The following is a 72,089-nucleotide window of genomic DNA, read 5'->3' as shown; positions in this document are numbered from 1 at the left end:
AGTCCTTGGGAGATTTCTTGGAGCGGGTGTTCATGCAAGCCCTCTTCGAGCTTCTTCTTTTGATTTTGTGAGACCTACACAATTGCTTGATCCGAAAGGAACATATGGACGAAGGAGGGATGGTAATTGCATATATTTATCTGAGGTATCCAGGTTGCCTCAGGGTAACATAGAATCCAAGGATTCTCTTATCAATAAAGTAATCTTCTGGATACGTACACAAAGGAATTGTCTTTCTGGCATCCGGTCTGATATACAAGAGGTCCGCAGGCATAATCAACTGGGGTCGGAATTTGATTTTATTTCTATACTTTTTCATGATAGTAGTATCGTTAATAACCTCATATCCTTTGACGCACGGACCAGTTCCCTAGGATCCGGTCGGAAGTCTGTCTTCAGACTTTGCAGGCATCCTCCTGGAGACAAGATGTGCAGGGGTTGTTGCTCAATTGGAAATCAGGCAGATGGAGTCGCTATTCTGCCAGATATCCATTTATCATCCAAGGCTGAGAATCACTCCCCTTCACTTTCCCACTTGTATTGAATATCTGCTCCTCATGCAAAAATGCCAATTAAAATAAATGGAGAATGTCAGGTAGAATGTAAAGAGAGTTTAATGATTGTACCTCAAACAGGAATTCAATCGGTGATTTCACTACCAAAATTAAATGTTATGTCCTGAAATATAGCGGGAATAGAGTCAAAGCTAGATGATCCAGATTGGACGGGCTTTGTTAATAAATAGGATGTCTGTTTATTTCAGGAAACATAAAACGTGTTAGCACAAAGAAGAGAAACAGCTGATAAACTCATGCAACAGCACAAAATGCTTTAATAAAAACGAAAAATTGCAGTTTGAAATTAAATAAAGTGTTTTTAAGCAATACATATGTCGGTGGCTACAGTGTCACCTGGGAAAATATAGAACCAGTGTAAAGCATATTAGTGTGGAGAAGAGGCACAGGTTACAAACACACTCAGACAGATAGGTTTTACAATAAGCAGGAGCAATAGCATTTTGAAAAGAAAGAAAGTGCTTTTATGCCTTAAATAAGTCTGTGTCTACAGTGTTTGGGCATTTGCGAACATGAAATTTTTTATGTCACCTAAAGGGTTTCATTTTTGCTGAACATATGTGTGACTTTTAGTAGAAAACAAAGAGATCCAGTAGTAATCATCTGGTTGACAGAATGAATAAAGTGTTATCTGGCATGGAAACAACCCATGAGTACTAAATAAAAATTGATAAAATAACATCTACATTAAGGACATGCTATGAAAAGGAATGTCAACACAGCAGCAAAGGTTAAATGCTAAAAAGACAGACAAGTGCTTGTTGAAATGTTTGGAAATTTACCAATCACAGACCGAGTTATAAACAAAAATATGAGGTAACAAAACTAAAGAGTTAGGGCCTGATTTAGATCTTGACTTTATTACTGCCGTCCCACTGAAGTGGCAAACCCGAGTTCTTCATCAAGTCAACGGAGTTCCAACCGTTGTATTTAGATGTACTGCCGCTGCACGGCTGACTGCCTTGATCAAGAGATCTTCCTAGCCATCAGGCTGGCGGGCTCCCGATGACCATATTTAAATGTTAGTCCTGCAGGCATTATTCTGGTAGCAGATTTCTGGCAGAAGGAGACCGTTGTGGGAACCAAAGTACATAGCACAATGGCAGTGGCTAGGGAAACAAGGCAAGGATAACTCACCCAAAGGAAATTAGCCATATATGTCCACCTGCAACACACTACTTACACACCATGATCCATTGCCATTCCACCATGACAGAACACGTTCATGCAGAAAATACACAATGCCATACATCCTAAAACCAAACATACACACTATTGATAAAACACCAATGTACAACACAACCACACCTACCAACACAATGATACATATATCTACATAAACACACTCACACAAAAGCACATCTGCACACATCACAGCAACAACCACAATACAACAACACTCAACTGAATGTTGCACACAGCAACACAGCATACAACCAAACATACACAACAAATATTAGACCCAAATGCAAGTGGATCAAATACAGATACAACCACATCACCCACTCCAGCTCCCTCTGCCTCAACCAGCCAATCTGCTCACACACACAAACACAAATACATATACTGACTCACATACACAACTGGATGCACAATATGATACTTACAGGTCCCATTTGCAAAGTGCACACACGGACATAGCTCACAACTGTAATGTTATTTTTATTTTGGTGCAAGCATTCATTTGGTAAAATTGTGACATATACAGGTGTGTCCCCATTAATGTCTGATATAGATGTTTTACAGACATATGCTTTTTTCCCAATATTACTTTGACATGTATGTGTCTGTAGTGGTCCAGAGTTAATGTGAAGTGACCAGCGAATGTACACAAGTAATGCTGAATGCTTACCTTCAATGACGGGGTCGTGGGTCCTCTGTGGTCCAGTGGCAGTAGTAAGGGCAGGTTTCGTCCAATTGTGTCCAGTCAAAAATGGAAGTGGAAACAGGGAAAAAAGGTACATTTTTACCTCATGTCCCTTCCAATTCGACAAAAACAGGTGTAGAGGTAACACTGCCACAGTTTCCTTGGCAGGAAGGCATATCTTGATTGTCTCAGCGGAAACAGTATTTCCAATACCGCTGTTGACGCAGGTGGAGATTCCTGGAGAAGTCAGCAGGACTCAGGCGGTCGGTCATCTATGGTCCTGCCAACATCTCAATAGGGCAGCGGACTGACAAGGCAATGGACTGGTTTTCCGATGGAAAACTGATGGAGGGACTGTTACAAACAAGATCTAAATTAGGCCCTAATTCCTAAAGACGTTGTTATGAAAATGAAGAAATCCCTTTATAGCACTATTACTATTTTGGGGTCCCCCCAATCTAGTGTGAGGACCCAGAGTTGAACTCGACAGAAAGAGCAAGACCCTTAAAATACAAACTGCTCCCAGCCATAAAACAAAAGCCATGAGAGAGCTTTAAAAACATTGAATGGTGGGAGAGGTTACTATTCACCCCTCCAACTTAGTTTGGGAACTCAGACATGACCTAGACTGAAAGAGTGTGTTTTGCTGAACGTTTTAATGGTGTTGTAATTGCTCCAGTTTGTATATTTGCAACTGCTAAACTTGTGGTACTCATGTAAAGTGCTCCTTAGATCGAGTTTGCCCTATTTAAAACTTTACTGTTATGTAAAGCATGCCTCCAATCGAGTTTGTGCTTTACAAAAATTCACATACTCATGTAAAGCACTTCTCCGATTGAGTCTATGAACCGTTTTCACAAAAATATGAAATAAATAAAAAAGAAAGAGTAGAATGCCCAAAACAAGAAAGAGGAAGAAACAACATACGGCCACACATCGTGAAGTGGTGAGGCAAAAGAAAAAAAAAATTGTGCCACACTATGTTGCCGACCGTGCAATAATCCATGTAATAGGGTCAGTCTCCAAGGCTGTAACAAAGCAGCCTCAAGGTGGGACAAACGTAAAGCATCTTCCTACAAAATCAAGGGAATTTTGAAAGGCAGGCTCAGGAATGAATGAAAGTGATGGGTGTGAGATGGTTGTGGTTAAAGCCCACAGAATAGATTACAACAGGTCGAAAAGACCAGTGCTTGTGCGCTTCTGTGCTCAACCTATAAAGAACAAACAGGACAGGAAGAAAAAAAAAAGGAAAATAGCGCCTCAATCACAGGTGCCAGCAGCAGAAGAAGGACCCTAATTAAAATGAAGCAATCAGTACTTGGTCCTTGCTCCAAATGAAAGAATAGGGTGTGAAGCCACCATATGCTGACTAATTAGGCATCAAATGAGAGTGAGAATGAAGCCCACAAATAGTAAGCATTGGATGGGCTCCAAGCTCCTTGTAGAATACAATATCTCTTTCAAGTGAGAATGGAAGCGAGACTTTAGAAGCAGAGTTCATGTGGAAGACACATTATAAACACTATAATACAGCAGACGAGGTAATGGTAAACCTAATGTTTAAAATGGCCCAGTGAACAAATACTGTTTAGTCGTTGTGTGGCTTCTTCTAGAAAAATGTTGCGCTTCATAAAGCTTTATGGATGTATTCATTAAGGTACAGCATTTACTACTCTGTGTTGGTATTATAAAGAAAACACCCAAGATCCAGCTCTACCAGGCATGCTACACCAGAGCAGGGACTCACTCTGTTTCAAGTTTGTGCATCAATCAAAAGCAGTTAAACTACAGTTAAACTACAATCATAAACGTGCAAATAAATGTGAAATGTTTCATCTCTACACCTTTGGCATCATCTTAATTTTCAAACTGAGCTTCACCAACTCTTCCAAGCAATAAACTATCCGCTGCATTGTCAAATGGTGCAGTCAAGTGAGCTGAGCCACATGCGACACCCTCAGCCATCCCTGGCATTTTAGCTTATTCCACGTTGCTGCTGGAAGTTGCAATTCCTTATTTCTAAAGTGTGTTGAGGTTCCCTAAAACATCATAGCTACCTAACTACATCTCATATTATATTGACAACCATAAGCTATCCTATATTCTCCAAGGAGCCCTCTTTTGCAAATTAAAACTGCAAAATCATGGGCTCTCCAATACTGGTACTGCTCCTAAAGAATGCAGGGAATCAGAGATAGGCTTAGGTTTAAGAAGCATGCACCTAACAGACCTACCTATTCATACAGTGAACCATGTGTCACATGGTATGAACTTTCTTCACAAGTTCTCCTGGTGAAGAAGAAATATCACACTGGGTGCCTCATTTACAAGACACTGGAGCATTGCTCAGGATACGCCAGTTTGCTTGCACTGCCCTGCACTCCCCTACCGACACCATGGTAGCGCTCTATTTACAATACAGCGCACCATGGTGCTCGTTAGCACAGCTATGTCAGACTTTCTGACACAGTTGTGGAGCTTTGCTGGACTAGCATAAAAAAGTTTGAAGCTAGTCCAGCAAAGCGCGGGGAAGCCCATAGAAGAATGCGCTGAGTCTCTTTAACGCCTGGCCTTGGAAATGCGGCACGAGGTGGGGGACTGTTCTCTGCTGTCATATTGTTAGACAAAAATTATGTTACGCGGCACTAGGGACTTGAAAAAAAGTCCCTTTGTGCATAAAGACTGCTAGATACCCCTGATGACACCAGTTTTCTTCTCACATTTGGAGGCTCTGGGCAACCGATGTCCATCCAAAGGGTTTTATAAGGAGCCCCCGGATGTCGATGGTAGCGTCAGAATTCATAAATACTTGTTTTTGGTAGAATACAGAAGAGTCTCCTCTAGCAGTCCCACCTCATCCATGTTAAGTCAGGGGTGATGGGCTTAAAGCCCCTCTCCCACCTTCCAGGCCCTGATTCCCTCACATGTCAAAAATAATTTGAAAGTTGGCAAATGTGAGCTAATCTTTCACATCTAACCGTAGAAGTATGACCTGACTTGAACCAGCCGCATCCTTAATGGCAACGTACTGTTGTGCATAGTTCTCATTTGAACATAAGGTGACTGCATGGTAATCAGGAAACGGACATGAATTTACGTGACGACCATACGTGTTTCGTGTAAAGCAAGCATGGATACAGAGTAATAGACCTTACTTACTAAGAATATTAAAAATGTTAGCCTTACAGAGAAAAAAACACTAAAAGTCACACAGATTTACAAAAAGCATTGGCAAAGCCAATATGTTTGACTATTTTAGGATGTTTTATAATGGATGGAGGAATGTATGTATGTTGTCCACAATTGTCCTCAAAACACTCAAAGATGTAACAAGATATTCAACTATATGATTGTGAAAGCTGGGAATATACTACTGCGCTGAGCAGACTGCATTAGCAGAGTTAATCTGTAACCTCAGAGAAAAGTGTTATAAGAAGGATCAAGAGTAGGAGATTACATTTTAAGTGATGAATTAAAAGTAACAGTAAAATATTGCACAATAAATACTTTTCACAGAGGGCTAGTAATTTTGTTGCATCTTTAAAAAGTGTTGACATTGTGAAAAAAAAAACTAAATCCAATAACATTTTATCAAGACAGCAGAGTAAAACAATTGAACATGAAAGTTCTAATAGTGTATGGCACTGTGTCTTTACGATGCACTAAGCGATTCAAACAGAACACAGCTCCTAAACATAATAGCCATAAATCAGAAACTAAATGGTATTTGTGTCAGATAAATAAATGTGTCAGAGAACACAAATTGTTTCTCAATTACAAGCTACATTATTTTTGATCAGCAGTCTAACTAAAGGATCATTTGATGGCCTTCCACCAAATTCTAACGGAACACAAACGGGACAATGTAGCTGTCCACAAAATGTTATGGTCTCGCCTTTATGGCTGGTCTATTCAAGCAATGGGAAGCCATGAAAAAGACATAAAGCCTATGAAGGGGCTGACCTTAAGCCCAAACTTTGAAAAGGGCTCACCCAAAGCCCACTTTCTCTTTCTATTTCTTCGTAGTGTGCTTTTTGGAGAATTAATTACACGAGATCCTTAGAACCCTTAAAAATGGGCCTTTGTAAAAGATGATAGTCATAAAATTGTTAATCATAAGGCCACTGTATGAAGAATATGTACTATTGTATCTGATAGATCTCATCAAACTGCATCCCAGCTCATATAAAAGCCATATAGAATTATTGGATTATTGAATAATAGCTGTCAATAATGGATTTGTTTCAAACTGAGAAGTTCCAAGGTCCCATCAAAAAACTTGAGCTATCAGTGATATCACTTGAAATCCAGAATTGAATTAATTCCTTTTAAAATGTTGTAAATGAACACTGTGAAAGTTAAATCACTTATTAATGATTTTCATTTATGAAGAATTTGGATAGAATGAAATTAGCATAAAAAATAATGTGTGACTTGGAAAATGTGCCCACTTAAGTGACCACCACTAGATATGTAATGCTTTTTAATGAATGCATATTATTATTGGTTGAAGTACACACATTTAGACAACTGTAGTAGTATGTCACGATAATGATTATATGCTATGTATTTGTTTATTAACCGTAGACCTTAAATTAGCGAGGTTTGGGCCTAGTCTGCACAGCTTTATATGAAGCTGCAATGTCTAACAAAATAGTGGGAATTGTATCACTTGAGATTAAAATGCCTCTATTGTTCACACTGTGTTGAACAAACATTTAGCAGATGTCTTTAATTTTCTCATGAGAACTGCCTGCTAGAATGTCTTGGATTAGGAGTTGCAACTTTTTATAGTTTTATGGGTGGGACAGCGATGTTCCCAGGAAACAACAATGGATGCACTGACTGGAGTACAAATCGCAATAAGAAGGTTACCTGACAAGTCTGGCGATGGGAACAGCAGAAGCGGAGCCAATCATCGACATGTGAAAGACAGTTTAGTCATATCTTAGATTTGGGTTTTTACTTCTATTGGACTAATTGTAAACATACGATTTTATGACCAGTGACCAGGTGGGAAGTTCTTTAGGACATTCTAACTTAGCCCGAATGCACAGAGGAGAGGAGTGCTCATTCCATTCTGACTTTTCCCTGTAGTGGCTCTGTTTAAGGAGCTGAACAGTTCCTGATAACTTTATTTCTATCTTTGACTGAATTGCTTAAGTTTCTAATGCTGAATGCTGATCCCTTAGACATTGTTTCTTAAATGGTTCAGATAGCTTACAGTCCCCCATGTCTGAGCCATCCCCTTTCACTGCCCGTTGCTGAAGCTGACCGAATGGATGTCCAACTGACAAAGAGAAATCGCAGCTTGCTGATCCACATGAGGAGAGGTATAACAAAACGCTATTGTTGTTGTTGTTGTAGGTTGTTCTTTGTTTCTAGCTACCAACCGCTATTTTGACAGAGCCATAGCTAGATGTTTTTTTTCCAAATTACCTTTATCTAAATTGTTTTGCACGAAGGCCAAACATGCTGTTCTAATCAGAAGGTTAGTTAGGGAGCCCTGGAAATGTTAACACATTGCTGTTAACAGATGTTGTTCACCTGTTAAATCTAGATGTATGTCATTTCTATTGCGCTGTTAATTCTTGCTCTTAATTTGTACTGAAACTCTTCAATGCTTAACTGTTAATGCTTTAGTTAAATTGATATTATTTAGAAGATTTGGTCAACCAGTGTTATTCATGTATCTTTACCATTTGGATTTGAGATTAATTTACGTGATATTAGTATTGTTAATATAGGGAAATTAACTTTCTAACTTTCCATAAAGGTTATTCGTGGCCAAATGGGTCATGGTGCGGAAAGATTATTGACTCCAGATGAAATGTTTGTTTATTGATTATGAAAGGATTGGCGTTTAAAGGTGAAGCTTCTAGTGGAATCACTCCAAGTGTAGTCCAAAGGTCAGTCGAAACTCTAACATGTCCCCTAATGAATTAAACTATAAAAGATCAAAGAAGGTCAGACGCGCTCACAGTTTTTGGTAGCAGAGTCTGGTGGTTAGACTCCTTGTGAGGCCACTAGAGTCAAATGGATGGTCTCCTTAAGAGATCACTATAATTCACAGGTTTGGTAGAAGGGTTGGATGGTTGGTCTTCTTTTTCTCTTCAGTTCTTGGTAACAGAATCAGATGGTGCATCATCTTAAGAGACCACTATAATCCCCCGTAGAGATAAGGCTATAATTTTGTAGATTTGGCAGTGAACAAAAGATTATGGCCCTCATTATGACATTGGTAGTATTTTTCCAATACCTCCATGCTGACTGCCGCCAACATACTGCCACGGAGGCTAACATCCTTCCACCATATTATGGATACTGCTGGATTTCCACCACACTGTGGTTGGATATCCAGCTGTAGCTATGCTGGCGAGCGGTGGTGCTCTGGCATTGCTATCACCAGCACCGCCCCACCAGTAGGACGCCGCCAGCCATATTAAGAACATTAGAACGGCCTGGAAGTGTCCTGCTGGTGGGGGCACTGTCCTGCTGGTGGGGGCACTGCCGGCAGTGCCCCTTCCTGTTCCCTGCCGGACGACCTCCTCACTGGACAAAGTAAGTCAGGTGTCCGACAGGAGAGGGGGCTGGGAGAGTGGGGGGTGTTGTGTTTGAGTTTGTGCGGTCTGCATGTGTGTATGAATGTGTGTGTGCATGTGTGAATGCGACTGTGAGTGTTGTGGTGCATGCATGGTTGTATCTGTGTGAGTGAACGTATATTTGAATGTGGAAGTGAGTGCGTATCTGCATGTCAGTGTGTATGTGTGTTAGTAAACATGTGTGGATGTTTGGGTGTATGCCTGTATGGGTGAGTGTGAGTATGTGTGAGTGGATGTATGTATAGATGAGTGTGAGTATGTGTGAATGGATGCGTGTCTTGAAGTATAGGTAAATGGGTGTATGTGTGGTGCGTGTGGGTGTCTGTATGCATGTATGTGGGGAGGAGGGTGGGGGCGTCATGTAAGTAGGGGGAGGAGGCATCATGTAAGTGGGGGGTGGAGGGTGGGGGACGCTATGTGAGTGAGGGGTGGTGGAGCACTGTGACTGTAAGGGGTGGGGTGCCAGGTGATTGCTAGGGGGGTGGGAGAGCCATCTACCGGTGACAGGGAAGGATAGCCCTACCGCCATGATTTTCATGGTGGTGCTACTGTTGCAGAAACCACGGTGGCAGTCAGGCTCATAATCCCACCGGTGGTACTCTGTGGCCCGCCGGGTTGGAGATAACCATCTCCGGCCCAGCGGTTCATATCGCCATGGCGGTATGAGTGGAGATGTGACGGGTTGTCAGCTGCAAATCCGCCACACTCATAATGTGCTGGTCTTCACCACCAGCCTGTTGGCGGTGATACCACCACATTAACCCTGGCAGTCAGAAGACCACCAGGGTCATAATGAGGGCCTATGTCTCCCTAAGAACCTACCATGACTTTCCCAAAACCTTGAAGCTCTCCAATGCTTGTTTGAGGATGTCCTCAGCGTTTCTAGTGACAGTGTGGATGAAATAGGTTTTGACCTTGCACAGCTTAAGCAGATTGCAGGTGAATTGTGATGTTTGAGAGCATTTAGGGTGCTTGCGTACTCCAGATGAAGTTGTTTAGGGAGTTTGCGTACTCCAAAGTGTGAGAGTAGGGAAGTCGTCAAACATCACACGTGTGCGGTACTTTGTGCAGAAAACATTGTCCACGTTGTTGTTGGTACACGGACCCTGCATGGGCTAAGACTCCGGAGTATTGAATAAGTGTATGAGACACTTGGTTTATATTGTAATTTATCTGTTTAATAGGTCAATCAGGTGTGGTTGACAAACTCAAGAGTGCGTGTTAAAAAGAGTGATGGAGATTTGGTGAGTCCTGTGTGAGTTGAGAGTAAAATTTGCTGGTTGAATTTTGCTTGTGATTCAGGGAAACTGAGATATAAGGAGTATCTGTCAGAGTAAAATGCCACAGTGAAAAATCTGTAAGGTTTCTGATGCGATTGTGTGACCTACCTGTAGTAAACAGACAAGTTGTGTTCTGATTTTATTTAGTGCTCACAATATGTGCATTTAGTCGTGCATGGATCTGAGTTTGGGAGGGCAAGTTGAAAGGCTTTGTCAGCCACTGTACATGTGAGTGTGATATCATTGGAGCCGTGTTTGGATAGCTCGGTTAGAGTGAAAAGTCGCAAACGGATTGGTGGACAACCATGAAGCATAATTGGTTGAGAAGGTAGGGAAAATAGTTTTTGGGATTTAAATTCACTTCCTGATTCGATTGATAGTGGCCTAAATTATAGAAATGAAATTTTTCAAAGCTTTAAACAGTGCCCTAAGGGGTGATACATTCATTCCAACTAGAATAGGAGAAATTACACCTCCAGAAGGTACACACGCCTATGTCGTATTTGAAAAACAAGGTGCTGCACCATGTCTTTGGCTGAAACAATTGTGCAAAGAAACAGAAGGAGATGGGAGTCTAGCATTCCCTAACCATGGAACATATAATTTGAGGATTTTAGAGAATTTGAGGAGAGTACTGTATTATTTGAAACCTCCTCTGAGACCTCCACAATTTGAAGAATTAGCGATTTGGGAATTAGTGGCAAGTCTGCAACACAGCCGAGATTTGAGAGAAGAATGAGAAAAGCTGGGAAAACTTTAGCAGAGGCTAGATGGTATAGTGAGCAAAAATGTTGGAGAACTGAGACTTTACAGGGAATTAAGTTTTTTCCGGCAATAACACAAGAGAACGGAAACAAGGCTAAAAAGAGTACTAAGGAGAGGGATTCCTATCCTTCAGACGACAGAGAGCAGAAATCCTCAGAGTCTAGGATGTCTTTAACACACGATGAAGAGTCAAATGATGATGAGTTCATTTTGCAGTTACTGAGAAATCATCCCCACCATATGCAGCACATGAGAGAGATTCAAGCACCGGTGTAGACCCTACTGCTCCAATACCAATTGAATCTGCACAGAGCCAGATACAGGTTAGTCATAATGTTCCAGCTACTTCTGCGATTCAAAGGCCTATGTGGCAGATTGGCATACCCAGAATTTATCCAGGTTTACCTATTATAAAGGTTGCAACAAACTTAGTAGTGCCAACGGGACAGGCTGCCCACACGAGACAGGTTTATCAGAAGGTGACATTGAGCCAGATGTCCCCAAACCCACACAGGTGATCCCAAGATACACCCCCATACAGGATCACAGACAGAAATGTCTGTCTTGACAAGTCAAAATACAAGAATAATGTACCCTAGAGATCCAATTACCTGATCAAGTCCAAATGCAGTATCAGTACCGGTTACCATAGGTCCGGTCATTCAGGAAAATAATAAAAACAGAGAACAGAAAATCCTGAACCCAAGTGTAGAGAGGGAGATATTTGATTAAAGTACTAGAATGATGGCCCCCATGTGACTGACGTTTGATGGAGCAGGTCCATCAATCAATTTGAGTTCTTTTAGGGCTCCTCCCAATAATCAGGGAAGATTCGACATAGGTTGCAGTCCAAGCACGATAACACCAGAAACTCTGAGCCTAACGTTATAGCAAGTGCCCGGTGTAAGTAATAACAACATCTCATTACAGGGTTTAACAGCTCAGCCGTTAACTGAATGTTTGGAGAAGTTGAGTAGCACCCAAGATGATTCCAGCGGAGGAAGTGCCCTGAATTTGACCAGGCTTAGACTAGAAGCAGAAGATTTGATTGAAGGAACGATGGGGCTATATAGAATTGTTCATTCCGAGAAGACGAGTTACATTTCCTGTGCAAACTGATAAACAACAAAGCAGGAGTAGTACATCAGAAATTAGCAGACTTGGCAGGAAAATATGGCACAGAAATTGAGAGTATGACTCAAAGGATTTTCAGAACATGTGGATACCAGGAATTAAAATTTACATTAGAGAACTAATTCAGAGCATTCAAATATGGGAGCATTAGATGAGTGGGAAGGCAGATGGGTAAAGAAAAGAGGCAAGAGGAAAAGGGATTCTGGGAATCTTACTGCAAGTGTGCAGCAGGCTGAAGATCAAGTGAAAATGTTACCAGTGAGAGAAATTCCGGGAGGAAATTTTGTCCATGTACCTTGGAGCAGGAGTGACATATTTTCATTTACATGGCTATCACATGATTACATGATTATCCCAGGTTACGAGAAAAGCCAGTAGAATGGTACCAGCAAACAGATAGGCTTGGTAAACTCGCAAAATGCCTGTGGGAGAATTTGAACACCCTGCTAGTCCAGCAGACTTATGGGTCAAGTACAAGAGAAGTGTAGATTGGCTGACAACAGAGCCTCAGAGAGATCCAGCAACAGGTGCACAGTCACCTGACATAACATGAGGTGATCGAAGTTTTGAAAACGAGAAATTCGCCCTAGAATATCGATTGGTAGAGAATAGACAGGACAGCTCAGGAAGGAAAACAGTCAATACATGCATACTATGAGAGATTGCTAGAGGCATTCAAACATTACAGTGGCACAGAAACAATTGAGCTGAGGGACATGATTCATTTTGTGTTCAAATTCGATGAAGGACTGAGACCTGAAATTAGCCAGATGATTAAGAGTGATTTGATTTGTTGACAAGCAAAACCAATTGATGAGGTATTCCCGTATGCAAAGTAGTAGTAGAGATGAGATTGAGTTGAAGCAGAGAAAGATGACAGAAAAGGCAATGGTGATGCAGATTAAAGCAGCATAATTAGGAATGCAGGGAAGTTTTCCTCAGCAGCAGCAAGGAAACAGAACCAAGCGAAAGGTAAAGGTCGTGGTGCAATTGGAAATGTAAACCGTAGTCCTTATTTGAATACAGTTGTTGCTCAGAATGATTTACAATGAATGAAAAGAATGTTACCATGTAACTCTTGCAGAGGCCTTGGACATTGGAAGCAGGAATTGTTGGATGTTAGTGCAGGAAGGTGTTGTTCAGCAGACAAACAAAATCAGTTCTTTCCCCAATATGAGAGGACCAAGAATGACAGGTCAAAATCCAAATTTCCAAAATAATGTGAACCAGATGAAAGGTTTTCAACCCATGCAACAAGTTCAAATGTCGTGTTTACAGATGCCCCAGTCACAGCAAATGCAACCTCAGGTTCAATGGTACCTAGGCAACAAATTCAAATACTTCAAGCCCTAATGGAGCAGCAGCAGGTGATGCTTCCTCAGCAGGTCACAGGTCAAAGTTTTAACCACAGTAATAACACAATACATCAATACCCACTACACAGTGAGGATGAAGCGAATGATGATTGGGTGAGCGAGAGTTCAGATGAGGAGGAATATGTGTTAGCAGCTTCATTAGAAGTAGATCGAAAGGTCCATATGTGGAGGGAAAAGTGATGGGTCACAAAGTCTCATTTTTAGTTGGCACAGGAACTACACGCTCTACATTGAGAACCAAAGAAGTTCCAAATTTGCCCCTTTCAAAGAAAACAGTGCAGATTGTAGGAGTTGCAAACCAATATTTGACAAACCCAATTACAGAACCGGTTCAGTTAAAATTGTCAACTTTAAAGGATTACACAAATTTGTAGTTTGTGATTTAAGTCCAGTATCCTTATTAGGGAGGTACTTGCTATGCAAAACAAGATGTTCAATTACTTGCTCAAATGCTGAAATTGCCATTCAGTCAAACAATGATGATGAAGATGACTCGTCCACAGGAACAGATTGTGACACAGTGAATGAGGAGTACCCCTTGATCAGTTTCTTTCCAGTTTTCACAATGAAAGATCTTCCTTCTGTCTTACAGGGAACAGTTAAAATGAAAGTGTGGAATTTAATAGGAAAGGACGTTGGTTTAATCAAAGGTGTTGAGCCAGTTAAGGTCCCAGTCAAGCCAAATGTGATTTTCCCCCAGATTCCTGAATACCACATGACACAGGATACGATTGAAGGGATTGCACCCATAATTGCAGAGTTTGTAAACCAAGGTGTTTGAAAAGAAGTGTTGAGCACCCCATGTAATTCACCAATAATGGGACTGCGGAAGCCATGTGGGAAATTTCGAATTGTTCAGGATTTGAGGAAAGTAAATTATATTGGGGGTTATTCTAACTTTGGAGGAGTGTTAATCCGTCCCAAAAGTGACGGATATACCACCAGCCGTATTACGAGTTCCATAGGATATAATGGACTCGTAATACGGCTGGTGGTAAATCCGTCACTTTTCCGTCACTTTTGGGACGGATTAACACCTCCTCCAAATTTAGAATAATCCCCATTGTGGTTAATGGTTGTCCTATGGTGCCACACCCAGCAGTGATATTGTTTCAGATCCCATGCGATGCTGAATGGTTCACCGTAGTGGACCTGTAGCAAGCATTCTTTTCTATTCCTCTTCATGAGGATATCCAATTTCTTTTCTGTTTGAAATTTTTGGATTGAGTCTACTGTTGGTGTAGAATTCCTCAAGGGTTTTCAGAGTCACCGTCCATTTTCATCCAGGTCCTGAAAAAGAACCTGGAGTCATTGGAAATACCTTTCCACTCGATGTTAGTCGAGTACATTGATAATTTGTTTGTCACTTCAAAGACAAGAGAAACATGCAAGTATGATACTATGGAATTATTAAATCACTTGGGAAAAAATGGACATAAAGGCCCTCATTATGACCCTGGCGGCGAGTGATAAAGTAGCAGTAATACCGCCAACAGGCTGGTGGTAATTACTGCCAAATTATGACCATAGCGGTGATAACTCCCATAGACAGGCAATGTACCACACCAACCACCAGGGTGGAAACAACACTCACCACGGCAGTAGCCGCCAACAGCCAGACGGGAGACAAAGTACCGCCCACCATATTAAGACACTGCAAACCACCACCTTTTCCCAGGCAGTACCAACGCCATCAAAAGCCTGGTGGAAACACATCACTGAAGAGAAAAGACACCATCAGAGACACAGCGAAGAAGAATGCCACCATGGAACCCGAACTGCAAGTTTTCCCGATGATCTTCTACGTTATGCTCCATCTGGGACACCAATGTCGATGAAGATGACGACGGTGAGTACAGTCGCCCAGCACACAAAGGAGGGAGGAAAACGAGAGTGACACACGCACGACATAACACCTGACACACACACACCATACACACAACCAGCTGCACACGAAAAACAATTTTCACCCAATACACGGCAGAATAATGCAAGGGCAACAGGAATGCATGAAAGTGATTGTATTCAAATCAACATTATCGATTTTTCAATGAAACAGATATGTACACATGTACACAGAGGGACACTGCCCAGTCCAATATTCAAAGGGCCCACATGGCCACAGGCACAGTCTAAGGCCCAACTCGAATTCTGACTTCATCCCAATAGAACTCTGCAGGAGCATCAGTTTGCAAGTGGGTAGGCACCTCAGGGGGAGGTGAGCACCTCAGCCGGATGCGGGAACAAGCCCACTGGTTCTGGAGGGGCTCCATACCCATTGCTCTGTCCTGGGGAGTGGAAGGCCACTCTCTCTCAGGTGGGTGACTTCCCCACTGGTTCTGGATGGGGAAACATGCCCATTGCTCTGTCCTGGGGAGTGCAAGGCCACAGTCTCTCAGGTGGGTGACTTTCCCACTGGTTCTGGATGGGGATTCTTTGCCCATTGCTCTGTCCTTGGGAGTGCAAGACCACAGCCACTCAGGTGGGTGACTTCCCCACTGGTTCTGAATGGGGCAACATGCCCATTGTCTGTCCTGGGGAGTGCAAGGCCACAGTCTCTCAGGTGGGTGGCTTTCCCACTGGTTCTGGATGGGGCTCCATGCCCAGTGCTCTGTCCTGGGGAGTGCACAGCAACAGTCTCTCAGGTGGGTGACTTCCCCACTGGTTCTGGAGGGGGCCCCTCGTACAGCAGCCCCTGGAGGGTGGCCTACATGGTGTCCACTGGTGGTGATGGCTGCAGTGTGGTGGGGGAGGGAGGTGCCTCTTGGGAAGCCTGTGCAGTTGGTGATGGCTGCAGTGTGGTGGTGGATGGAGGTGAACCAATTGTATTCTGTTTTCTTTGGTTTCTTCTGCTTTCCTTTTTTTAGGGTAGGTTTGCATATATTTCTAACCCTTACTTTTGGCACACACTGTTGTTAAAGATCTCCGGCAGACATTGCAGTGCCGGTCTGACGTGGAGCAGGCCCTATGATGAAGCATGACATCCTATGGATGTGTGACGGCCTGTTCTATTGAGTACTAGAACTGTTGGTGCTGAACCTGTGCCTTTACTTTTAGCGTTTAGGAACTGTGTACTCTTTGTGATATCCTTCTCTTCCTTGCCTGGAGGTGCTGGCTCCTTCCCCTTCTTGGATGGAGGTGAAGACTCCTTCCCCTTCTTGCCTGGAGGTGCAGACTCCTTCCCCTTCTTGCCTGGAGGTGCAGGCTCCTTTCCCTTCTTGCCGGGAGATGCAGGCTCCTTCCCCTTCTTGCCTGGAGGTGTGATAACCTTACCACCATGAGTAGGTGGTGCCACCACTGTCCCCGTGGACTGTTTGGCTGAGGTGCTGGGCTGGGTCTGTGGTACCCTGCTCATATGGGCAGGATGGGGTGAGGGGGAGGGAAGTGGTCATGTTGGGCAAGGAAAAACTTTTTAGGGACAATGGGGTGGGAGTAGGGAGGAGTGATGGGAGTGGAGGTAGAGGGATGTATATGTCTGCTGGATTTGGGTGCAGGTGCATGGGCAGTATGCTGATGTGAGGTGGATGGCTGTTGGGTGTGTGAGTGCTTGCGTTTGTGCCCTTTAGGAGGGGGGACAGACATGGTGGGAGAGGACAGAGGGGATGCATGCATGGCTGTTGTGGAGGTGTTTGCTAGTGAGGTGTGTGTGGTGCTTGGTGTGGTGATGCTAGTGGTGGATGTTGATGCAGTGTATGCAGGTGTGAGTGTGGACATGACTAGGAGGAAATAGAGGAGGAGGAGGAAGGGGAGACACTGGAGGCAGTGGTTGTTGTCGTGTCTGCAACTGTATGGTGTTTGCGTGAGTGCTGTTGTGATGAAGTGTGGTGCTTGTGTTTGCCTGTGCTACTCTTGGGTGTTGTCTTGTGTGCATGCTCATCTGTATGTGTGCCTGGGATGGGTTGGGGTTGAGGAGAATGGGACTGGGAAGTGGTAGTTGGAGGAGGGACGGTGATAAAAGGGGCAATGGCTGCCATCAGAGAGGAGTCCAGAGCCTGAATCGATCTCTGTTGGGCCCCCAATCCACTGTGAATGCCCTCCAGGAATGCATTGCATTGCTGCATCTGGGATGCCAGCTCCTGGATGGCATTCACAATGGTAGATTGCCCTACAGAGGTAGACCTCAGGAGGTCAATAGCCTCCTCACTCACGGCAGCAGGGCTCACTGGGGCACTGGTTCCCTCAGCGTCGGTGGACTCTGCCTCCTAGGTCCTGTGGGATGCAGCTCCCTATGTCACTGGTGCCCTGCTCCTCCGCCAGATGATGTTAATGCACACAAAGACAGGATGACAAAACAAGAAAGGGGGAGAGACAAAGTATACACTGGGTCAGTAGCTGCACCAACACAACTGTTGGTATACACATCACTGTCACACACAGGGAAAAGGCCTAAGAACTATGCTCGCAGTACCAGTGATATGACTAGTTACTAAGGCAAGATGAGGGCCACACACCACCAAGTGCAGCACTCCTGGGACCCACGATGCACTGCCTGAAATGAAATGCTAACAAACCAGGTTACCTGTATTTGCCATACACCCATTACCCTTGAGATGACCCATGCTGCAATGTCTTGCCTGGCCTTAGAGGCACCCACTAACACATATCCACCAACCGGATACCACCCCACTGCCTAAATAAATATGTAATGATACCCACTGTACTCACCCCCTTGTGGCTGCTGTGATTCCCTCAAGCGCTCATCCAGCTCAGGGTAGGCCACCGCCAGTATGCAGGCCATCAGGGTGTTCAGGGACCGACAGGCACCCCTTCCTCATTGGGAGGTCATCCCCAGATGGGCCTCCGCTGTCTTCCGTGTCCAGCGTCTCAGGCCCTCCCACCGTTTCCAACAGCGGGTGCTCCGCCTGCCATAGACCCCCAGAGTCCGCACATCCTTGGCGATGGCATGCCATATTCCCTTCTTTTGATGGGCACTGACCTCCAGATACAATACAGACAGGAGAACACCATTAAACAAACAGTCCATCCTGTCACACAAATGGCCCACCATACCTGTTTCCATCACCATTGGCAGACTCATTGCCCAGCGCACACCATGTACATTGTCACAAGACATTCCCATGCCCCCCTTACATGATACTTGCACACACATCTCCATGCATCCTTCACACATGCATTGTGCCCACAGCTGTCCGCTGGCACAGATCCCCATTGGCCACTGTACTCCATAGAGCCCCATAGTAGCCAATGAGGATTTGCACAGAGTGGCAAGACCACCTTCCGCCACGACGACCAACGTCGGCGGAATTACCTCACTACCACCTGTCCCTACAAATAGGACAGGCGGTAGCCATTTCAGGGGGGGAACAGTAAAATCGACAATAACTGCATCACAGATTAGATTGGCACATACCTCGCCATTAACACTGTCCCATTACATAGGTGCACCATGTAGACTGCAGTTGTAGTATCATTGTTCCAATTGTGACAGCCTACTCACTCTTGTGTCTCTTAGATACCTACCACTGCGGTGAATAGGAGGTGGAGACATACCCCCTTGTACAGACCCCTAGTGGACTTAGCTACACTGGGGGACAGGCACATTATCCTCACCTGTAGACTGGACAGGGCCACAATCACAGAGCTGTGTGCCCACTTGAAGCCAGACCTGATCTCATCTATCCGTCATCCAACTGGGATCACCCCTCTTGTGCAAGTGCTATCAGTGCTTCATTTCTTGGCAACTGGTTCCTTCCGAGTGACAGTGGGCTTGGCAGCAGGAATGTCACAGCCAATGTTTTCAATCATGCTGGCAAGAGCCTTGTCTGCCCTGGTAAAACACATGTGCAGCTACATTTCTTTCCCCCAGGTGGAAGATTTGGCCACTGTGAAGGCCGGATTCTATGCAATGGGATATATCCCCAATATTATTGGGGCGATTGACGGCACACATTTTTCATTTGTGTCCCCCGCCAGAATGAACAGGTTTTCAGGAATTGTAAGAGTTTCCACTCACTGAATGTGCAGATTGTGTTGCTGTTGGACCAGTACATCCCTCACGTCAGTGCTAAGTACCCTGGGCATGATGCCTTTGTTCTGAGGAATAGCAGCATCCCAAATGTGATGGCCCAACTACAGAGACACAGGGTGTGGCTAATAGGTGAGCCTTGGTACCCACCCACTGTATGTTAGTGTATGCCTTCTGGTGTTAACCCCATAGGATTGTGTGAGGCTAAATGTGCTCCCTCAATACTTGCAGGTGACTGGCTACCCAAACCTATTGTGGCTGCTACCCCTGTGAGGAATGCCAGGACAGGGGTTGAGGAATGTTATAATAAGGCACATGGGCGAACCAGACGAATCATCGAAAGGACCTTTGGCCTCCTGAAGGCCAAGTTCAAGTGCCTCCATCTGACAGGTGGATCCCTGTGCTTCTCACGCGAGAAGGTCTGTCAGACAGTAGTGGCATGCTGCATGTTGCACAACCTGGCCCTCAGACTCCATATACCTTTTCTACAGGAGGAGGAAACTGGAGATGCCCCTGTGGCAGCAGTAGACCCTGAGGACAGTGAGGATGAAGAGGCTGAGGATGAGGACGAGGACAACAGAACATGAGTTATCTGTCAATACTTTCAATGACACACAGGTGAGACAGTGTAACTGCACATTTCTATGACTATTGGTGTATTCTGTGTGGCTGTAGCATGACGGCATTAACTTCCTTTTATCTGAACTTACTTTCACCTGTGGTTTGTAATTTTACAGATGTTGGTGATATAACAACTGTGTACTGATGTGCTGACTACAGCCAGCTACAGGTAATTATTTCTATGCTCTCACAGTGTACAGTTCATTTGCAATGGATGTGACTGTTTCCATAAATACACATTTTCAATACATACAATATTAGTAGTCAAGTTGTGTTCAAGGGTGTTTATTGTAATGCTAATAAATTGAGGGGAATGTGCAATGGAATGGGGTGATGATGGAGGAAAGTCCAGGGTATTGTTCCAGTCTGTTTGTAGCTCAGGTGCAGTGTCCAAGGGGCCATTGGAAGGGGAGCAACGTCTTTTCAAACTGAACAAGATGACTGAGTGGGACACAAAGGGGACAATCAGGAGAGTCTCATTTTCTGGCGGGGGTCTTGGCAAGTGTCTCTGTCTTCTATTTGGGTTGCAGGAAATATTTGCGGGGTGGTTCACCTTCTGCGGGGGGATGCTGGTGGCCTGTGGGTCATGTGGCGGGGCCTCCTGCCCGCTAGCGGAAGCAGAAGTGGAGGGCTGGTCAATGGAATGGCTAGTGGTAAGGGTCCGCTGCTGTGATTTTGCCTCCCTCATAATGTTGGCCATGTCTGCCAGCACCCCTGTGTTAATGGCCGGCAGGTCCTCCCTAATTTCCCGATACAGTCCCTCCTGCAGCCACCTGTTCTCCTGCACATTGTCAAGGAGCTGCCCTATCGTATCCTGGGAATGTTGGTAGGCTTACAGGATCTCGAAGAGTTCATCCTGGAGAGTCAGTTCCCTGGTCCTGTCTTCCCCCTGGCACACAGCAGTTCTCCCAGTGTCCCTGTTGGCCTGTGCCTCTGTCCCTTGAACGGTGTGCCCACTGCCACTAACCCCAGGTCCCTGATTGTCTTGGGGGCGAGGTGTGGCCTGGGGTCGCTGTACAGGTGGGCACACTGCTGATTGACGTGTCCTGGGGACAGAGGTGTGAGTATGCTGGGTGGGTGTTGTGGTGTTGGATACTGAAGGGGTAGGCTCTATGGTGGTCAATGACTGGGCTTGGGTGACCGGCTGTCCAGTGGTCCCTGATGGGCCAGGTAGGTCATCCAGATCCAGAAGTCCAGAGTTACAGTCATCACTGGGGGCATCTTCTGTTGGGGGACTGGATAGTCGTGTCACCTCCTCTCCGCTGACTTTGGCTGGGGTACTTGTGGGGATGTAAGTGATATATTATGCTTCATGTGTGTGACATATTGCACATCCCTGGTTTCCCCTCTATCGTTGGTGTTGCCCTGCCACCTTTTTGCATGTGTATGGTGATGTATTATGGGATTGTTAGTTTCCCTATGCTGTGCATGCTTTTGTGGTGGGTGTCCATGCAGGACGGGAAGGGCTGTCCATGCATTGGTATGGCATGCAGGGCTTGGCATTGGGGTTAGTCATATGTGTAGGTACAGTATGTGGGAGTGATGGAAGTGAGTGTGAGGGTGTGAGATGGCATGCAGATATGGGGGGTGATAAGTAGTAAATATTGACTTACCAGTATCCAGTCCTCTGGCTACTCAGGGAGTCCCTCAGTATGCAGTAATCCCAAGACTTGCTCCTCCCATGCTGTGAGCTGTGGGGGGGGAGGTGAGGGTCCACCGCCAGTCCTCTGTATGGTGAGCTGGTGTATTGCTGCTATGGAACGTACCTTCCTCCGTAGGACGTTCCACCTCTTCCTGATGTCGTCCCTTGTTCTTGGGTGCTGTCCCATGGCGTTGACCCTGTCCACGATTCTCCGCCGTAGCTCCATCTTCCTTGCAATGGATATCTGCTGTACCTGTGCTCCTAACAGCTCTGGCTCTACCCTGACAATTTCCTCCACCATGACCCTTAACTCCTCATCAGTGAAACTGGGGTGCCTTTGTGAGGACATGGATATTGTGTGGTGTGTGTTGGTGAGAGTGTGTTGAGTAATGTGGTGGGGTATGTGATTTGGGGTGAGTGAGGGTGTATGGGTGTAAGTGGTGTGTGTCTAGATGTCTCAGTGGTCTTGGTGTCAGTCTGATGGCAATAATTTGTATTTGTAAAGGGTTCTGGGTAATGTGGGTGTGTGTTTTATGTGTTTTATAGTGGTGTGTGGGTGTGGTGGGTGTATGAGTGTCAAGTGTGTGTTTTTCGTATTGGCCAATGTAGTGTTTTGTATGTGGGTGTCCATTCTGAGTGCAGCGGTATGTACCGTCAATGGTTTACTGTTGTTAAATGTCCGCCGTGGTGATTCGTGGGTCATAATGTGATGGGCGTTGTTTTGTTGGCATAACGATATGGGTGTTGGGACTGCCACTTTATCACTGACCTTTGGGCTGGCAGATTTGTGTATGTGGCTGTATTCTGTCTGATTAGTGTGTATGTGTGCCATAATATGGCGAATGGATATTCACCACCGCAGCAGTATGCTTGCAGCCGCCACCATGGCGGTAAGCGGCATTTACCACCAATGTCATAATGAGGGCCAAAGTGTCCCCAGCGAAATTACAGTACTGTCAGAGATGAGTGGAATATTTGGGACACCTAATTGAGAAAGGAACTATGAAAATTTCCAAGGAAAGGGTCACAGCTCTATTGCAGATGAATCCCCCAGCAACACAAAGAGATGTGAGGATGTTTCTGGGAATGGTGAGTTATTGTCATCAGTGAATTTCCAAATTTTCAGTTATTTCAAAGCCATTGCAGAAGTTGGCTCACAAAGAAATTATTGATACTTTAGTGTTAGATCAGGCATGTATGAAAGCCTTTACTGAGTTGAGAGAGTGTTTGCGCAAAGCCTTGGCTTTGGGTATGCCTGATTACACAACATCTTTCATGTTGTTTTGTCATGAGCGTGATGCATGTTGTTTGTCCGTGTTGACACAAGTCCATGGTGGTTTAAACCGCCCTGTAGCATAGTTTTCAGCTACCTTGGACCCAGTTTCAGCAGCTTTACATGGCTGTTTACGTACAGTAGCCGCGCTTGGACTGAGCCTCACTCAGAGTGAGAGCATTGTGATGGGACATCCTTTAACTGTTATGGTCCCTCACTCCATTGAAGTTTTACTGACCAAAACCAAGACCCAACACTTGACTAATGCCAGACTGACACAATACAAAACCATTATTCTTCGGTCACCCAATGTATCACTGAAAAGGTGTACAGTGCTTAATTCCGCAATTTCATTTAAAAAAAATAATATTGAGGTTCACAAATTGAAAGAAGTTGAACATGACTGTCTGGAGGTTACTGATTTGTGCACAAAACTGAGACCTGATATTAGAGATACCCGATTGGAAGAAAATGACTACATTATTTTTGTGGATCGTTCCTGTTTAAGAGATAACATGGGAACATTGAGAGCAGGATATGCTGTGTGCACAATTTTTGGTATACTCGAAGTGTCCTGGCTCCGAGGAGTGTATTCTGCACAGTTGGCTGAGTTGGTAGCCCTTACGAGACCATGCCATGTCTCTGCACAGCTTAAAGTTACCATATATACAGACAGCCAGTAAGGATTTGGAATAGTCCACAACTTTGGCCAGTTATGGTCAAAAAGAGGTTTCCTGGCCACTCCAGGTTCACCAGTTAGACATGGTGAAAGGATTCATGATTTATAACAAGTTTACAAATGCCTGAAAAGATTGCTGTGGTAAAATGCATTGCACACCTGAAATCACAAGATTGTGGTGGTCATTACAACATTGGCGGTAAAAGGTGCTTACCGCCGTGCAGAAGACCGCCAACACACCGCCGCGGCCACGGAATTCCGCAACAGCTATTATGACCCACATCTCGGAATCCGCCAAATGTCAGACACCCACAGTAGTCCGCCACACCAAAGGTCAGTGATAAACAGGCGAAAACAAAACCGACACCGTCATGCCAACAGAAATACGCCCACACTATCATGACACACGAATCCACGTGGCGGTCTTTCAACCGCGGTATTCCATTGGCGGTACACACCGCCGCGCTCAAAATACACACACTCTTACAAAACACAGCCACATTGGACAATTCAAAATACACACACCTGATACACATACACACACCACTCCCACACACCCAATACAATATAAAACACACACCCACATCACCCACAAACCCCTACGACCAAAAATTCAGAAAGAAGGCCATAGAGATACACTACCAGCAAGAACAACAGCATCCACAGACACACAACACCATCACCCACACAACTTCCACGCACCTCACACAACACACCACTACATATCTCCACACTTATCACCACACAATCCACCCCACACATCACCTACACCACCCCATGGCACGGCAAAGACACCCCAGGTTCTCGGAGGAGGAGTTCAGGGTCATGGTGGAGGAAATTGTCCGGGTATAGCCACAGCTATTCGGATCACAGGTGCAGCACACCTCAATAGCTAGGAAGATGGAGCTATGGCGAAGAATAGTGGACAGGGTCAACGCAGTGGGAAAACACCCAAGAAATCGGGAGGACATCAGGAAGAGGTGGAATGACCTACGGGGGAAGGTGCGTTCCGTGGTCTCAAGACACCACCTGGCGGTTCAGCGGACTGGCGGCGGACCCCCACCTCCTCCCCCACAACTAACAACATGGGAGGAGCAGGTCTTGGCGATTCTGCATCCTGAGGGCCTCGCAGGAGTAGGTGGAGGAATGGACTCTAGTAAGACAAACCTTTACTATTACATCCCCTACCCTACCTGCATGCTATCACATACCCCCACCCTCACCCTTACCCCCAGCAACCCAACTCCTCACGTATGTACAAACATCACAAACCACACATCCCAACACCAAGCCCTGCATGCAACAACAAAGCATGGACACCCATCACCAAAGCATGCCCACTGCACATACCCATACACCCCCTAAACCATCATCACACAAGCTCCCAACCAGAAATGCTAGCACTGGGGTACACGGTCACCACCCATTGCACACCATTACACACACAGATTTAATAAACATCCTTTTATACCCCTGCAGGACCCCTACCCAACCTCACCAGACAGGAGGGTCCACACATGTCCACACCACCAACAGAAGAGGCCCACAGTGATGACAGCACCTCTGTCCAACTGAATCTAGATGATCAGCCCGGACCATCGGGGACCTCTGGACAGTCGGTTCCCCTCACACAAGCACAGGCCACCACAGACCTTCCCCCGTCTGGAAACACCAGCACAGCACCCACCCGGCGGGCCATACCTCCGTCCCCAGGACACGTCAATCAGCTGTGTGTCCACCACTACAGGGAACCCAGGCTAACCCACCACCCCAACAACAACAGGGACCAGGGGGCAATGGTAGTGGGCACACGGTCCAGGGGACGGAGACCCAGGAACACAGGGGAACTGGGAGGGCTACTGTGCGTCAGGGGGCGGACAGGCCAAGGGAACCCACTCTCCATGAGGCCCTCTCCTCCATCATTGGAGCCTACCACCACTCCCAGGAGACGATGGCAACGGTACTGGCCAAGTTTCATGAGACCCAGCGCATGCAGGAGGAACAGAATATGGGCTTCAGGGAGGAACTCAGAACCATCAGCTCCACCCTGGGCACCATCGTAGGGGTGCTGAAGGAACTTGTGAACACCAGGAGGGACACTGTGGCACTACAAGGGGCCCCTGACACTAGCATGGACGATGAACTGCCCACCACCTCCGCCGGCGCCAGTGGACAGGACGGCCTGCCACAGGACCACCACACCAGCACCCCACCCCCTGCAGAGGGAGAACCACCCTGCAAACGGTCCCTGAGATCCAGGACAAAGACAGAGCACGATGCCAAGACCCCCGTCAAGAAATGAGACCACCCTGATTGTCATCCTACTGTCCCACTTTGTCACCCTGTCCATAATTATACTGCCGCAGCTCCACTTCCTATGCCCATATGGGCAATGCACCTGTGAGACTAATAGACTGGACTCTGCCATGGACATTCCTCCACCATCACCCCTCACCATTTTCACTACCCCCTCCAATATTGAGCATTTAAATAAACACACCTAAAGCACTAAATGATCTGGAGTCTGTCTGTGATTTCAAAATAGTGTATTAGCAATTACAGTGACAAAATCTTTTAAAATAGTAATGTCAACATACCTATGTCACACAGCTCTAGCCCATGAGGATTCTAAGCAGATGTCACACATTGGGACCCACATCTGTGAAATCGTAAGGGAAAGTGACAACTCAGTGACCATACACTGGGTGAAAACGATAGACAGGAGAGAGGTAGTAGTGTCAAAGTACATGTAGTAGGCAGGTTTGTATTCCTACCTGTGTCTCACTGGAAATATTGCAGGATCACTGAGTCCCTGTTCTGCATGTCTTCTTCCTCTGCTTCCTCCTCATCACTGTCCACAGGCTCCACAGCTGCAACAACACCACCATCTGGACCATCCTCCTGCAGAAAAGGCACCTGGCGTCGCAAAGCCAAGTTGTGAAGCATACAGCAGGCCACGATGATCTGGCACACCTTCTTTGGTGAGTAGAATAGGGATCCACCTGTCATATGGAGGCACCTGAACCTGGCCTTCAGGAGGACGAAGGTCCGCTCGATCACCCTCCTAGTTCGCACATGGGCCTCATTGTAGCGTTCCTCTGCCCTTGTCCTGGGATTCCTCACTGGGGTCAGTAGCCATGACAGAGTCACCTGCAAATGGCGAGCGACAACTGTTAGACACACACTAACCTGGAGGGATAACCCCAGACCCAGACAACCATTCCCACTGTTTAGCTTCCAGGTGCTTACCTAATAGCCACACATGGTGCCTCTGGAGTTGCCCCATCACATAAGGGATGCTGCTATTCCGCAGGATGTAGGCGTCATGCCAGGAAACATGGCATTCACATGGGAGATGTACTGGTCTGCCAAACATACCATATGTGCATTCATAGAATAATAACTCTTCCGGTTTCTGTACACCCGTTCACTCCTGTGGGGGGGACCAAAGCCACATGGGTCCCATCAGTGGCACCTATGATGTTGGGGATATGTCACAGGGCATAGAAATCACCTTTCACTGTAGGCAAATCCTCCACCTGAGGAAAAGCGATGTAGCTCCGCCTGTGTTTCAGAAGGGCAGACAACACTCTGGACAATACGTTGGAAAACATAGGCTGGGATATCCCTGATGCCATGGCCACAGTTGTTTGAAATGACCCACTTGCAAGGAAATGTAGCACTGACAGCACCTGCACTTGAGGGGGGATTCCTGTGGGATGGCAGATTGCTGACATCAGATCTGGCTCCAACTGGGCAGACAGTTCCTGGATTGTGGCACGGTTGAGCCTGTAGGTGATTATCAAATGTCGCTCCTCCATTGTCGATAGGTCCACCAACGGTCGGTACACCGGAGGGTGCCGCCATCTCCTCACATGTCCCAGCGGATGGTGCCTATGAAGGACAACAGCGAGCACAACTCAGAGGTACTTACCCACAGTTTACCCAGAACACCAATCATACACAAAAGGTGGCCTGTATGTGTGTTGAGTCTAGGCCTAGGTATGTGTGACACAGTTGAAAATGAAGCCATGTGGGCCCCTGAAATGGCGGCTGCCTGACATGTAAAGTGGGACAATGGGATGTGAGGTAACTGCGCTGGCGTTGTACACCGTTGCGGTAGGCGGTCGAAGACAGCGGTGCAATGCTGCATTGGTTAACATTGGAACCAATGGGTCCCAGGAGCCAATGACGATGTACGCCGGCGGTGACGGTATGCACTGCCGCGGACGTGACCGCCATTTTCTATCTGTTCAATCACTCGATACCTGATCTTCGACAGGAGAGTACCTACACTGCAAGTGCTGCTGTGACCTCGGTCTGGAAGAGACAATGGCTTGTGCGTCTGGGGAAAGGGCCCCTGCCTTCACATCGGAGGAGCATGAGAAGCTCATGGATGGGGTCCTCCCCCAGTACACGCTACTCTACGGTCCTCCAGACAAACAGGTAAGTACACAGGGAGCATGTTGTATGGGCTATGCCTGTGTGGAGAGGGCTGGATGTAAGAAGGAAGGGGGGAGAGTGCTGCGTGCATGAAAGACGGTGAATGCATGTGCCACATGGCAAGGGTAGAGATAGGGGCCAATCACTTTGACGGTGCAGTTGGTAATGACTTCTCTTCTTCCCCTGTACATTTCATGTAGGTCAGCGCCCACCAGAAGAAAGATATTTGGCGTGCCATCGCCAAGGACGTCCGGACCCTGGGGGTCTACCACAGACGGAGCACCCACTGCCGGAAAAGATGGGAGGACATTCGCCGCTGGAGCAAGAAGACCACGGAGGCTCAGCTGGGGATGGCCTCTCAACGTGGGAGGGGTGCCCGTCGCACCATGACCCCCCTGATGTTCAGGATCCTGGCGGTGGCCTACCCGGAGTTGGATGGGCGCTTGAGGGCATCACAGCAGACACAAGGGGGTGAGTACACTATCATTCAGCTGACTTTGCTCGCAGTGGAGTTGTCTGGGTGGGGGAGGAGGGCTGTGGGTTTCCCTAGGCCAGGGCGAGTTCCGTAGGCAAGGCCCCTCCATAATGCAGGCCATGTGGCACCCCAGCCCACCTCTGTAGAGTGGCAAGTACACCTAGTCATGCCCCTGTGTCATCTACCTGTGCAGATGTCGTCCATAGCCTTGTAAGCCATTTCCCAGGAATTGAACAGTGGAGCCCAAGAGTGCGGCGTAGTGCAGGGGTCTTCTGTGTCTGTCGTGTCCGCCAACGGTAGCGGTAATCCATGCACTCAACATGTCTTTCTTCTGTCGTCCCCCCCTTTTTGTGGTCTCCCTGTTCTTGTGTGTATTAGCATCATCAGGCGGAGGAGCAGTGGCACCGGAGCACGAGGGAGCTGCATCCCACATGTCCCTGGAGGGCAAGACTACGGACTCGGAATTCACCAGTGGGAAGGAGGGCGAGGGGAGCTCCACGGCGGGGACAGGAGTTGACACCAGCGACACGGACTCGTCCTCTGATGGGAGCTCCCTGGTGGTGGTGGCAACATCTGTGCCCCCGCATCTACAGGTACAGCCGCCACCCCCCCTACCAGCACCGCCCTCCCAGCAGCCCCTCAGCCTTTGCCCCGTGCCCGCTCACCCAGGAGGGTGGGCATCACCTTCACCCCAGGCACCTCAAGCCCTGCCCCAGTCACCCCTGCTGCCCTCAGTGAGGAGGCCATTTACCTCCTCAGGTCCCTCTCTGTTGGGCAGTCTACCATTTTGAATGCCATCCAGGGTGTAGAAAGGAGGGCATTCATTCTGGTCAGGTGGCCCTTCACCGAGTTTTCAAACACTGGCCTCAGCACTGATGGCAGCCATTGTCCCCGTCTCTAGCCTCCCCCCTCCAACTTCCTCCACCCAGACCCAATCCCCTGTACCTCTGCCTATCTCAAGCACACCATCAGACCAGCCTGCACACACCTCAACACACAAGGGAAGTTCTGGCAAACATAAGCACCACACATCCCACAGGCACTCACGCAAGCAACACACACATGCAGACACACCAACATCCACTGCCTCCACTGTGTCCCCCTCCTCGTCCTACACTCACACCTGCATGCACTACCTCTACAGCCACTACGTCCCTCACCAGCACACCCACCAGCACACCCACCAGCACACCCCGCTCACGTGCAGTCACCATCCCACTACCATTCACATGCCCCATGTGTCCTCTCCCAGTGTGTCTGTGACGCCCCCTCCCAAAATACACAAACACAGACACACACCCACCCAACAGCCATCCACCTCACGACAGCCTCCAGCGCATGCACCTTCACCCAAAGTCACCAAACGAACACCTCCAACTACCACCACCTCTTCCTCTACTCCCAAACCCCCTTCAGCTACCCATCCCAGTGTGTCCCAAAAACGTTTCCTGTCCAGCCTTGACCTTTTTCCCACACCTCTCCCACCCCGTCCATCTCATAGGTCCCGAAGTAGCACCTCAGACAAAACATCTCCGGCACCACTGGTGCCTGTAGTCACCGGGATGTGGAGTGCTCCGGCCACCAGGACAGCTAGTGTGGCACGGAGCCACAGCACAGAAAGTCCCCCACCTGTGAAGCATCAGAAGTTGGCCAGTGGCCGTTGGAGAGGGGGAAGATTCCAGCCACCAAAGCTGCTCCCAGGGGTCCAGGTGGGAGTGTGGAGTCAGCTGTGACACCTTCCAAGGTGGGGAAGGGCCAAAAGAAACCCGGCAAGTCTGGGAAGAGCTTCACGGTGGAGAAGACCGCCATCATCCCCGCTGGCCAGGAGGCCACCGCCAGCCCCAGCCCAGCTGCCCAGGAGGCCACCGCCACCGCCAGCCCCAGCACAGCTGCCCAGGAGGCCACCGCCAGCCCCAGCCCAGCTGCCCAGGAGGCCACCGCCAGCCCCAGCCCAGCTGCCCAGGAGGCCACCGCCAGCCCAGGCCCATCTGCCCAGGAGGCCACCGCCAGCCCCAGCACAGCTGCCCAGGAGGCCACCGCCAGCCCCAGCACAGCTGCCCAGGATGCCACCGCCAGCCCCAGCACAGCTGCCCAGGAGGCCACCGCCAGCCCCAGCCCAGCTGCCCAGGAGGCCACCGTCAGCCCCAGCACAGCTGCTCAGGAGGCCACCGCCAGCCCCAGCTCAGCTGCCCAGGAGGCCACCGCCAGCACCAGCCCTGCTGGGCCATGAAGGACCGCCAGCAAAAGCCCCGCTGGGCCATGAAGGACCGCCGGCAAAAGTCCCGCTGGGCCATGAAGGACCACCAGCAAAAGCCCCGCTGGGCCATGAAAGACCGCCAGCAAAAGCCCCGCTGGGCCATGAAGGACCGCAAGCAAAAGCCCCGCTGAACAGGGCACCGCCAACTCAAGCACCGCTGAACAGGGCACCGCCAACTCAAGCACCGCTGAACAGGACACCGCCAACTCAAGCACCGCTGAACAGGGCACCGCCAACTCAAGCCCCGCTGAACAGGGCACCGCCAACTCAAGCCCCGCTGAACAGGGCACCGCCAACTCAAGCACCGCTGAACAGGGCACCGCCAACTCAAGCACCGCTAGCCCATGAGCGGCAGGGGCACTGACGCAACTGGGTCCGTCACGGGGTGAGTGATGCACTCTGGGCACTAGTCCCCCTCCAGAACCAGTGGAGAGATCCATCCACTACCTCTGTCCTTCACAGGATAAAGCACTCTGGGCACCAGTCCCCCTCCAGAACCAGTGGAGATATTCATCCACTACCTCTGTCCTTAACAGGATGAAGCACTCTGGGCACCAGTCCCCCTCTAGAACCAGTGGAGAGATCCATCCACTACCTCTGTCTTTAACAGGATGAAGCACTCTGGGCACCAGTCCGCCTCCAGAACCAGTGGAGAGATCCATCCACTACCTCTGTCCTTCACAGGATAAAGCACTCTGGGCACCAGTCCACCTCCAGAACCATTGGAGAGATCCATCCACTACCTCTCCCCAGGATTGAACAGTGGGCAAACCACCCACTGTAGAGACTTGAGAGACTGTGGCTTTGCACTCCCCAGGATTGAACAGTGGGCAAACCACCCACTGTATAGACTTGAGAGACTGTGGCTTTGCACTTCCCAGGATTGAACAGTGGGCAACCCACCCACTGTAGAGACATGAGAGACTGTGGCTTTGCACTCCCCAGGATGAAGCAGTGGGCAAACCACCCACTGTATAGACTTGAGAGACTGTGGCTTTGCACTCCCCAGGATTGAACAGTGGGCAACCCACCCACTGCAGAGACTTGAGAGACTGTGGCATTGCACTCCCCAGGATGAAGCAGTGGGCAAACCACCCACTGTAGAGACTTGAGAGACTGTTGCTTTGCACTCCCCAGGATTGAACAGTGGGCAAACCATCTACTGTAGAGACTTGAGAGACTGTGGCTTTGCACTCCCCAGGATTGAACAGTGGGCAAGCCACCCACTGTAGAGACTTGAGAGACTGTGGCTTTGCACTCCCCAGGATTGAACAGTGGGCATGTGGCCCCCTTGTGGATTTGGCATCGTGAAGTCAAGCGGCTGAGGTGCCCCCCCTTTCCCTCCCCCTGAGGTGCCTGTTTTCTTGGTATCTGATGACCCTGCAGTGTTCTCTCCGTCATGGTCGGGGATCTTGTGTGGGCCTCGCCCATACTGTGTGGTCCCAGGGTTCCACTGACTTTCTTTGTGCAGTACCTGGACTACTATGCCTGGTATCTATTTTGTACATGGTGTATATATGTATGTTTCTGCCTACTTGTTTTTAATATATTCCGATGGTTACACTCATTTTCTTTGGTCTTAGCATTTTTCCAGGGGGGTGTAACTGTGATGTGTTGATATGCATTAGTGTGTGTGTTGTAGTGGGTGAGGGAGGGGGTGAGGGTGTTGCGTGTGTGTATCCCTGTTTTTTGCCTCCCCCCTCCCCTGTGTCGTAGGTGCAGTACTCACCGTGGTCTTCGCCGCCGGCGTTCGTGCTCCTGGTAGAGAAGCAGGAAGACTATTGCAGGTAGGATTTGGAGTTCCGGTTCCATGGTGTCCTCGTTCCTCGTGGAGTGTGTAGAGGTGAGCGTTTTCCCTTCGAAATTCCTGTTTCCGCCGTGTTTTTATCCGCAGTGAATCCGCCCCAGAAAAGGTGGCGGATTGGCCTTTCATAATAGTGTGGGCGGTACATTGTCTCCCACCTGTCTGTTGGCGGTGACCGCCGCGCTGTTTGTTTGTACCGCCGTGGCGGTCGGAGTGTTAAAGTGGCTGTCTTTGTTGGCGGTTTCTGCCACGGTAGTAATTGCAATTTTTTTACCGCCGGCATGTTGGAGGTCTTACCGCCGCTTTAACACCGTCCGCCAGGGTGGTAATGACCACCTTTGTGTCTATGGGAAATGGATATGCGGATCAAGTCGCAAAGTTTTGAACATTGAACTCTATATCATTCAAAGACAAATGGAAATTGTTACCTGAGGAAGAAAATTGTACCAGTTATGCTTTACATGTGATTGACATTTGGGAAGAACAGAAAGCACTTCAGGATAATGTTGACAAGGATGAAAAGAAAACTTGGATAAAGTTGAAATGTGTGCAGATTGAGGACGACATTTGGGTCTCCAGGGAGGGTCAAGTGATTTTACCAAACAGTTTGTTGACACATATGGCAAGATATTATCATGGTCAAGCACATGTTGGAAAGGATGACATGATTCACATATTTAAGGAGTTTTGGTTCAGTCCAAAGTTTAGACAGATTGCCGAAGCAATTTGCCATCATTTCATCATCTTTCAGCAGATGAACGTGGGGAAAGGGACTGTGGTCAATTTGAGCCGCATTGAAAGAGGGGGAGTTCCATTTAACAGAATACAGATGGATTTTTTTGAGATTCCTATGTGTGGAGGATTGAGATATGGGTTGGTGATTGTTTGTGTCTTTAGTCTCTGGATTGAAGCTTAGCCCACACGAAGAAATGACAGCCTCACAGTAGCAAAGTTATTGCTTAGGGAACTGAAACTTTGCTTTGTTTTTCTGGTCTTTTTAGAATCAGATAGAGGAAGTCACTTCAACAATGAAGTAATTAAATTACCATGTTTCAGCTTTAAACATTGAGCAGAAGTTGCATTGTAGCTACCACCCTGAAGCCTCAGGACTTGTTGAGCAAATGAATGGTACCTTGAAATCCAGAATTGCAAAGATGTGTGCGTCCACGAATCTGAAATGACCAGACACACTATTGCTAGTTCTGATGACTATGAGAAAGACACCCAACAAGAAAACTGGACTGTCGCCGCATGAAATCCTCATGGGCAGAGCAATGAGGTTGCCACCGGTTCCTGCCAATGCTCTTGTGAACATAACAGATTATATGGTGTTGGATTCTCGAAAGGGTCTGGCTGATGTGGTTCGCTCTTTCTCTCATCAGGTAGAAGCCACCACACTGCAACCGTCTCAAGATCAAAGCCACAACCTGAGAGCAGGAGATTGGGTTGTGATTAGAAAACACGTGAGGAAGACTTGTTTGGGGCCAAGGTGGAAAGGGCCATTCCAGGTAGTACTAGTTACTGTTACAGCTGTGAAGTGTGCTGGAGTTCTGAACTGGATTAATGCCAGCCATACTCGGAAAGTATCCTGTCCTTTGGACAATAAAGAAGATTTGTTGAGAGTACCAACAACTTCCAGACAAACCCCAGGCTGATAGAAGGAAACAAGAGACTCAAAGACTGTATCTGAGCAAACTGAAACCAGTGTAAACACTTCTGTGAGAGACGTGAAGTGGAAGTCATACAGGAGAGTGACAGTGAACCAACCTCAACTGAGGTAGCAGGAGAGTCTAGTCAGAGGAGGGCACTCCCAGAAGCAGACGGCCTTGAAAGACAAAGAGCAAATGACAGACCCCGAGACGAAAGGAGTTGAGGCGAATCAAAGCCAAAATGATCTGACTCCTCCTGAACCAGTAGCAGGTACGTCAAGAGAAAATCCTGCAGAACAAAGAGAAGTTACAAGTCCAGCACTGCAAAGAGCATTGACAAAAGGTCCACTGAAATGAGATGAGTGGTTGAAACCACAAGCAAGAGAAAATAAGCAATGACACTGACAACAATTGAAGAAGAAATAGACACAACAAGAAGAGAAGATTTAAGTGATGGAGAATTAAATGGAGATTGCATATTGAAAAGGTAGCAAATTGCAAATCGAAGATACACAGGTCCTGAATGGGCCTATGCAACCACGAGTGAATGGCAAGGTGAATTTTTGTCATTTTGTTTGGATCGAGAAATTTCAGGTCAATACTTTGACACATGAAGAAGATCATTGAACTGAACTTTGTTAAATTGTGAATCTAAGAAAAGTGCAAAAGAGTCTATTGAGAGTAACCGTAAGAGACTTTTGAAATAACCTGATTTGGCAATCTACTAAAACCAATTTTTAAAAGCGATCTATTTTTGACAAAAGTCCTGGAAGAAAGACTGAAAGCTGTAAATAACTGCTAAAGAAGATTTAATATTTTGTTTGTTTTGCTGCAAAGTTATAATTTTTCTCTTCTACTTTCTGATTCTTTACAGATCATGAGTAACCACAGCCAACAGGCTAGGAAGAAGAGGTGCTGTAAGTACATAAGTATTGGTTTGACGATTGTATGTATGATATTGTGTTTGGTGTTGATTATGGGCATGACTCTTCTAGACAAGAATGTGGTCAACCTTACCTCTGCTGTAGAGACAACTACTATACTCACAGAACACGTTTAGGATAGATGAGAAGTATTTGCTCGTAGACAGCTCCCAAGAAGAACTTTCTTCTAATGTTTTCTATCGCTTATTGGTGAGTATGTTGAGACGATGAATGCAAGACATTGTTATGTCTGTACGTAGATTCCTTTGTCAGTGGAGGAAGGAGTTACTTACCATAGTTTGACCATACTTATGGAAAATGTTGTAGTCTCTTACTAGCAAGCTTCTATAATCAGGAGTACATTCAGTATTTCTATTCAAACCACAATGTAGTGTTTTCGTTTGTTCCTATAATTAAGTACTTGAGTAGAGTAGCTAAGGAAAACACCATAGAATAAATAAGAGGATTCTTTGAACCCACATTAACCTTTGGCACAGCCTACGCGCACGCAGAAATAATCTCACATGCATGCTTACACCTATAGAAAAGAGTTTATTAGATCAGACTGATGACAGGAGGAAGGCATTAAAAGAGAAATTAGAAAAGGGCTTAGAGAAAAGGACATTTAGAAATGATCATGCATTTAGTGAGATTCAAGACACAAGGGAAATTAGCTTTAGATGCCCAACACATAGGAAAGCTTTGTGCATATAGGCCTAAATCTAGAACTGACACATTGTTTATCAGAACATGTGAATGTAGACGTGTTTTTTTTTCTGAGTAAATGGCCTTTAATGTCCAATGGACAAGATCCAGCAATTCCAGGAGATTATTACATCTGTGGACCAAATGCCTATTACCATCTTCCAAGAGGATGGTATGGCACATGTGACTTGGGGATAGTTTTCCCAAAGATCTTTCAAATTTAGAACGTAAATAAAGTGTCTGCAATGATTAAATCACATCATGTTAGACAAAAGCGAGAATCGTATTCTGGCGTAGTTGGAGACATATTTGGAGCAATCGTTCCTTCAGTGGGAGTTATTCTGAATTCTTTGAAAATTCGAAAGTTGTCGACTATAGTGGATAACATGCTGACAAATATTTCAGGAGTTATGATCCTAATGAATACAGAGATAGCTGCAGTAAGATCTATGACTCTTCAGAACTGCCTTGCATTAGACATCCTTTTAGCCACGAAGGGTGGAGTTTGTAAAATGCTGAACTTGCAACATTGTTGCTCATATATACCTAACAATATTAAAGAAATTATAGGCCTTATTAAGAATTTGACTAACAATAGCATATATTTGAAAGAGCTGAAAGAACCAGGAGTTTGGGAAACCGTTGGCACAGGTTTTGCTTCTGTGGGAAATTTGAAAATAATACAGATCATATTGATTATTATGAGTTGTATAATTGGAGCATGGGAAATTTATAAATTGTATCCTGTGATTAAAATGAGAAAATTGAAAAACGATCAGAGGATGGAAGAAATTAAAATGGAAAAGTACATTAGAGAAAATTTGAGAAGGGAAAAAGAAATAAAAGTTGAGGGGAAAGCAAATTTTACGTGAACAAAAATTTGTATAGGATGATGAAAAAGTGTGATGACATATTTAGTCATTAGGGGAGGGACTGTGAAAGCAGAATTACTTATTAATGATTTTCATTTGTGAAGAATTTGTATAGAATTAAGCTAACATAGAAAATAATGTGCAACTTGGAAAATGTGACCGGCATGAAATACGTAAAGCTTTTTAATGAATGCATATTAATATTAGTTAAGTACATACATTTAGACAACTATAGTAGCATGCCACAATAATGATTACATGCTATGTATTTGTTTATTAACCTTAGGCATTAAATTAGTGAGTTTTGGGCCCAGTCTATACAACCTCATATTAAGGGGCAATATCTAACAAAATAGTGGGAATTGTATGACTTGAGATTAAAATCCCTCTATTATTCACACTGTGTTGACCAAATGTTTAGCAGATATCTTTAAATTTCTCTTGAGAACTGCCTGCTAGAATGTCTTGTATTTGGAGTTGCAACTTTGTATAGTTTGATGCATGGACAGCGATGTTCCCAGGAAACAACAATTGATGCACAGACAGGAGTAAGAATCGCAACAAGGTTACCTGACGAGTCTGACAATGGGAACAGGAGAAGAGGAGCCAATCATCGACATGTGAAAGACAGCTTAGTTATATCTTAGATTAGGGTTTTTATTTCTATTGGACTAATTGTAAACGTATGATTTTCTGACCAGTGACCAGGTGGGAAGTTCTTTAGGATATTCTAACTTAGCCTGATTGCACAGAGGAGAGGAGTGCCCATTCCATTCAGATTTTTCACAATAGTGGTTCTGTTTGAGGAGCTGAATAGCTCCTGATGACTTTATTTCTATTTTTTACTGTATTGCTTACGTTTCATATGGTGAATGATAATCCCTTAGATATTGTTTCTTAAATGGTTCAGATAGCTTAGAGTCCCCTGTGTCAGAGCCATCCCCTTTCACTGCCCGTTGCTGAAGCTGACCGAATAGATGTCCAACTGACGAAGAGAAATCACCGCTGGTTGATCCATATGAGGAAAGGTATAACAAAACACTATTGTTCTTGTTGTAGGTTGTTTTTGTTTCTAGCTACCAACCGCTATTTTGACAGAGCCATAGCTAGATTTTTTTTCCAAACTAACTTTATCTTTGTTTTGCATGAAGCCCAAACATGCTATTCTAATCAGAACGTTAGTTAGGGAGTCCTGGAAATGTTAACACGTTGCTATTAACAAAGAATTGATGTTGTTGACCTGTTAAATCTAGATTTATGTCATTTCTATAAGCAGTTATTTTTTATCTTAATTTGTACTGTGACTCTTGAATCCTTAACTGTTAATACTTTAGTTAAATTGAGATTCTTTAGACGTTTTGGTCAAACAGTATTATTCATGTATCTTTACCATTTGGTTTTGAGATTAATTTGGGAGACATTGGCAGTGTTAATATGGGCAAATAAACTTTCTAACTTTCCATAAAGGTGTGGTTATTCGTGGCCAAATGGGGCATGGTGCGTGAAGATTATTGACTCCAGATGAAGGGCCGTATTTATACTTTTTGGCGCACAACTGCGCCAACGCAGTTGTGCGTCAAAAAATTTAACGTCGGCTAACGCCATTCCAAAGCGCCATGCGGGCGCCTTATTCATGGAATGACGTTAGCCGGCGGAGCTGACTGGTGTGCGTAAAAAAAAATGACCCACACCAGGCAGCACCGGCGTAGGGGAAAATGGAGCTTGGGCGTCTAAGAATGGGGCATGTCGGTCTGAGACAAAAAATCTGCCTCAACCCGATTAGCGCCATTTATTTTGACTCCCACCCTTCATTGACATGACTCCTGTCTTAGCAAAGACAGGAGTCATGCCCCCTTGCCCAATGGCCATGCCCAGGGGACTTCTGTCCCCTGGGCATGGTCATTGGGCATAGTGGCATGTAGGGGGGCACAAATCAGGCCCCCCTATGCCACAAAAAAAAAAAAACAATACTTACCTGAACTTACCTTAAGTTCCCTGGGATGGGTCCCTCCATCCTTGGGCGTCCTCCTGGGGTGGGCAAGGGTGGCAGGGGGTGTCCCTGGGGGCATGGGAGGGCACATCTCCTTCCGAGCCCACAGGTCCCTTAACGCCTGCCCTGACCAGGCGTTAAGAAATGACGCAAAAGCGGCTGGACGTCATTTTTTTTGACCCGCCCACTCCCGGGCATCATTTTTGCCCGGGAGTATAAATACGGCGCACATGCCTCGGAGTCATTTTTTAGAAGGGAACGCCTACCTTGCATATCATTAACGCAAGGAAGGTGTCCACGCTAAAAAATGACGCAAACTCCAAGATCTTTGGCGCTAGACGGGTCTAACGCCAAAGTATAAATATGGAGTTAGTTTTGCGTCGGATTTGCGTAAAAAAAAACGACGCAAATCCGGCGGAAACAGAGTATAAATATGCCCCGAAATGTTTGTTTATTGATTATGTGGAAAGGATTGACGTTTAAAGATGAAGCTTTTAGTGGAATCACTTCAAGCATAGTCAAAAGGTCAGTGGAACCTCTAAGCGTCCCCTTATAAATTAAACTACAAAAAACCAAATAAGGTCAGACATATTCAGAGTACCCCACATCCCCGAAATACTCCTGTTTCTGCTTTTTTCAGGCGATAAGCGGTATAGTAGCCATAAAGCAGTCATTCATAAAACTGCCTCGAGTTTCTCTTCTGACCTACTTCACACAGTATAATTAAAATTCCATATATATTGTGTCCTGTTACTCGCCTCCCCATTCTCTAGACATCTCACTTTCCAATTTTACAAAAGCATACCTGTTGTCCTGCCAATCAGTATTTATCTGCCCCACCTAAAAATTACAAAACAAAATACCCGGTGCCCTCACAACCAACCCTCCGTCCTTAGTACTACCCTTCCATGCTCTAATATTATTAACCCCTTCCCCGCCACGGACGTAATGGTTACGTCCATGGCAGCGCCCGTGTGGCGCCATGGACGTAACCATTACGTCCAGGGACTGGCAGTCGGGGGCCGCCCCCCAACACCCCCAGGCCAGGGCTGAAAGGGGAATCCCTTTCACGCCCACCCCCCCCGCCCCCCCCCATGACGTCAGCGCGCGATCGCGCGCTGATTTCATGGAAACGGGGAATGACGCGCTGGAAGCCATTTGCTTCCAGCGCGTCAAGGGAGAAGGTGAGTATTTCACCTTCGTGCGGGGTGGGGGTGCTCTCAGAGAGGCATCGAGGGAAAGGAAAGGGTTTTCCTTTCCCTCGATGTCTCTTTGAGCATTCCTGCTGCCCGATCGCGATGCGATCGGGCAGCAGGAATGCCCACTAGACACCAGGGATTTCTGTATGTGTGTGTGTGTGAGTGAATATTAGTGTAGGGGAGCGACCCCTTGGGCAAGGGTCGCTCCCCTTTGGGGGCACATGCTTTTTACGTCGTTTCTGCCCCCCCTGGGGGCAGATTGGCCCTATTTTTAGGCCGATCTGCCCCCAAGGGGGGCAGAAAGCCACTAGACACCAGGGATTTTATTGTTGCTGTGTATTTTTTGTGTTGGGGGGCGGCCCCTTGGGCAAGGGTCGCTCCCCTTTGGGGTCACATGTATTTTACGTCGTTTCTGCCCCCCTGGGGGCAGATTGGCCCTATTTTTAGGCCGATCTGCCCCCAAGGGGGGCAGAAAGCCACTAGACACCAGGGATTTTATTGTTGATTTGTATTTTTTGTGTTGGGGGGCGGCCCCTTGGGCAAGGGTCGCTCCCCTTTGGGGGCAAATGTATTTTACGTCGTTTCTGCCCCCCCTGGGGGCAGATTGGCCCTATTTTTAGGCCGATCTGCCCCCAAGGGGGGCAGAAAGCCACTAGACACCAGGGATTTTATTGTTGATGTGTATTTTTTGTGTTGGGGGCGGCCCCTTGGGCAAGGGTCGCCCCCAGGGGCCCTCATGTATTTTTGGGCAGTTCTGCCCCCCTTGGGGGCAGAGAGGCCTATTTTTTTTAGGCCTTTCTGCCCCCAAGGGGGGCAGAATCCCAATAGCGCCAGAAATAGTATGTATGTATGTGTGCTTTGTGTTGGGGGGTGGCCCCTTGGGCAAGGGTCGCTCCCCCCAGGGGCGCAATGTATTTATTGTCGTTTCTGCCCCCCTTGGGGGCAGATTGGCCCTATTTTTAGGCCGATCTGCCCCCAAGGGGGGCAGAAAGCCACTAGACACCAGGGATTTTATTGTTGATGTGTATTTTTTGTGTTGGGGGGCGGCCCCTTGGGCAAGGGTCGCCCCCAGGGGCCCTCATGTATTTTTGGGCAGTTCTGCCCCCCTTGGGGGCAGAGAGGCCTATTTTTTTTAGGCCTTTATGCCCCCAAGGGGGGCAGAATCCCAATAGCGCCAGAAATAGTATGTATGTATGTGTGCTTTGTGTTGGGGGGTGGCCCCTTGGGCAAGGGTCGCTCCCCCCAGGGGCGCAATGTATTTATTGTCGTTTCTGCCCCCCTTGGGGGCAGATTGGCCCTATTTTTAGGCCGATCTGCCCCCAAGGGGGGCAGAAAGCCACTAGACACCAGGGATTTTATTGTTGATTTTTATTTTTTGTGTTGGGGGGTGGCCCCTTGGGCAAGGGTCGCCCCCAGGGGCCCTCATGTATTTTTGGGCAGTTCTGCCTCCCTTGGGGGCAGAGAGGCCTATTTTTTTTAGGCCTTTCTGCCCCCAAGGGGGGCAGAATCCCAATAGCGCCAGAAATAGTATGTATGTATGTGTGCTTTGTGTTGGGGGGTGGCCCCTTGGGCAAGGGTCGCTCCCCCCAGGGGCGCAATGTATTTATTGTCGTTTCTGCCCCCCTTGGGGGCAGATTGGCCCTATTTTTAGGCCGATCTGCCCCCAAGGGGGGCAGAAAGCCACTAGACACCAGGGATTTTATTGTTGATGTGTATTTTTTGTGTTGGGGGGCGGCCCCTTGGGCAAGGGTCGCCCCCAGGGGCCCTCATGTATTTTTGGGCAGTTCTGCCCCCCTTGGGGGCAGAGAGGCCTATTTTTTTTAGGCCTTTCTGCCCCCAAGGGGGGCAGAATCCCAATAGCGCCAGAAATAGTATGTATGTATGTGTGCTTTGTGTTGGGGGGTGGCCCCTTGGGCAAGGGTCGCTCCCCCCAGGGGCGCAATGTATTTATTGTCGTTTCTGCCCCCCTTGGGGGCAGATTGGCCCTATTTTTAGGCCGATCTGCCCCCAAGGGGGGCAGAAAGCCACTAGACACCAGGGATTTTATTGTTGATTTTTATTTTTTGTGTTGGGGGGTGGCCCCTTGGGCAAGGGTCGCCCCCAGGGGCCCACATGTATTTTTGGGCAGTTCTGCCCCCCTAGGGGGCAGATATGCCTATTTTTTAGGCCTTTCTGTCCCCAAGGGGGGCAGAATCCCCATAGCGCCAGGGATACTATGTATGTGTGTGTGTGCTTTGTGTGGGGGTGTGGCACCTTGGGCAAGGGTCGCCCCCCCCCAAAGGGTGCAATGTAATCTGGGTGATTTCTGCCCCCTCCCCTTGGGGGTAGATTGGCCTATTTTTTTTTTAGGCCCATCTTCCCCCAAGCAGAGAAGACTAGACACGGGAAAATGAAAAAATGGTTAGTGGCGGAGTGTTTGTCAACTGGCGAAGTATTTACTTTTATGATAATAACAGTTTTTCTCCTTTTTGTTTTAGTTCAAAGCTTTTGCTGACTTTGTTGTGGCTTGTTGCAGTTTTGGCAGTAGTTGTCCTGCGGTTTGCGTAGTTGCATGTTTTAGGTAAGTAAATAAATTTACTCCAAGTGAGTATTGTTGCAATGCATGAATGACATGTTTGTAGGTGGTGTACTGAATGCAGGATTGTGTGTGAAATTGTCCTTAGAGTTATGCACAATGATTATTGTGTTGTCTTATGTCTAATTTGCTTTTTTTTTTCTCTTTTTAGTGGGATATCGTTGGTGATTGCTGTGGCTGTGCAGAGTAGTTGCTGGTGAGTCAAGCTTTTTCAGGCAAGTGAGCAGTATAGTTTTTGAGTTTATAATTCTTAGTGATAAACCTATACTTTGTTACTTATCTTACACAGTGCTGGTTGTTGGTGGTGTATTTGTCCAGTTAATTTTAGTAGGAAGGATCATGGCCAGCCGTAGGATGACCGCTCAGCAGGTTGTTAGTGTGCTTTTTGAGTCATCTTCTGACCATGAATATGAGACTGACTCTGCATCTGAGGCAGAGGAGGAAGTGCAGGATTCTGGAAGTGAATTTTCTGTCAGAGATGAATCATCTGATGATGAAGCCACTCTCAGTGCTGATGAAGGGCCTGTTTTAGAGGAGGACAGTGATGTGCCAATGGTGCAGGAGCCAGCGGCTGAAAGGCTTCCCATTGGAAGACCTGACGCATGGGTTGCACCAAACATGGAGCAGCCACAGTTGCCTGCGTTTACTGGTTTTCCAGGGTGTCGAGTTAATACGGAAAACTTTTTGCCCGTCAACTTTTTTGAGTTGTTTATGGACGATATATTTTTGGAAGAGATTGTTGAGCAGACTAATTTGTATGCAGAGCAGTTTTTGAGGGACAACGCTGCCAGACTTAGGCCACACTCTAGAGCTAGCCGGTGGATTCCCACAAATCTGGAAGAGTTGAAAAAGTTCTTGGGTTTAACTTTTTTGATGGGGCTGATAAGGAAGCCGTCGCTGTCTTCATATTGGTCTACTAGTCCCTTGATGGCAACTGCTATATTTCCTGCCATCATGAGTCGTAACCGGTATGAGCTTCTTCTTCGGATGTTGCATTTTGTAGATAATGCTTTAGCCTTGCCACGAGATCATCCTGATTCTGACCGTCTTTTTAAGATTAGACCTGTCCTTGATCATTTGGTAGATCGGTTTTCAGAGATCTATGTTCCAGGGAAAGAAATATCTGTAGATGAGTCTTTGGTCCTGTTCAAGGGTCGTTTGGTTTTTAGGCAGTACATTCCTAGCAAGAGGGCACGGTATGGAATTAAATTGTATATGCTGTCAGAAAGTAGTACAGGATATGTTTATAATTTCCGGGTCTACACTGGTAGGGATTCCAATATTGACCCCCCTGGTTGTCCTCCCACTTTTGGAGTTAGTGAGAAAATTGTGTGGGAACTTGGTAGACGACTGTTTAACAAAGGTCACCATTTATATGTAGATAACTTCTACACTGGAGTTCGGTTGTTCAAGGAGTTGTTCAGAGTGGACACTGTTGCTTGTGGCACAATCCGCTCTAATCGGAAAGGCTATCCAAAAGAGCTTGTCTGTAAAAAACTTGAGAAGGGACAGTGCAGTGCCTTGCGGAATGATGAGCTGCTAGCTCTGAAATTTGTAGACAAGAGGGATGTATACATGCTAAGCACCATCCATGATGAGAGTACTTCACCTGTGGCTGTTTGGGGTCAGGTTGCCGAAGTGCGCAAACCTGTGTGCATCTTAGACTATAATAAGCACATGGGTGGTGTTGATAGAGTAGATCAGAGGTTAGAACCTTACACTGCTGCTCGTAAGTCTTATGTGTGGTATAAGAAATTAGCGCTTCACTTGTTCCACTTGGCAACTTTTAATGCTTTTGTTGTGTTTAAGGATAGTTCTCCAGAGTCAAGGATGACATTTGTGAAATTTCAGGAGTCTATCATAGCTAGCCTTGTTGTGCTGGAACAGGCAAGAGTTCCTAGAGAAGCAGTGGTGGAGGATGTGGCTAGATTGAAAGATCGTCACTTTGCTGAGCACATTCCTCCCACGGCCAAAAAAAACTTTCCTGCTAAGAGATGTAGAGTCTGTGCTCGAAGAGGTATCAGGAAGGAGACTAGGATGTACTGCCCTGATTGTCCTTCAAAGCCTGGGCTGTGTGTGGGTGGCTGTTTCAGGAGCTACCACACACAGAAGAATTATTGGGAAATTCCGTGAGCGTAAACTGGTGTTTTATATTTTTATATGTTCGGTTTCACGGTTGGCATTAGTCATGTATTCAGTTAGAGCTTTTGTGTTTGTAGTTTTGTACTAATTTATGATTAGTGGTTTCTTTGTTGTTTAAAAACAAAAAAAAGGGGATGGCATGTGTAGAGTGGCGCTTGGCTGGCGGCGTGGGTGTGGTGGCGCTTGGCTGGCGGTGTGTGTGGGGTGGCGCTTGGCTGGCGGTGTGTGTGGGGTGGCGCTTGGCTGGCGGTGTGTGTGGGGTGGCGCTGGGCTGGCGGTGTGTGTGGGGTGGCGCTGGGCTGGCGGTGTGTGTGGGGTGGCGCTTGGCTGGTGGTGTGGGTGGGGTGGCGCTTGGCTGGCAGTGCCGGCCAAACGCCAGTCCACACACTCATCAGCTGGTGTGATTGCTGTATCAGGCATGTGGGCGTATGAAAGTGATGGGCCCTTGACTGGCGCTGTCTGTGGATGCGAGTCTTGTAATGTGCTGGGCCCGTGGCTGGCGGCGTGAATGGTCTAGTGCATGTCATGTATGAAAGGTGTGTGAATGGACTGTAAAGCGGTTGGTGCCTTGTCGTGGCTTTACAGCTCACGAGCTGTGAGTCATTGGTTCAGTTTTTTGGCCTTTCAGTTATTACCAGTGCATTTCACTTTTGTGAAATCTCTTGTTAATAAAATTTGATCTACTGAACCATCACTCACCCTCGTGCCAAATCCAACCAGTATGTGTGGTACAAATGACAAAACCTGCTCCGCTGTAATCAGGCGTCGCAGCACACTTGAGACACGCTAGGTGCCTCAGGTGGGACCCCGATGATGAAGCATGCCACCAACTTGGTTGGTGGGTGAGGGGTCTTCTTCACATAACCTAAGTGTGTTTCTTTTCACAATTTTAGTGTTTGGCACATCACGGACGTATGTGCACACATCAAAGTGATATATTCCAAAAATACCTGTGTTTGGGGGGGAGGGCCCACCTATGTTTTTGGTCCTGGGTGCGGCCGTCATGTAGGGAAACCTACAAAACCCAGAAACTTTTTAAAACTAGGCACCCCAAGGAGTCTAGGGAGGTGTGGCTTGTGTGGCTCCCCCAACATTTTCTTACCCAGACTCCTCTGTAAACCTCACAATTTGCATAAAAAAGCATATTTTCCTGATTTTTCTTAGTAGGATCACCGCTCCAGCACAAAATTCCTACTCCCCAGTTTTCCCCTCAGGCTCCCAAGTAAAATGACACCTCACTTATGTGGGTCCCCAAAGCAGAGTCCGTCTAAAGATATATAAAAGAATATGCCCTTATAAACTTGCTGTTCTATCCCTTCTATCCCTTCAGGTTTTGGGCCTTATTATGTTGCAGGCACCTGGGCCACCCACACAAGTGAGGTATCATTTTTATCGGGAGACTTGGGGGAACGCTGGGTGGAAGGAAATTTGTGGCTCCTATCAGATTCCAGAACTTTCTGCCAGAGAAATGTGAGGAACATGTGTTTTTTTAGCCAAATTTTGAGGTTTGCAAAGGATTCTGGGTAACAGAACCTGGTCCGAGCCCCGCAAGTCACCCCTCCTTGGATTCCCCTAGGTCTCTAGTTTTCAGAAATGCACTGGTTTGGTAGGTTTCATTAGGCGCCGGGTGAGCTACAGGCCAAAATCCGCAGGTAGGCACTGTTTTCTCCCAAAATTGTGGATGTGTCCACGTTGCGCTTTGGGGTGTTTCCTGTCGCAGGCGCTAGGCCTACCCACGCAAGTGAGGTATCATTTTTATCGGGAGACTTGGGGGAACGCTGGGTGGAAGGAAATTTGTAGCTCCTCTCAGATTCCAGAACTTTCTGCCACAGAAATGTGAGGAACATGTGTTTTTTTAGCCAAATTTTGAGGTTTGCAAAGGATTCTGGGTAACAGAACCTGGTCCGAGCCCCGCAAGTCACCCCTCCTTGGATCCCCCTAGGTCTCTAGTTTTCAGAAATGCACAGGTTTGGTAGGTTTCCCTAGGTGGCGGCTGAGCTAGAGGCCAAAATCTACAGGTAGTCACTTTGCTAAAAACAGCTCTGTTTTCTGTGATATGTCCACGTTGTGTTTTGGGGCATATCCTGTCGCGGGCGCTAGGCCTACCCACACAAGTGAGGTATCATTTTTATCGGGAGACGTGGGGGAACGCTGGGTGGAAGGAAATTTGTGGCTCCTCTCAGATTCCAGAACTTTCTGCCACAGAAATGTGAGGAACATGTGTTTTTTTAGCCAAATTTTGAGGTTTGCAAAGGATTCTGGGTAACAGAACCTGGTCCGAGCCCTGCAAGTCACCCCTCCTTGGATCCCCCTAGGTCTCTAGTTTTCAGAAATGCACAGGTTTGGTAGGTTTCCCTAGGTGGCGGCTGAGCTAGAGGCCAAAATCTACAGGTAGTCACTTTGCTAAAAACAGCTCTGTTTTCTGTGATTTGTCCACGTTGTGTTTTGGGGCATATCCTGTCGCGGGCGCTAGGCCTACCCACACAAGTGAGGTATCATTTTTATCGGGAGACGTGGGGGAACGCTGGGTGGAAGGAAATTTGTAGCTCCTCTCAGATTCCAGAACTTTCTGCCACAGAAATGTGAGGAACATGTGTTATTTTAGCCAAATTTTGAGGTTTGCAAAGGATTCTGGGTAACAGAACCTGGTCCGAGCCCCGCAAGTCACCCCTCCTTGGATTCCCCTAGGCCTCTAGTTTTCAGAAATGGACAGGTTTGGTAGGTTTCCCTAGGTGGCGGCTGAGCTAGAGGCCAAAATCTACAGGTAGGCACTTCGCAAAAAACACCTCTGTTTTTTTCCAAAATTTAGGATGTGTCCACGTTGCGCTTTGGGGTGTTTCCTGTCGCCGGCGCTAGGCCTACCCACACAAGTGAGGTATCATTTTTATCGGGAGACTTGGGGGAACGCTGGGTGGAAGGAAATTTGTAGCTCCTCTCAGATTCCAGAACTTTCTGCCACAGAAATGTGAGGGACATGTGTTTTTTTAGCCAAATTTTGAGGTTTGCAAAGGATTCTGGGTAACAGAACCTGGTCCGAGCCCCGCAAGTCACCCCTCCTTGGATCCCCCTAGGTCTCTAGTTTTCAGAAATGCACAGGTTTGGTAAGTTTCCCTAGGTGGCGGCTGAGCTAGAGGCCAAAATCTACAGGTAGTCACTTTGCTAAAAACAGCTCTGTTTTCTGTGATATGTCCACGTTGTGTTTTGGGGCATATCCTGTCGCGGGCGCTAGGCCTACCCACACAAGTGAGGTATAATTTTTATCGGGAGACGTGGGGGAACGCTGGGTGGAAGGAAATTTGTGGCTCCTCTCAGATTCCAGAACTTTCTGCCACAGAAATGTGAGGAACATGTGTTTTTTTAGCCAAATTTTGAGGTTTGCAAAGGATTCTGGGTAACAGAACCTGGTCCGAGCCCCGCAAGTCACCCCTCCTTGGATCCCCCTAGGTCTCTAGTTTTCAGAAATGCACAGGTTTGGTAGGTTTCCCTAGGTGGCGGCTGAGCTAGAGGCCAAAATCTACAGGTAGTCACTTTGCTAAAAACAGCTCTGTTTTCTGTGATATGTCCACGTTGTGTTTTGGGGCATATCCTGTCGCGGGCGCTAGGCCTACCCACACAAGTGAGGTATCATTTTTATCGGGAGACGTGGGGGAACGCTGGGTGGAAGGAAATTTGTGGCTCCTCTCAGATTCCAGAACTTTCTGCCACAGAAATGTGAGGAACATGTGTTTTTTTAGCCAAATTTTGAGGTTTGCAAAGGATTCTGGGTAACAGAACCTGGTCCGAGCCCCGCAAGTCACCCCTCCTTGGATCCCCCTAGGTCTCTAGTTTTCAGAAATGCACAGGTTTGGTAGGTTTCCCTAGGTGGCGGCTGAGCTAGAGGCCAAAATCTACAGGTAGTCACTTTGCTAAAAACAGCTCTGTTTTCTGTGATATGTCCACGTTGTGTTTTGGGGCATATCCTGTCGCGGGCGCTAGGCCTATCCACACAAGTGAGGTATCATTTTTATCGGGAGACGTGGGGGAACGCTGGGTGGAAGGAAATTTGTAGCTCCTCTCAGATTCCAGAACTTTCTGCCACAGAAATGTGAGGAACATGTGTTATTTTAGCCAAATTTTGAGGTTTGCAAAGGATTCTGGGTAACAGAACCTGGTCCGAGCCCCGCAAGTCACCCCTCCTTGGATTCCCCTAGGTCTCTAGTTTTCAGAAATGCACAGGTTTGGTAGGTTTCCCTAGGTGGCGGCTGAGCTAGAGGCCAAAATCTACAGGTAGGCACTTCGCAAAAAAAACCTCTGTTTTTTTCCAAAATTTAGGATGTGTCCACGTTGCGCTTTGGGGTGTTTCCTGTCACCGGCGCTAGGCCTACCCACGCAAGTGAGGTATCATTTTTATAGGGAGACTTGGGGGAACGCTGGGTGGAAGGAAATTTGTAGCTCCTCTCAGATTCCAGAACTTTCTGCCACAGAAATGTGAGGGACATGTGTTTTTTTAGCCAAATTTTGAGGTTTGCAAAGGATTCTGGGTAACAGAACCTGGTCCGAGCCCCGCAAGTCACCCCTCCTTGGATCCCCCTAGGTCTCTAGTTTTCAGAAATGCACAGGTTTGGTAGGTTTCCCTAGGTGGCGGCTGAGCTAGAGGCCAAAATCTACAGGTAGTCACTTTTCAAAAAACACCTCTGTTTTTTTCCAAAATTTAGGATGTGTCCACGTTGCGCTTTGGGGTGTTTCCTGACGCCGGCGCTAGGCCTACCCACACAAGTGAGGTATCATTTTTATCGGGAGACTTGGGGGAACGCTGGGTGGAAGGAAATTTGTAGCTCCTCTCAGATTCCAGAACTTTCTGCCACAGAAATGTGAGGGACATGTGTTTTTTTAGCCAAATTTTGAGGTTTGCAAAGGATTCTGGGTAACAGAACCTGGTCCGAGCCCCGCAAGTCACCCCTCCTTGGATCCCCCTAGGTCTCTAGTTTTCAGAAATGCACAGGTTTGGTAGGTTTCCCTAGGTGGCGGCTGAGCTAGAGGCCAAAATCTACATGTAGTCACTTTGCTAAAAACAGCTCTGTTTTCTGTGATATGTCCACGTTGTGTTTTGGGGCATATCCTGTCGCGGGCGCTAGGCCTACCCACACAAGTGAGGTATCATTTTTATCGGGAGACATGGGGGAACGCTGGGTGGAAGGAAATTTGTGGCTCCTCTCAGATTCCAGAACTTTCTGCCACAGAAATGTGAGGAACATGTGTTTTTTTAGCCAAATTTTGAGGTTTGCAAAGGATTCTGGGTAACAGAACCTGGTCCGAGCCCCGCAAGTCACCCCTCCTTGGATCCCCCTAGGTCTCTAGTTTTCAGAAATGCACAGGTTTGGTAGGTTTCCCTAGGTGGCGGCTGAGCTAGAGGCCAAAATCTACAGGTAGTCACTTTGCTAAAAACAGCTCTGTTTTCTGTGATATGTCCACGTTGTGTTTTGGGGCATATCCTGTCGCGGGCGCTAGGCCTACCCACACAAGTGAGGTATCATTTTTATCGGGAGACGTGGGGGAACGCTGGGTGGAAGGAAATTTGTGGCTCCTCTCAGATTCCAGAACTTTCTGCCACAGAAATGTGAGGAACATGTGTTTTTTTAGCCAAATTTTGAGGTTTGCAAAGGATTCTGGGTAACAGAACCTGGTCCAAGCCCCGCAAGTCACCCCTCCTTGGATCCCCCTAGGTCTCTAGTTTTCAGAAATGCACAGGTTTGGTAGGTTTCCCTAGGTGGCGGCTGAGCTAGATGCCAAAATCTACAGGTAGTCACTTTGCTAAAAACAGCTCTGTTTTCTGTGATATGTCCACGTTGTGTTTTGGGGCATATCCTGTCGCGGGCGCTAGGCCTACCCACACAAGTGAGGTATCATTTTTATCGGGAGACGTGGGGGAACGCTGGGTGGAAGGAAATTTGTAGCTCCTCTCAGATTCCAGAACTTTCTGCCACAGAAATGTGAGGAACATGTGTTATTTTAGCCAAATTTTGAGGTTTGCAAAGGATTCTGGGTAACATAACCTGGTCCGAGCCCCGCAAGTCACCCCTCCTTGGATTCCCCTAGGTCTCTAGTTTTCAGAAATGCACAGATTTGGTAGGTTTCCCTAGGTGCCGGCTGAGCTAGAGGCCAAAATCTACAGGTAGGCACTTCGCAAAAAACACCTCTGTTTTTTTCCAAAATTTAGGATGTGTCCACGTTGCGCTTTGGGGTGTTTCCTGTCACCGGCGCTAGGCCTACCCACGCAAGTGAGGTATCATTTTTATCGGGAGACTTGGGGGAACACTGGGTGGAAGGAAATTTGTAGCTCCTCTCAGATTCCAGAACTTTCTGCCACAGAAATGTGAGGGACATGTGTTTTTTTAGCCAAATTTTGAGGTTTGCAAAGGATTCTGGGTAACAGAACCTGGTCCGAGCCCCGCAAGTCACCCCTCCTTGGATCCCCCTAGGTCTCTAGTTTTCAGAAATGCACAGGTTTGGTAGGTTTCCCTAGGTGGCGGCTGAGCTAGAGGCCAAAATCTACAGGTAGTCACTTTGCTAAAAACAGCTCTGTTTTCTGTGATATGTCCACGTTGTGTTTTGGGGCATATCCTGTCGCGGGCGCTAGGCCTACCCACACAAGTGAGGTATAATTTTTATCGGGAGACGTGGGGGAACGCTGGGTGGAAGGAAATTTGTGGCTCCTCTCAGATTCCAGAACTTTCTGCCACAGAAATGTGAGGAACATGTGTTTTTTTAGCCAAATTTTGAGGTTTGCAAAGGATTCTGGGTAACAGAACCTGGTCCGAGCCCCGCAAGTCACCCCTCCTTGGATCCCCCTAGGTCTCTAGTTTTCAGAAATGCACAGGTTTGGTAGGTTTCCCTAGGTGGCGGCTGAGCTAGAGGCCAAAATCTACAGGTAGTCACTTTGCTAAAAACAGCTCTGTTTTCTGTGATATGTCCACGTTGTGTTTTGGGGCATATCCTGTCGCGGGCGCTAGGCCTACCCACACAAGTGAGGTATCATTTTTATCGGGAGACGTGGGGGAACGCTGGGTGGAAGGAAATTTGTGGCTCCTCTCAGATTCCAGAACTTTCTGCCACAGAAATGTGAGGAACATGTGTTTTTTTAGCCAAATTTTGAGGTTTGCAAAGGATTCTGGGTAACAGAACCTGGTCCGAGCCCCGCAAGTCACCCCTCCTTGGATCCCCCTAGGTCTCTAGTTTTCAGAAATGCACAGGTTTGGTAGGTTTCCCTAGGTGGCGGCTGAGCTAGAGGCCAAAATCTACAGGTAGTCACTTTGCTAAAAACAGCTCTGTTTTCTGTGATATGTCCACGTTGTGTTTTGGGGCATATCCTGTCGCGGGCGCTAGGCCTATCCACACAAGTGAGGTATCATTTTTATCGGGAGACGTGGGGGAACGCTGGGTGGAAGGAAATTTGTAGCTCCTCTCAGATTCCAGAACTTTCTGCCACAGAAATGTGAGGAACATGTGTTATTTTAGCCAAATTTTGAGGTTTGCAAAGGATTCTGGGTAACAGAACCTGGTCCGAGCCCCGCAAGTCACCCCTCCTTGGATTCCCCTAGGTCTCTAGTTTTCAGAAATGCACAGGTTTGGTAGGTTTCCCTAGGTGGCGGCTGAGCTAGAGGCCAAAATCTACAGGTAGGCACTTCGCAAAAAACACCTCTGTTTTTTTCCAAAATTTAGGATGTGTCCACGTTGCGCTTTGGGGTGTTTCCTGTCACCGGCGCTAGGCCTACCCACGCAAGTGAGGTATCATTTTTATAGGGAGACTTGGGGGAACGCTGGGTGGAAGGAAATTTGTAGCTCCTCTCAGATTCCAGAACTTTCTGCCACAGAAATGTGAGGGACATGTGTTTTTTTAGCCAAATTTTGAGGTTTGCAAAGGATTCTGGGTAACAGAACCTGGTCCGAGCCCCGCAAGTCACCCCTCCTTGGATCCCCCTAGGTCTCTAGTTTTCAGAAATGCACAGGTTTGGTAGGTTTCCCTAGGTGGCGGCTGAGCTAGAGGCCAAAATCTACAGGTAGTCACTTTTCAAAAAACACCTCTGTTTTTTTCCAAAATTTAGGATGTGTCCACGTTGCGCTTTGGGGTGTTTCCTGACGCCGGCGCTAGGCCTACCCACACAAGTGAGGTATCATTTTTATCGGGAGACTTGGGGGAACGCTGGGTGGAAGGAAATTTGTAGCTCCTCTCAGATTCCAGAACTTTCTGCCACAGAAATGTGAGGGACATGTGTTTTTTTAGCCAAATTTTGAGGTTTGCAAAGGATTCTGGGTAACAGAACCTGGTCCGAGCCCCGCAAGTCACCCCTCCTTGGATCCCCCTAGGTCTCTAGTTTTCAGAAATGCACAGGTTTGGTAGGTTTCCCTAGGTGGCGGCTGAGCTAGAGGCCAAAATCTACATGTAGTCACTTTGCTAAAAACAGCTCTGTTTTCTGTGATATGTCCACGTTGTGTTTTGGGGCATATCCTGTCGCGGGCGCTAGGCCTACCCACACAAGTGAGGTATCATTTTTATCGGGAGACGTGGGGGAACGCTGGGTGGAAGGAAATTTGTGGCTCCTCTCAGATTCCAGAACTTTCTGCCACAGAAATGTGAGGAACATGTGTTTTTTTAGCCAAATTTTGAGGTTTGCAAAGGATTCTGGGTAACAGAACCTGGTCCGAGCCCCGCAAGTCACCCCTCCTTGGATCCCCCTAGGTCTCTAGTTTTCAGAAATGCACAGGTTTGGTAGGTTTCCCTAGGTGGCGGCTGAGCTAGAGGCCAAAATCTACAGGTAGTCACTTTGCTAAAAACAGCTCTGTTTTCTGTGATATGTCCACGTTGTGTTTTGGGGCATATCCTGTCGCGGGCGCTAGGCCTACCCACACAAGTGAGGTATCATTTTTATCGGGAGACGTGGGGGAACGCTGGGTGGAAGGAAATTTGTGGCTCCTCTCAGATTCCAGAACTTTCTGCCACAGAAATGTGAGGAACATGTGTTTTTTTAGCCAAATTTTGAGGTTTGCAAAGGATTCTGGGTAACAGAACCTGGTCCAAGCCCCGCAAGTCACCCCTCCTTGGATCCCCCTAGGTCTCTAGTTTTCAGAAATGCACAGGTTTGGTAGGTTTCCCTAGGTGGCGGCTGAGCTAGATGCCAAAATCTACAGGTAGTCACTTTGCTAAAAACAGCTCTGTTTTCTGTGATATGTCCACGTTGTGTTTTGGGGCATATCCTGTCGCGGGCGCTAGGCCTACCCACACAAGTGAGGTATCATTTTTATCGGGAGACGTGGGGGAACGCTGGGTGGAAGGAAATTTGTAGCTCCTCTCAGATTCCAGAACTTTCTGCCACAGAAATGTGAGGAACATGTGTTATTTTAGCCAAATTTTGAGGTTTGCAAAGGATTCTGGGTAACATAACCTGGTCCGAGCCCCACAAGTCACCCCTCCTTGGATTCCCCTAGGTCTCTAGTTTTCAGAAATGCACAGATTTGGTAGGTTTCCCTAGGTGCCGGCTGAGCTAGAGGCCAAAATCTACAGGTAGGCACTTCGCAAAAAACACCTCTGTTTTTTTCCAAAATTTAGGATGTGTCCACGTTGCGCTTTGGGGTGTTTCCTGTCACCGGCGCTAGGCCTACCCACGCAAGTGAGGTATCATTTTTATCGGGAGACTTGGGGGAACACTGGGTGGAAGGAAATTTGTAGCTCCTCTCAGATTCCAGAACTTTCTGCCACAGAAATGTGAGGGACATGTGTTTTTTTAGCCAAATTTTGAGGTTTGCAAAGGATTCTGGGTAACAGAACCTGGTCCGAGCCCCGCAAGTCACCCCTCCTTGGATCCCCCTAGGTCTCTAGTTTTCAGAAATGCACAGGTTTGGTAGGTTTCCCTAGGTGGCGGCTGAGCTAGAGGCCAAAATCTACAGGTAGTCACTTTGCTAAAAACAGCTCTGTTTTCTGTGATATGTCCACGTTGTGTTTTGGGGCATATCCTGTCGCGGGCGCTAGGCCTACCCACACAAGTGAGGTATCATTTTTATCGGGAGACGTGGGGGAACGCTGGGTGGAAGGAAATTTGTGGCTCCTCTCAGATTCCAGAACTTTCTGCCACAGAAATGTGAGGAACATGTGTTTTTTTAGCCAAATTTTGAGGTTTGCAAAGGATTCTGGGTAACAGAACCTGGTCCGAGCCCCGCAAGTCACCCCTCCTTGGATCCCCCTAGGTCTCTAGTTTTCAGAAATGCACAGGTTTGGTAGGTTTCCCTAGGTGGCGGCTGAGCTAGAGGCCAAAATCTACAGGTAGTCACTTTGCTAAAAACAGCTCTGTTTTCTGTGATATGTCCACGTTGTGTTTTGGGGCATATCCTGTCGCGGGCGCTAGGCCTACCCACACAAGTGAGGTATCATTTTTATCGGGAGACGTGGGGGAACGCTGGGTGGAAGGAAATTTGTAGCTCCTCTCAGATTCCAGAACTTTCTGCCACAGAAATGTGAGGAACATGTGTTTTTTTAGCCAAATTTTGAGGTTTGCAAAGGATTCTGGGTAACAGAACCTGGTCCGAGCCCCGCAAGTCACCCCTCCTTGGATTCCCCTAGGTCTCTAGTTTTCAGAAATGCACAGGTTTGGAAGGTTTCCCTAGGTGCCGGCTGAGCTAGAGGCCAAAATCTACAGGTAGGCACTTCGCAAAAAACACCTCTGTTTTTTTCCAAAATTTAGGATGTGTCCACGTTGCGCTTTGGGGTGTTTCCTGTCGCCGGCGCTAGGCCTACCCACGCAAGTGAGGTATCATTTTTATCGGGAGACTTGGGGGAACACTGGGTGGAAGGAAATTTGTAGCTCCTCTCAGATTCCAGAACTTTCTGCCACAGAAATGTGAGGAACATGTGTTTTTTTAGCCAAATTTTGAGGTTTGCAAAGGATTCTGGGTAACAGAACCTCGTCCGAGCCACACAAGTCACCCCTCCTTGGATTCCCCTAGGTCTCTAGTTTTCAGAAATGCCTAGGTTTGGTAGGTTTCCCTAGGTGGCGGCTGAGCTAGAGGCCAAAATCTACAGGTAGTCACTTTGCTAAAAACAGCTCTGTTTTCTGTGATATGTCCACGTTGTGTTTTGAGGCATATCCTGTCGCGGGCGCTAGGCCTACCCACACAAGTGAGGTATCATTTTTATCGGGAGACGTGGGGGAACGCTGGGTGGAAGGAAATTTGTGGCTCCTCTCAGATTCCAGAACTTTCTGCCACAGAAATGTGAGGAACATGTGTTTTTTTAGCCAAATTTTGAGGTTTGCAAAGGATTCTGGGTAACAGAACCTGGTCCGAGCCCCGCAAGTCACCCCTCCTTGGATCCCCCTAGGTCTCTAGTTTTCAGAAATGCACAGGTTTGGTAGGTTTCCCTAGGTGGCGGCTGAGCTAGAGGCCAAAATCTACAGGTAGTCACTTTGCTAAAAACAGCTCTGTTTTCTGTGATATGTCCACGTTGTGTTTTGGGGCATATCCTGTCGCGGGCGCTAGGCCTACCCACACAAGTGAGGTATCATTTTTATCGGGAGACGTGGGGGAACGCTGGGTGGAAGGAAATTTGTGGCTCCTCTCAGATTCCAGAACTTTCTGCCACAGAAATGTGAGGAACATGTGTTTTTTTAGCCAAATTTTGAGGTTTGCAAAGGATTCTGGGTAACAGAACCTGGTCCGAGCCCCGCAAGTCACCCCTCCTTGGATCCCCCTAGGTCTCTAGTTTTCAGAAATGCACAGGTTTGGTAGGTTTCCCTAGGTGGCGGCTGAGCTAGAGGCCAAAATCTACAGGTAGTCACTTTGCTAAAAACAGCACTGTTTTCTGTGATATGTCCACGTTGTGTTTTGGGGCATATCCTGTCGCGGGCGCTAGGCCTACCCACACAAGTGAGGTATCATTTTTATCGGGAGACGTGGGGGAACGCTGGGTGGAAGGAAATTTGTAGCTCCTCTCAGATTCCAGAACTTTCTGCCACAGAAATGTGAGGAACATGTGTTTTTTTAGCCACATTTTGAGGTTTGCAAAGGATTCTGGGTAACAGAACCTGGTCCGAGCCCCGCAAGTCACCCCTCCTTGGATTCCCCTAGGTCTCTAGTTTTCAGAAATGCACAGGTTTGGTAGGTTTCCCTAGGTGCCGGCTGAGCTAGAGGCCAAAATCTACAGGTAGGCACTTCGCAAAAAACACCTCTGTTTTTTTCCAAAATTTAGGATGTGTCCACGTTGCGCTTTGGGGTGTTTCCTGTCGCCGGCGCTAGGCCTACCCACGCAAGTGAGGTATCATTTTTATCGGGAGACTTGGGGGAACACTGGGTGGAAGGAAATTTGTAGCTCCTCTCAGATTCCAGAACTTTCTGCCACAGAAATGTGAGGAACATGTGTTTTTTTAGCCAAATTTTGAGGTTTGCAAAGGATTCTGGGTAACAGAACCTCGTCCGAGCCACACAAGTCACCCCTCCTTGGATTCCCCTAGGTCTCTAGTTTTCAGAAATGCATAGGTTTGGTAGGTTTCCCTAGGTGGCGGCTGAGCTAGAGGCCAAAATCTACAGGTAGTCACTTTGCTAAAAACAGCTCTGTTTTCTGTGATATGTCCACGTTGTGTTTTGAGGCATATCCTGTCGCGGGCGCTAGGCCTACCCACACAAGTGAGGTATCATTTTTATCGGGAGACGTGGGGGAACGCTGGGTGGAAGGAAATTTGTGGCTCCTCTCAGATTCCAGAACTTTCTGCCACAGAAATGTGAGGAACATGTGTTTTTTTAGCCAAATTTTGAGGTTTGCAAAGGATTCTGGGTAACAGAACCTGGTCCGAGCCCCGCAAGTCACCCCTCCTTGGATCCCCCTAGGTCTCTAGTTTTCAGAAATGCACAGGTTTGGTAGGTTTCCCTAGGTGGCGGCTGAGCTAGAGGCCAAAATCTACAGGTAGTCACTTTGCTAAAAACAGCTCTGTTTTCTGTGATTTGTCCACGTTGTGTTTTGGGGCATATCCTGTCGCGGGCGCTAGGCCTACCCACACAAGTGAGGTATCATTTTTATCGGGATACGTGGGGGAACGCTAGGTGGAAGGAAATTTGTGGCTCCTCTCAGATTCCAGAACTTTCTGCCACAGAAATGTGAGGAACATGTGTTTTTTTAGCCAAATTTTGAGGTTTGCAAAGGATTCTGGGTAACCGAACCTGGTCCGAGCCACACAAGTCACCCCTCCTTGGATTCCCCTAGGTCTCTAGTTTTCAGAAATGCACAGGTTTGGTAGGTTTCCCTAGGTGGCGGCTGAGCTAGAGGCCAAAATCTACAGGTAGTCACTATGCTAAAAACAGCTCTGTTTTCTGTGATGTGTCCAGGTTGTGTTTTGGGGCATATCCTGTCGCGGGCGCTAGGCCTACCCACACAAGTGAGGTATCATTTTTATCGGGAGACGTGGGGGAATGCTGGGTGGAAGGAAATTTGTCGCTCCTCTCAGATTCCAGAACTTTCTGCCACAGAAATGTGAGGAACATGTGTTTTTTTAGCCAAATTTTGAGGTTTGCAAAGGATTCTGGGTAACAGAACCTGGTCCAAGCCCCGCAAGTCACCCCTCCTTGGATCCCCCTAGGTCTCTAGTTTTCAGAAATGCACAGGTTTGGTAGGTTTCCCTAGGTGGCGGCTGAGCTAGAGGCCAAAATCTACAGGTAGTCACTTTGCTAAAAACAGCTCTGTTTTCTGTGATATGTCCACGTTGTGTTTTGGGGCATATCCTGTCGCGGGCGCTAGGCCTACCCACACAAGTGAGGTATCATTTTTATCGGGAGATGTGGGGGAACGCTGGGTGGAAGGAAATTTGTGGCTCCTCTCAGATTCCAGAACTTTCTGCCACAGAAATGTGAGGAACATGTGTTTTTTTAGCCAAATTTTGAGGTTTGCAAAGGATTCTGGGTAACAGAACCTGGTCCGAGCCCCGCAAGTCACCCCTCCTTGGATCCCCCTAGGTCTCTAGTTTTCAGAAATGCACAGGTTTGGTAGGTTTCCCTAGGTGGCGGCTGAGCTAGAGGCCAAAATCTAAAGGTAGTCACTTTGCTAAAAACAGCTCTGTTTTCTGTGATATGTCCACGTTGTGTTTTGGGGCATATCCTGTCGCGGGCGCTAGGCCTACCCACACAAGTGAGGTATCATTTTTATCGGGAGACGTGGGGGAATGCTGGGTGGAAGGAAATTTGTAGCTCCTCTCCGATTCCAGAACTTTCTGCCACAGAAATGTGAGGAACATGTGTTTTTTTAGCCAAATTTTGAGGTTTGCAAAGGATTCTGGGGAACAGAACCTGGTCCGAGCCCCGCAAGTCACCCCTCCTTGGATCCCCCTAGGTCTCTAGTTTTCAGAAATGCACAGGTTTGGTAGGTTTCCCTAGGTGGCGGCTGAGCTAGAGGCCAAAATCTACAGGTAGTCACTTTGCTAAAAACAGCACTGTTTTCTGTGATATGTCCACGTTGTGTTTTGGGGCATATCCTGTCGCGGGCGCTAGGCCTACCCACACAAGTGAGGTATCATTTTTATCGGGAGACGTGGGGGAACGCTGGGTGGAAGGAAATTTGTAGCTCCTCTCAGATTCCAGAACTTTCTGCCACAGAAATGTGAGGAACATGTGTTTTTTTAGCCACATTTTGAGGTTTGCAAAGGATTCTGGGTAACAGAACCTGGTCCGAGCCCCGCAAGTCACCCCTCCTTGGATTCCCCTAGGTCTCTAGTTTTCAGAAATGCACAGGTTTGGTAGGTTTCCCTAGGTGCCGGCTGAGCTAGAGGCCAAAATCTACAGGTAGGCACTTCGCAAAAAACACCTCTGTTTTTTTCCAAAATTTAGGATGTGTCCACGTTGCGCTTTGGGGTGTTTCCTGTCGCCGGCGCTAGGCCTACCCACGCAAGTGAGGTATCATTTTTATCGGGAGACTTGGGGGAACACTGGGTGGAAGGAAATTTGTAGCTCCTCTCAGATTCCAGAACTTTCTGCCACAGAAATGTGAGGAACATGTGTTTTTTTAGCCAAATTTTGAGGTTTGCAAAGGATTCTGGGTAACAGAACCTCGTCCGAGCCACACAAGTCACCCCTCCTTGGATTCCCCTAGGTCTCTAGTTTTCAGAAATGCATAGGTTTGGTAGGTTTCCCTAGGTGGCGGCTGAGCTAGAGGCCAAAATCTACAGGTAGTCACTTTGCTAAAAACAGCTCTGTTTTCTGTGATATGTCCACGTTGTGTTTTGGGGCATATCCTGTCGCGGGCGCTAGGCCTACCCACACAAGTGAGGTATCATTTTTATCGGGAGACGTGGGGGAACGCTGGGTGGAAGGAAATTTGTGGCTCCTCTCAGATTCCAGAACTTTCTGCCACAGAAATGTGAGGAACATGTGTTTTTTTAGCCAAATTTTGAGGTTTGCAAAGGATTCTGGGTAACAGAACCTGGTCCGAGCCCCGCAAGTCACCCCTCCTTGGATCCCCCTAGGTCTCTAGTTTTCAGAAATGCACAGGTTTGGTAGGTTTCCCTAGGTGGCGGCTGAGCTAGAGGCCAAAATCTACAGGTAGTCACTTTGCTAAAAACAGCTCTGTTTTCTGTGATTTGTCCACGTTGTGTTTTGGGGCATATCCTGTCGCGGGCGCTAGGCCTACCCACACAAGTGAGGTATCATTTTTATCGGGATACGTGGGGGAACGCTAGGTGGAAGGAAATTTGTGGCTCCTCTCAGATTCCAGAACTTTCTGCCACAGAAATGTGAGGAACATGTGTTTTTTTAGCCAAATTTTGAGGTTTGCAAAGGATTCTGGGTAACCGAACCTGGTCCGAGCCACACAAGTCACCCCTCCTTGGATTCCCCTAGGTCTCTAGTTTTCAGAAATGCACAGGTTTGGTAGGTTTCCCTAGGTGGCGGCTGAGCTAGAGGCCAAAATCTACAGGTAGTCCCTATGCTAAAAACAGCTCTGTTTTCTGTGATGTGTCCAGGTTGTGTTTTGGGGCATATCCTGTCGCGGGCGCTAGGCCTACCCACACAAGTGAGGTATCATTTTTATCGGGAGATGTGGGGGAATGCTGGGTGGAAGGAAATTTGTCGCTCCTCTCAGATTCCAGAACTTTCTGCCACAGAAATGTGAGGAACATGTGTTTTTTTAGCCAAATTTTGAGGTTTGCAAAGGATTCTGGGTAACAGAACCTGGTCCGAGCCACACAAGTCACCCCTCCTTGGATTCCCCTAGGTCTCTAGTTTTCAGGAATGCACAGGTTTGGTAGGTTTCCCTAGGTGCCGGCTGAGCTAGAGGCCAAAATCTACAGGTAGTCACTTTGCTAAAAACAGCTCTGTTTTCTGTGATGTGTCCACGTTGTGTTTTGGGGCATATCCTGTCGCGGGCGCTAGGCCTACCCAAACAAGGGAGGTATCATTTTTATCGGGAGACTTGGGGGAACATAGAATAGCAAAACAAGTGTTATTGCCCCTTGTCTTTCTCTACATTTATTCCTTCCAAATATAGGGGTGTGTGTAAAAAAGACATCTATTTGAGAAATTCCATGTAATTCACGTGCTACTATGGTCACCCCGGAATTCAGAGATGTGCAAATAACCACTGCTCCTCAACACCTTATCTTGTGCCCTTTTTGGAAATGCAAAGGTTTTCTTGATAGCTATTTTTTACTCCTTATATTTCAGCAAATGAATTACTGTATACCCGGTATAGAATGAAAACGCACTGCAGGGTGCAGCTCATTTATTGGCTCTGGGTTCCTCAGGTTCTTAATGAACCTACAAACCCTATATATCCCCGCAACCAGAGGAGTCCAGCAGATGTAACGGTATATTGCTTTCGATAATCTGACATTGCAGGGAAAAGTTACAGAGTAAAAAGTAGAGAAAAATTGATGTTTTTTTCACCTCAATTTCAATATTTTTCTTTTTCAGCTGTTATTTTCTGTAGGAAACCCTTGTAGGATCTACACAAATGACCCCTTGCTGAATTCAGAATTTTGTCTACTTTTCAGAAATGTTTAGGTTTCTGGGATCCAGCATTGGTTTCATGACCATTCCGGTCACTGACTGGAAGGAGGCTGAAAGCACAAAAAATTGCACAAATGGGGTATGCCCCAGTAAAATGCCAAAATTGTGTTGAAAAATTGGGTTTTCGGATTCAAGTCTGCCTGTTCCTGAAAGCTGGGAAGCTGCTGAGTTTAGCACCGCAAACCCTTTGTTGATGCCATTTTCAGGGGAAAAACCACAAGCCTTCTTCTGCAGCCCCTTTTTCCAATTTTTTTGAAAAAAACGAAATTTTCACTGTATTTTGGCCAATTTCTTGGCCTCCTTCAGGGGAACCCACAAAGTCTGGGTACCTTTAGAATCGCTAGGATGTTGGAAAAAAAGGACGCAAATTTGGCTTGGTTAGCTTATGTGGACAAAAAGTTATGAGGGCCTAAGCGCGAACTGCCCCAAATAGGCAAAAAAAGGCCTGGCACAGGAGGGGGAAAAGGCCTGGCAGGGAAGTGGTTAAACAAAGTGCATACCACTTACCACCATTTAATAATTTATGCTCCCCGCCTAAAGCAGCAAGATGAGACTCTGACAGCAGCCCTGTGGGAGTTGCTCTCCACGAATCCACTCCCAGCACTGGGTGGTGCAGACACATTTCTGACGAGGAACAAAACAGTTGACAGCACAAAGTGTTGCCCTCAATCAAATGATTTTTTCTTATTTGCGGAGGTAGAGAGTTAAATACATGATAGACAATTTCCCCTATTCCTCTGCTGTACTTGGTAGACGAAAACCACTTTTCATTGATGTGGCAACAGTGGAAACAACTTTTATTTTTCACTGTTGTGTGATGTAAAAGCAATGTATATCCAGATTTCAAATCTCCATATGTTTTCCTATGGAAGCCATACACAGCAATAATGTTGTGGCCTCTTTCGCCCCTCTTTGACCCAGCTTATATTTCTAGATCTGGTATTCTTTTAATCTAGTCCTCACATTCTCAAAGCTCAGAGACAATGTTGTTTGACAGACCTAAAATTCAAGTATATTAAAGATTCTTTAAGAAAGTACATTCTTTAATTTACAAAGCTGTGTTACTTCAGAAAGCTGCCACGCTAGTATATAACAGGCACAAAACCAACAGCTTACAATGCTTCTACGACCCTGCGCCATTTCTTTCTTTGTAGTGTTGCAGATTGAGAGAGTTCCACTGAAAGAAGTCTGTTACAAATGTTTAGTAAAAGGATTTCCTGTCTTATTCAAAACAACGTATTTTGTGAGGAGATTTCATTTTAGTCCTTAATCTGGTATCTCACCATCACCTGAAACAAAGATGTCTGGTGCTAGTATGGAGCTTGTGGTCTTCTTCAATCCAAGATCATGGAGAAACAAATTTACCTAATTTAATTATTAGCCCTGTGGCCCAACCAACATAAACTGTCGTTATAGCTACAAAATTCAAGTCCGCTGAGGTTTCTTTGGAAATGTTAGTTGTATTCAAGAGTAACACATTCCACAGTTTTAGGAGGGATCTGGTTTCTCACTTGTAAAACAACGCGTATAAGAAATAGCAGACAGTACTAAACATTTCTGCAGAAAATTGGGATACTGGTTGAGGTGGGGGTGAAACCCTACTCATACAGCAACCAAAATTACTGTCGGGATGAAACACAAGCAAACCCCAAATAAACCGGAAAAATCCCACACAGAGTACACATTAATGAATTATTTGACAACAAAATAATAAAAATCTAATTAGTTGAACCGGAATTATGCAATTTTATTAGCGTTGTGAAAATCAAGCACTAAGAGGCAAAAAGTGCCAACCGCAGTTATCTGGTCGAATTAGACTGGTCCAATTCACAAGGTCAGGCTGACCTCAATGGAGTGTGGACTTGATACAGGACTGAGTTCAGTCCACTGAGAAAGTACCTTGTGGGCCTGGGTGTTGGGATGCAAAGCCCTGCATCAAGAGGCATGGGCCAGCATTGAGAAGCTGTCGACAAAGAGTTGCCATTCAAGTTCTGGCATCAAAATGCATCTTGCAGAAGCAGAGTCGATGGCCATTGATGAGGAGCTGCAATGCATTCTGCAATATCATCGAGGAAGCTGGTGGGGCTTGCAGAGACTTGTGCTGCCATGCGTGGGCACAGGGGCTGATGTCAGCATCTGCTGTGTCGACATTGAAGAAGCCGCTGGTGCTTGCAAGGACTTGCAATGAGATGTGCCCAGGATGAGCTGGATTGCACCAGGCTGGAGTTGATGGCAGCCGCACTCCATTGAGATGTGTGGAGCTGCTTCAATGTCAAAGAAGGCTGTTATATTCCTACAGCTTGGAAATAGGGGTCCATTCAAATGACCCTTGGAGATTTACTAGAATTCTGGGTCCAAACAGGCAGGTTGGATTCAGGAGGGCAGCCCACAGCAGCAGATGGGTCCAGGTTCAGTAACTGCAGGCCTTGGCAGCAAAGCAGTCCTTGGTCACCAAAGCAGTCCTTGGCCAGCAAGCAGGTCAGCAGAGCGAACTTCACAGCTTGGCATTCCTTCTTCGTGGCAGACTCCACAGGTCTAGAAGTAATCTGAACAGTTGGGTCTGAGGGTGCTATTGTCGAAGTAGTAGAAGTTCCTAGAGCCTTCCACCACTGAGGTGACTGGAGCTCCCTTTCTCCCTGCCCTGGCCCAAGCTTGTCTGGGGCACAAAAGACTAGTCAGAAACCCTTTGTGATTGTGTTGAGGCAGGTTGTGTGATGTTCAAGTGTGATAGGTGATAGCTCCGCACCTATCAAGTCAGAGATGGCCAATGCTGCTAACACCTATTCCCCCTTGTCTCACTGTCTGCGAGCCTCTAAGATTTTGCACCTCTCTGATGAAAACCCCTAGGTGTAAAGGGCCTTGGACCTAAAAACATGTGCACCTATAGGTTCTTGGGGGAGGGTAAGCACAGCTGGATTTGAAAATCAATGGACCTACATGGACCATACGATGATGGGCGAGATCTATGGGTCCTACTGTGGCTGTGAAGGAAGATTAGACCCACCAAGCTTAATTATAGCCATGCAACACATTCAATGCAGTATGTGCAAGATAACATAGTAGAAGGCAGATCACAAAAATTATTTACATCTCTGCTATTTCAAGAATATTGTTATCCACAATTTACACAGCCTAACAATAGTTTGGCATTCACTGTTCAGAGGAGGACGGGTGACTCCAGCATACAGAAGATATGGTTGTGGGACCAATATTAGGTCATTGGAAGACTGAAGTTGGGGAAAGGGAAACAATTTAAATATCAGCAACTGACATATCTGCACAGTTAGAAAGTCGGTCTCTAGTTGACAGAGGTATACATCCTTGTCCAAGTAGGGACCACAATCCTAGTCAGGATAAGTCATATCACAATCCAAATTATCCTGTGCTCACCCTCTGGTAGCTTGGCACAGAACAGGCAGGCTTAATGTATACAGTAACACAGTGAAAACACCACAAAAAGTACTCCACACCAGTTTAAAAAAATAGATAATATTTACCTGAATAAAGTAAGATCAAAACAACAAAAATCCAACATGCAGAAGTCAAGATATCACTTATTAAAGATTTAAATGAGTCTCAATCCTAAAGAATCAGTGGTTACATCCTTGTAACGCACAGTACTTAGGGTGTGTCAAAAATAGAGACGCACGGGGGCTCAGAGGAGGAGATGCATTGAAAAATAAGGCACTGCTTCGGATTTTCCGACACAGCACAGACTATGCGTTGTTTCTTTCCATGCTGCAAGTTGATGCATCGATTTCCAGGAATGCAGCCTTGGTTCCTCACTGCGATGCAGGATAGTTTGAGCCCAGGGATGATGTGTTGAAAATCCTTAATGCACTTGTAGAAGGAGCAGGTGCTGCACCAATCTAGTAGGTGAAGGTGCCATCTTTCCACCGAGATGCAGGTGCTGCGTCAATTTCTGCAGATGTTGCAGCAGTTTTACGTTGCACAGGGATTTTCTTGTCTGGGGACATGTCTTTGTGGCCCTGAGACTTCAGAACAAGAGGCAAGCTCAATCCAAGCCCTTGGGGAGCACTTGTGGTGAAGGCAGAGTCCTTCCAGCAGAGTCAGAGGAGGCCATCAGGCAGCAGGGCAACAATCCATCTCAGCAAAGCAGTTCAGATGAGTCCTGTGGGCAGCCAGGCAGTTCCTCTGACAGAGTCCAGTGTAGATCCAGAAGTGTCTGATTTTAGAGGGTCACAGACCCAGTATAAATACACACAAAAATGCATTTGAAGTGGGGGGAACCTCTAAGAGTGGTTTTGAAGTGCACATGCTCCCCTTTCAACCCAGCCCTGTCTGCCCGGATCCCTGTGGGTGGTTATCAATCCTTTGTGTGAGGGCAGGCCACTGGCCTTTGAAGTTTAAGACAGAGCCCCTCCACCCATCCTGCCCAGGGGGACCCATTCAGTATGCAGATTAATGCAGGTGTGACTGAGTGTCCTATATTTATGGCTGTCTGGATAGAATGCACAAGGGGAGCAGCCAACCAGGACAGATCTGATGTGGATTGGAGACAGGCTGTAAGGCACAGATGGCAGTAAGTACAAAGAAATGCTCACTTTCTAAAATAGTAATATTGAATCCAACTTCACCAGCAAGCAGGATTTTCTATCACCATTCTGGACATACTAAACATGACAGGGCTACTCCTTTCAGATCGGAATCTACTAGTTAAAAGTATATAAGGGCAGTTGTAATGGTGGCCTACGAGAGGAGCAGTTTTCACAGTAATGAGAAACAAATTTGTAAGTTTGTCACTACCAGGACATGTAACACACATAAGTACATGTCTTACCTTTCACTTATGTAGCACCCTGACCTATGGGATACCTAGGGCCTTCCTTAGGAGTGGCTTATATGTAGTAGGCCAGTAGTTTTAAATGCTGAGTCAAAGTGGCAGTGAAACTGCACACAAAGACCTTGCAATGGCAGACGTGAGACATGGCTAAGGGATTACTTGTGTGAGTGGCCCACTAACCTGCATCACTGATTGTGCCATCACTAGCATTCAATGTACAGGCCCTGGGCACACATAGTGAACTTTACTAGGAACTTAAAGGTAAATTAAATATGCCAATTGGGTATAAGACAATGTTACCATGTTTTTAGGGTGGGAGCATATGCACTTTAGCACTGGTTAGCAGTGATAAAGTGTCCAGGGACCTAAAGCCAACAAAAATGAGGTCAGAAAAAGAGAGGGGGAAGGCAAAAAGTTTGGGGTGTCCCTTCAGAGAGGGCCATTTTCCAGCATGCACATGAACCCTTTGGTGCAAATTGTGAAGGATTATATCCACCTTTGTGGATATGTCACCAGGCAGGTCGCTCCCCCCATCTGCCACGCAGCCCCCTGTGGGTTGAACCTCCGTTGCTGCTTTTGCCGCCTGATTACTCGCTCCATTTTTTCTGTACCCCTGCGCTTGGCTTCTGTGCCACTTCGTTTTTTCATTCTGTGCCCCTGTGTTTTGCTTTCTGTACCCCTGTGCTCTGTTGTCCCTCTTCCGCCGTCTTTTCCCGCCGTTTTCCCCCGGGTTTTCCCCTGGGTTTTTCCCCGGGTTTTTCCCTTGCTGCTGAGCCCCTGCTGCCCCGCCCCCTTCACTCCCATTGGCCACCCCGCTCCCACCGACCGCACCCAGCACCAGAACCCCTGGAACCCGCACCCCCGCAACGCCAGACTGCACTACGATGCAAGCACCCTCAACGCACTCAACACCAGACGAGGCCACCCCTGCTACTGGGCCACCCCGAAACGCACTCAGGGTCCTTTCACCTGCCGGACCTGCAGATTCACCAGCATCCAACCCTCCACACCACCAGCCAGAGAACTCAACCACCTCTGCTGCATCCTCCTACCCAAGCACGCCATCGAACTTTGGGACCTCCTAGACTCCACCGTCCCGACGTCGCCTTCCTGACGGAGACCTGGCTGAACGCCACCTCAGCACCAGACATCGCCATAGCCATCCCACAGGGCTACAAGATTTCCCGCAGAGACCGCACCAACGGAGTGTGAGGAGGAATCGCCATCATCCACAAAGACTCCATCAAAATCTCAACGAACACCGATGACACCCTCACCACCGCCGAGCACATGCACTTCCAGATCCACACTGACCCCAACACCACCCTCAGAGGAACTCTCATCTACAGACCTCCCGGACCCCGCCCACAGTTCAGTGACACCATCGCCGACCTCACTAGCACCCACGCCCTCGCTCTCACGGACTACATCCTCCTCGGGGACCTGAACTTCCACCTCGAGAACAACAACGACGCCAACTCCACCGCCCTGATCGACAACCTCGCCAACCTCGGACTCAAACAGCTCGTAACAACACCCACTCACGCCGCTGGACACATGCTCGACCCCATCTTCTCCGCAAGCCCCTACGTCTCCTTCAACCAACCACCGAACCACACTGGACCGACCACAGATGCGTCCACTTCACCTTCAGAAAACCCACCACACACCACCGCACACAACAGCTACCACGCCGCTGCTGGGGCCAGGTCACCGAGGACCAACTGACTACCGCCCTCGCCCTGAGACTACCCACCGACCCCACCGACCCCACCGACCCAGACACCGCTGCGACCAACCTCACACAGTGGATCAACGACAGCGCCAACACCCTCGCCCCTCTCAAGACCTTTACAACCAACCACACCAACAAGAAAGCCGCCTGGTTCACCGAGGACCTCCGGATCTCCAAGCACACCTGTCGGAAGCTGGAGTAGAAATGGCTCCACGACCGAACACCAGACAACCACACAGCCCTTAAGAGCGCCATCCGCAGACATCACCAACTCATCAGGACCGCCAAGAAGACCGCCTTCAAGGACCGCCTAGACAACAACGCACACAACACCAAAGAGCTCTTCAGCATCATGAAAGAACTCTCCAACCCCAGCTCCATCACCAACGACATCCAGCCATCTCAAGACCTGTGCGACTCCCTGGCCACCTTCTTCCACTGCAAGATCACCGACATCCACGACAGCTTCAACCCCGACCCCCCCGCACCCACCACCGAGTCCACCACCCCTCCGACTACCACTCGCACCAGTCGCCTGACCATCTGGTCCAGCGTCAGTGATGAAGACACCATCAAAACCATGAACTCCATCCACTCCGGATCCCCATCGGACCCCTGCCCTCACCACATCTTCAACAAAGCCAGCGCAGCCATCGCGCCCCACCTCTGGACAACAATCAACTGTTCCTTCGAGACAGCAACCTTCCCAGAAAGCTGGAAGCACGCCGAGATCAACGCCCTTCTGAAGAAGCCCAAGGCTGACCCCAAGGACCTCAAGAACTTCCGGCCCATCTCCCTGCTCTGTTTCCCGGCAAAAGTGACAGAGAAGTTTGTTAACAAACAGCTGACCCGCTACCTCGAAGTCAACAACATCCTGGACCCTTCCCAATCCGGTTTTCGCAGTAACCACAGCACGAGACCGCCCTCATCGCCGCCACTGACGACATCCGGACCCTGATGGACAAAGGAGAAACAGCCGCCCTCATCCTCCTGGACCTATCAGCAGCCTTTGACACGGTCTGCCACCGCACCCTTTCAGCACGCCTCCATGATGCCGGTATCCAAGAGAAGGCCCTGGCCTGGACCACATCCTTCCTCTCCGGCAGAACCCAGAGCGTCCGCCTCCCACCCTTCCGCTCCAAAACCACTGAGATCATCTGCGGTGTACCACAGGGATCTTCCCTTAGCCCGACACTGTTTAACATCTACATGGCCCCCCTCGCCCACATCGCACGACAACACAACCTCAACATCATCTCCTACGCCGACCACACCCAGCTGATCATATCCCTCACCGAAGATCCCCACACCGCCAAAGCTAACCTCCACCGAGGAATGAAGGCCATAGCCGACTGGATGAAGGACAGCAGACTGAAGCTGAACTCAGACAAGACGGAGGTCCTCATTCTCGGACCCACCCCATCAGCCTGGGACGACTCTTGGTGGCCCACGTCACTAGGCACAGCCCCGGAACCCACGGACCACGCACGCAACCTGGGGGTCATCCTCGACTCCACTCTCTCCATGACCAGGCAAGTCAACGCCGTCTCCGCGTCCTGCTTCAACACCCTCCGTATGCTCCGCAGGATCTTCAAATGGATCCCCCTCGACACGAGAAAAAACTTTACCCAGGCCCTCATCACCAACAGACTCGACTACGGGAACGCCCTCTACTCAGGAACTACAAACAAGCTCCTGAGACAACTCCAACGCATCCAGAACGCCTCGGCCCGACTCATCCTCGATGTCCCCCGCCGCAGCCACATCACACTCCACCTGAGAGGCCTGCACTGGCTCCCCATCAACAAAAGGATCACTTTCAAGCTCCTGATCCACGCACACAAAGCACTGCACAACACCTGACCCACCTACCTCAACAACCGACTCAGCTTCCACACCCCCACCCGAAGCCTCCGCTCAGCCAACCTTGCCCTCGCCACAGTCCCCCGCATCCGAAAAACCACAGCCGGCGGCAGATCCTTCTCCTACCTCGCCGCCAAGACCTGGAACACTCTCCCCACCATCCTACGACAGACCCAGGACCTGCTGGCCTTCAGAAGACTCCTCAAGACCTGGCTCTTCGACCAGTAGCACCCCCCCCTCTCCAGCGCCTTGAGACCCTCGCGGGTATGTAGCGCGCTTTACAAATGCAGTGATTGATTGATTGATTGACCTTCTCTCAGACAAATGACCCATCTTTAAGGTGTATACAAATCCTTAATTGTATCACTGATCAGCAATGTGGGAAAAGAACGGGCAAATAGTATTTAATTTGATTAATAGGAGAGTATCTGTGGGCTAATGAAAGGAACAGACTGGCACTACAGCATAAGGAGAATATGAACTAAGATATTATTAATATACCGATTTATAAAGTGCATGGCTGCCTGAAAGGGTTTCCCAGTGCTAGGTAGACAGAGAAGACAGAAAATTAGGAAGAATTTGAAAAAGCCGCGCCAAGAGCTTCCTGAACAGACCAAGAGAATTATATGATCTCAACAAGGCAGCAAAAAGTTCCACATTTTAGGGCCCAAATAGGAGAAGAACTGATCACCTTGTCAAACCTTGCCAAACCTAGGGACAATTGCAATATGCAGAATATAAGAGCGGAGAGACCAACTGTGACAATAAAATGCCACCAGTGACCTGAAATAGAGTGAATCAGAATTTACCAAAGCTTTAAACACATGATGTAGAGCTTTAAATTTAAGTTGCATGCTAATCGGGAGCCAGTGAAGAAGATTAGAGGCTTAAGAGTGTTTTGAAAGATGAAAAAAGCATCCAGGCACCTGCATTCTGGACTACCTGTGGGTGTCTAAGTGCAGTCTTCAACACCCCCATGTAGAGAATGTTACCATAGTCAAGTCTAGAAGTGATTAGGGCCTGTACTACCATCCATTGAGCTGAAACTGAATGGAGCCTGGGAATTTCCCTTAGCCAGCTGAAGACACCAAAACAGGTGGAGGCTACCTTAGTAATTTCATGATCTATCGACAGCTTGTCATCTAACCCAACATCTAAGTTTTTAACTACCTGAGCAGGATTAGAAGTGATCCTCAGAACATCAGGCCAATAATGAGCACCCCAAAGATAAGATTGATTATCAACCAATAAAATTATATGCTTATTCCCATTTATTTTAAGAGAATTACTGTTCATCCAGGTCATCTTGTTCTGTTGGCAAGAACAGTCGTAAACAGACATACAAGCCAGGACAAGTCTTGTATGCCCAGATCCTCCAGCCTTTGAAGAAGCAACTGGTGGGAGACAATATCAAAAGCATGCTAAGATCTAATAGAATCAAAGCCACTGTACCTTCCCTGTTAAGAATGTAAGCTGTTTGGTGTTTCCTTGAAAGATTTTTTCACTAATATGATCATCCCTGAATTCAAATTGTGAGGGATGAATAAGACAGTTAGTTTCCACAGAGTCTGACAAATGCTGGTTAACATGTTCTTTGAGAATTTGTGTGACAGAAACAAAATGGGCAATAGTTATACCAATAAAGACCGTCAAAATTAGTTCTCTTTAATAAAGTAATTACCATACCATGTTTCCAGGATTTAAGAAACTAGTAATAGTGTGAAATTGAGAAGAGTAATCACAGTGGAAAAAAGCTGGGGACACAGTTTGCTAAAAAGTGCCGGAGATAGAAGATCAAATTGAGAACCTGACTTAATGGTGTTTGGTAAGGAGCCAAACAAAG

Source organism: Pleurodeles waltl, chromosome 5, assembly GCF_031143425.1.
Source record: "Pleurodeles waltl isolate 20211129_DDA chromosome 5, aPleWal1.hap1.20221129, whole genome shotgun sequence".
NCBI classification, from domain to species: Eukaryota; Metazoa; Chordata; class Amphibia; order Caudata; family Salamandridae; genus Pleurodeles; species Pleurodeles waltl.
The sequence above is the reverse complement of the archived record's forward strand: the minus strand, read 5'-3'. Positions refer to the sequence as shown.